The following is a 60,948-nucleotide window of genomic DNA, read 5'->3' as shown; positions in this document are numbered from 1 at the left end:
AAGACGGATTCCTAACAACGTGTGCCTCTTCTCCATCAGGCACCACGTTCTCCACTTCCTCCGCAACATGTGGAGCCGCTGGAGGTGCCGCCGCAGCAGGCAATCTTGCCAAGACTTGCGCCAAGATAGCCAAAACGGCTTCCAATCCAACCGGAGCAGCAGCAGCTCCATCAGCAGCACCAGCCGCTGCAACATTGTTCAAATTTGCTGCATTCTGAGCAGCATTCTGAACCTCTTCCGTACCAGTTTCATTCCTGGCCACGTTGCTCGCAGACCCCTCAGCGGTCTCATTCAAAGTCCTTCTTGTGTTACGGTTACTTTTTGCCATCTGCAACAAGATCACAGGCAAGTTAGTCAAAACTAACTTGGGATCAGGACTCGGAACACAAAATTTACCGCGAGACGTCAGGCTTGGAAGGATGGTTTGCCCCAATAACCCACTATACTTAGATTGTCCTAGAACTCGACTCCACTCTGATACCACTTGAAAAGGACCCGACCCATTTTTTCGTAACATCAGTACGAGTCTGGCTCGACTTCCTCGATCAGACTTGGGCCGTTTTCATATTTTTCCTTACTTAAAATTATTTCAGAGTTTTAGTTCTTTTTCAGACAGTCAAGTAAAGCATAATACGATTTGAATAGATAATCTGAGGTTCGAGTTAACAAGTCAATTCACTATAGTCTATTACATGTTAATCTCATCCTATATCTACCCAAACCCACCATCCTTCCTTCCTGCCCTTGTCCCGCGTTCAAGCTATGTCTTTACCCTTTCGGGTCTGGTCCTGATCTGCATCCAAACAAGGAGGCATAAGCAAACAGTATGCTTAGTGAGAGCGGTCATTCCGTCCCACTCAGCCAAGTAAAGCAATCGAGTCAATCAGTCAATAAACGGACATGCTTATCATCAGTCAGTTACTTAGCGGACCCAATCGTTCCAAGCCAACGCGCCATCAGATTCAGTCAAGCCCTAGCAGGCCAATACGGCTCTAGGCGCATGATCTGATCCAGATGCGTCGATGGAAGGAACCGACTGTTCGGACCAAGCCAGAACTTAGCAGATAATTCGAATTAGACAAGCAATCAGTACATAGAGCATTCCTATCAATCAGACTACGATTCAGTACAATAGGCTACGGTCACGCACTCACCTTTTTCTTAGAGTCGGTTTGTTCTGTTTGATTCGGTCTCTTCTGACACCTCTTGAGCGGTTTCCATCGGATCTTCGAACGTTCAGACAGTCGGATTCACCCCACAGACGATCGTTCTTGACTCGGACTTGATCAATCCAGCCAAATATCGAAAACTCTCCCTTAATCGGACTTTTCTCTCTCTGAGTTTCTCTCTGGTTCTTTCTTCCCCTTTCCGTACAGAAATGGCGAAATAAGACAAAGGAGACGATTAAAATGGGCAGTTGGGCAGTTTAGGCCCGAGAAACTGCCAAGTTAACCATTCCCGCTTATTTTACACGCGGCTCTTAATCCGTAACCGCCACCCCGCGCTCCAAAGCGTTCCAGCGCGAGTTTTTCCCCTTTTCGGACCTTAACTGTTCCCGCCAGTTTTACTTAGACGAAACTCGAGCTAGAGCTGACTGATCCAGTCGACAACTCTAACCGCCTTGTCCGAATCAGACTGATACTAATGAATTAGCTCATCTCAGCTTAGCCGACAGTCTTAACTGTCTTGTCTGATTTCAGACAATCGTTGTCTAGCCGACCAGTTCAACCGTATTGTCCGAATCCAACAACACTTGTCCGGATCCGACCATCGCTGTCCGAAAATTCCGCTTTGCATGGATTTTCATCGAGTTGTCTGAACATCCTGAGTTTCAACAAACCGAATGGCCTGTCCAATAACCCGAGCGTAAGACCGACTGATGGAGCTTTATTTGGCTCAAAACAGATCCGTTCCTAGCTTTAATCGGGTACATGGTTCCGCTCTAGTCGCTACTAATCAGGCGCCGATTCAAGTTCTCCCATCCACCCACGGAAAGTCCTTCGAACTCTGATCAGCTCTTTTTAGCATCATCCAATCCATTCAGTACGTTCTCACAGTTCGACCAGTCAGTCCTCAGATCATCCTAACATCGATCTTCGGAACACGGTCGCTACACTACGCCCCCTAGTTTAAAATAATTTTAAGATTTTTTTGTTCATTTATGTGTATTTTGCCAGTTGTGTTGCATTGATGTAAGCATCTCTTTAACCTCTGCTTCCACACTCGAAAAAGTCTCTCCTAAGCAATCGGAACCCCACAGTTTTGGAGCACAGTTGCTATCCCGTATAATCTAGCCACCCTTCACCAAATTGTACGAGGATCGAATGCAGCGTCTTAGTTAGATATCAGATAACCTTCTAACGGTCATTGCAATACAGAAATAAGAGATTCAAATGAAGCAGAAGAAATCTATTTTATTATTTATTTGGAGAAAAGTAAACAAACGGTGGAAGGACCAAATTCTACAAAATAAAACAAATTGACGATAAAAACATAAATCGAAGGATGCATAAAACGTAAAACAAAAAATGTAAATCAATTCTTTGGATGAATAAAATTTAATATTCACTGTAAATAGTGTGACCAACCATGCAAATAAGATGAGCTAGATCTTGAATGGCCAAGGAACCGGAGAGATCATTTCTGGTTGCTGGGTTGAAATCGAGAGCACGGCCCACTAAGAGAAGCTTATGGGCCAGCCCTTGTGGATAGATTAAAAATTTGTATTTTTATAAAATATAGTGTAAAGTAGACCATATGGTCATCAATAACGAGACACTAACACTGCCTACGAAACAATAACAAATCTGGGGTTGGGGCACTCAGAAAAGAGAAAAGTTCTTACTGGACAGACACATGAACAGGCTGCCACATGCAATGCTGACTATACTTACTAATTTTCTCACTAATTTTCTCACGTCCAGTCGTCCACATATAAAAGCTGATAATTAATGCATTTTAATTATTTTATATATTCATGTATATACAAAGCCACTGCTGCATAAATTGTTATGTGTGTGGCGGATGTAGGTGAAGACATACGGGGACACGTGCCCCCAACTCTTTTTTATTTTCCTTTCATAAACTATACGAATGCATGCAATGTTCCTCTAGTCCTAAAACTATATATGATGAAATAAAGTTATGAAAAACTTTAAAGTTTAGCGAAAGGCAAAACGCACCGTTTTCAAAAAAGGCGATTTTTTGGCGAAAGGTGATTTTGCGAAGAGCGTTCGATCGGAGGGTTACGGGATGGATCTGGCGAAGCCGCCGGATTCTGGAGAAGGCCGGGAGGGTGATCTGATTTGTCGTAGTGGGCTTGAGGATGCAGGGAAGGAAAAATTCACGGAAGGAGGAATCGATTTGAAATCGATGGGGAAGAGTTGGGTGAAGGTAGCGACAGATAAGAAAAGTTTGAAGAAGTATGAGGTGGAAGTCTCAAACAAGGATGGTGTTCACATGGTGGAGATTCCAGATGAGGTTTTGGAAAACTCTACTCCGCTTTGGGAAGACTTTATTGTGGGAAAGTTCCTAGATCTGGCTCCACATGTAGCTAAGGTCCATATGGTATTCAATAAAATCTGGAAGTATGGTGATCCAACAGCTAAGATTGAAGTCTATGAAGTTAACGGAAAGATGATGAGGTTTAAGGTCTCCAGCCTGAAAGCTAGAGAGAAGATTCTTCGGAGAGGTATGTGGAATGTAGCAGGGGCTCCAATGATAGTATCGAAATGGTCTCCTGACACAGAGGGTGAGGATCAAAAAGAAGATGCTATGCCTATGTGGATTCATCTGGAGAATGTTCCACTCCATATGTACTCGTGGGAAGGGCTTAGTTTCATCACTAGTGCAGTGGGATTTCCGGTGAAACCACATCCAGAAACCCTTGCTTGTGCTAATCTGAAGGAGGCAAAAATCTTTGTGAGAGTAGATGTTTCGAAGTCTTTACCTAAGGAGATTACCTTTTCAAAAGATGGTAAACAATTCACAGTTACTTTCTACTATCCATGGTTACCGGCCAGATGCAAGTTATGTGATAAGTGGGGTCATAGTGATGTTGTCTGTGGTATGAAGAGTAAGCGTAAAGGTAGTGAGGCTGGCACATCAAAGGCTAAATCACAAAATGTGAGTCCTGGTAAAGATAAACATGAGAAGGGTGAGTCTAATAAGGAGTTAAAGAAGGTTGACAGTGGGGGTAGGAAAAATGAGGAATCTGTTAGTGAATATACTGGGCAAAAGACAGGACATGAAGGTGGGGTTAGAGGATGGTCTTTAGTCTCACCAGCAAAAACGGGCAGATCGCTGGTCTTATCAGCTCAGAAAGTGGATGAAGTGGTGATATCTGCTTCAAAATTTTCTGTGTTGAGTACTGGAGCAACGGAGGATGGAGAAATCTTGGAGGATGATGTGGTACAAGTTGGGTTGGATATGAGTACTACTGATCCTGAGGTTTCGGAAATAGAGGAGAGTGAAGAATTGGAAGATATTGATCAGCAAGTGGTTGAGGAGCAAAAAGTGGGGAAGAGAAAAGGTCGAAAAGCTAAAGTTCCGGATGCAAATCCAGGAAAGAGCTCTCGGCCTCGACGTAAACACTAATACATGGGGAGTTTCTTCTGGAATGTTCGTGGGTTCAATAAAAGTTTAAAACATTCCGTGATAGAAGAGTGGGTACGAGGGAGTAATCTGAGTTTTGGGTGCATTTTGGAGACAAGAGTAAAAGAAAGTAAGGCAAGGGAGATTTTGAAGAAGGTTTTTCCGGGCTGGTCTTATATAACAAATTATGAGCATAATAGGGGAGGCAGAATTTGGTTGGTTTGGAGGGATGATGTAAGTATGACTCCAGTGTATAAATCAGATCAGTTTATAACCTGTTCTGTGGAGCTGCAGGGTCAAGAAGCTTTTCTTTACACTGGAGTTTATGCAAAAAATTTGGCTGAAGATAGGGTGGAACTTTGAGAGGATTTGTGTCATCATCAAGACTCTGCTATGTTTAGTGGTAAAGCTTGGATGATAGTAGGAGATTTTAATGAGATTTTGGATGGGGAAGAGAGTTCTGCTTATCTGGAGGCTGGTAGAATTTCAGGAGGTATGAGGGATTTTCAAAAAATGGCGTTGCACTGCAAACTTTCTGATATGGGTTATCAAGGAGCTAAATTTACGTGGTGCAATAAGAGAGAGGTGGGTGTTATTTGTAAGAAGCTGGATAGAGTTTTGCTTAATGATATTGCTATCCAGAGGTTCTCGTCTGCTTATTCAATCTTTGAGGCGGGAGGTTGCTCTGACCATCTACGATGTAAGATCAATCTCTTTCCTACTGGAGAAAAGCTGAGGAAGCCGTTTAAATATGTAAATGCTATTGGGAAATTGGAAGTTTTTCTTCCCTTGGTGAGGGAGTATTGGGATGGGACTCCGAGACTATTCCATTCAACTTCTGCTATGTTTCGTTTCTCAAAGAAGTTAAAGGGGTTGAAGCCACTCATTCGGGAGTTGGGAAAAGAGAAGTTGGGGAATCTCACCAAGAAAGTAAAGGAAGCGCACGGGTTGTTATGTGAGAAGCAAAATCAGACTCTTGCTATGCCAAGTGACTTGGCTATTCAGGAAGAAGCAGCTGCTTATGAACGTTGGCTTCATATTGCTAGTCTGGAGGAGGATTTTCTGAAGCAGCGTGCGAAGCTTCACTGGCTAGACTTGGGGGATCAAAATAATACGACATTTCATAATGCCATTCGTTCTCGTAAAGCGCAAAATTCCATTCGGGAGATAAAGTGTAAAAATGGGAGCACGGTTACTCAGCAGAAGGATATAAAAGAAGAAGCAGTTCAATTCTTTTCTGAATTTCTTAACCGTATACCTGATGGCTATACTGGTGCATCTATTGAAGAACTGAAGGAGCTGTTGGAATTTCGGTGTTCAGAAGAAGACTGTACTCTGTTGGAAGCAGAGGTTACTGCAGATGAGATTCGTAAAGTTGTGTTTGCTATGCCGTCTAACCAATCGCCTGGTCCGGATGGTTTTCCCAGTGAGTTCTTCAAAACCTCCTGGTCCATTGTTGCTCAGGACTTCACTATTGTTGTTCAATCAGTATTTAGATATGGATTTCTACCAAAAGGAGTAAATTCGAAAATCCTAGCTCTTGTGCAAAAGAAAACTGATTCACTGGAGATGAAAGATTTTCGGCCTATAGCTTGTTGCAATGTGCTCTACAAGGTGGTTTCAAAAATCTTAGCAAACAGGCTAAAGAGGTTGCTCCCGCGCATCATCTCTGAGTGTCAATCTGCTTTTGTTCAGGGTCGGTTGCTAATGGAAAATGTTTTATTAGCAACAGAGTTGGTGAAAGATTATCAAAAGGAGTCTGTCTCGCCGAGATGCGTGATGAAAATAGACATTTCAAAAGCGTTTGATTCAGTGCAGTGGTGTTTTGTGCTCAAAAGTCTGGAAGCTATAGGATTCCCGGAGAGATATATTCACTGGATCAAACTCTGCATTTCTACTCCTTCGTTCTCGGTTCAGGTGAATGGAGAGCTTGCAGGGTATTTTCAGAGCAAGAGGGGATTGAGGCAGGGGTGTTCGCTCTCCCCATACCTATTTGTTTTGTGCATGAATGTTCTCTCACACAAAATAGACAAGGCAGTGAAAGAGAGGAGGTTTCAGTTTCATCCTCGGTGTAAGAACCTTTCTCTTACTCATTTGTGTTTCGCGGATGATCTAATGGTATTTGTGGAAGGGACAAGAGAGTCTATAGAGGGGGCATTATCAGTGTTTGATGGGTTTGAGAAATGGTCGGGACTGTGTATAAGCCTTGAGAAGTCGATTATCTATATGGCTGGTATTAAAGAGGAGGAAAAGAGTAGTATATTGGTCAACTTTCCTTTTGCTGTGGGTACACTTCCTGTGCGCTACTTGGGGCTTCCTCTCCTAACCCAAGCAATGAGGAGATCTGACTATCTTCCGTTGGTGGAAAGGATTCGGGGGAAAATATGTTCGTGGACCTGTCGGTTTCTTTCATATGCGGGGAGGCTTCAGTTGATTCAATCAGTTCTTATGAGTATAATAAACTTCTGGGCATCTGTTTTCAGACTTCCTAGCAGGTGTATGAAGGAGGTAGAGCAGTTATGTGCCTCTTTTCTTTGGACAGGACCAGTTTTGAAGTCAACTGGTGCAAAGGTTAATTGGGGGGAAATCTGTAAACTTAAGATTGAAGGAGGTCTTGGGGTACGAGCTTTAAAAGAGGTGAATACTGTGTATGGTCTAAAGCTAATTTGGAGGATGCTTTCGGCTGACTCTCTATGGGGTAAATGGATAAAGAAGTATTTGTTGAAGAAGAGAAGTTTCTGGGCAGTAAAATCAAACTCTCAAATGGGATCATGGATGTGGAGAAAGATGTTGAAGCTTAGGGACATTGCAAAAGATTTCTACAAAATGGAGATTGGGAATGGAAGACATATATCATTCTGGTATGATTGCTGGTCGGATAGAGGTGTGATGTTTGATCTTTTGGGTGAGAGAGGCATCATAGATTTGGGTATAAGAAAGGAGGCTACTCTCGAGGAAGCGATCATGAATTTGCGTAGAAGAAGGCGCCACAGATCAGATATTCTTCAAGAAGTTGAAAGGATACTTGATTCGGTGAGAAGTAATATTCAGGGTGAGAGAGATGATGTCAGTAATTGGAAACGGAGGTCGGGATTCGGAGGGGCTTTCTCAACTAATGAAACCTGGATGATGATAAGGGAGACTAACGTGCAGTGTGACTGGTCTCGGGGTGTTTGGTTTGCAAAAGCAACTCCCAAATTTGCATTTACAACCTGGCTGGCTATAAAGGATAGACTATCCACAATGGATAGGATTATGAAATGGAGCCAAGGAGTTGATACTGCATGTGTGCTATGTAAGGCTGCTATAGAGACTCGCAATCATCTGTTTTTCGAATGCTCTTATGCTTCACAGCTATGGGAGTATCTCGCAAAGGGTATATTGCTGGGTATCTATTCCATCAACTGGTCTTCATTGGTGAGGATAGTTACAAGTGGAAGTTTGGATAAAAAGGGAATGTTCTGCATTAGATATGCTTTCCAGGCTGCTATCTATGCTATTTGGAGGGAGAGAAATCGTATCAGGCATGGGGAGAAACCTTTACCTATTGCCATGCTACAAAAGTTTACTGAGAAAGGGATTAGAAACAAGTTGAGTTTGATGAGTACAAGGAAGAGGAGAGGTTTAGAGACTGCTCTTCAATTTTGGTTTCAAACAAGACTTTAAATAGAATGTTAGAAATATTTTAAAGTTTGATCTTAGTTTTTAAAGAGGATTACACATGATGTAAAAAAGCTTTTTTGGTGAATAAAATTTAACATTCATTCAAAAAAAAAATATAATAAAGTTATGTGCCCCGTCTAAATAGACTTCTAGGTCCGCCACTGTATGTGCGTAAATCATTATCAACATGACAATGCAGTACGCCACAGGATATAGATAGACATGAATTTAGGACAATAATTTTCTACCAAATCCAGCAACGCCGCTAAGATTCTTAGGAATGATTTAGTCACAGCTCGTTGATGTTTTAAATAAGCCATATAAACACACAGCTCATCCTTGCTAGTATTTGTTCACATTTGATGTACTTTATTGTAACCACATGATGCACAATAATTTTTTTACTTAATTTATATTGTGCTGTATAACCCCGCACCACAATTAATTACACTGTGAGCAAATTCTATCTGTATGGGTCTGTCTGTCTCTCATGTATGTTCGTGAATTCTCATAAACCGTTTTCATTTTGGTAAAATAATTATAAAGAAAAAATTAATGTTTTTTCCCAAGATATATATATATATATATATATATATATAATATAGTTTATTGTTTGATTTGTGTCATCACTTAATTATTAAGAATAGGTTAGTGGGTTCCCGGCGACCTTGCGATGTGGTAACTGGTAAGAGCATTTGTCGGTCTACAGATTATATTGTAAATAAACCGAGGTTTATGATTACGTGACAACCTCTTATTGAAATATACAATTAATCTTCCGTTTTCAATTAATATTCTATATTAGTATTTAATTTGATGCATAGAAATTATAAATATAGGATATTTTGGAATGAATCAAAATTGATAGTAGATCGAATCACCTTGTATAGAACCCATAGGTTCGTGGATTCGCGGTCCTCACCCACCAATAGGTTGGACCTGGTTAAGAATCGTTGCACACAGAAATAAACTCAACCATTGCCGCCTTCCATTGTATTCCAAATTTGTTAATTACCGGCCAATAACACAATTATGTTATCTCCATTATTACAACCACCCGCCGCAATAATTATCTCAATCAGTTTACTTTAAAAAAAAAAAATTATATTCAGATATTAGAAAACGGAATATCGTTATTTAATTATTAGAGCTTTAAATAATCTATATACAGTCCATACAATTTTTGTTTATGGAAATAGACACTACAAACGCGAAAAAAGTTTCCGCTCTCTCTCTTATCTCTCTCGTATCTTTCAGAGAGAGAGCGTTGAAGCTTTGTTCATCGGATCTTTTCCGATTAATGTTCCCGATGGTCGGGCTTATGACTCTGGGAAGCGGTGGATCCTTTATCACCGTCTTCGCCGGCTTATGGTCTCCGGGAAGGGATGGCTCCCATAGCATCATCCTTCGCCGGCTTCTCACCGGTTTTTTCCGGTTGGTCTCGATCTGCGTTTCTGTTCTTCTTTAGTCCGATCGACTCTTGATCTGAAGCTCCGATGTTTCTTTCTTCCCCTTGTTTAGGGTCGTTGCCATCTTCAAGCTTATCTGAATCATTAAAGATGGAGTTAGCACATGCAGGAAAATTGGTTCTCGGATCGATTGAAGACGATTGATGGTTAAAAAAGCGTAGATCTGTTACTTTAGATTTCCGACTTGAACTTCCGTGAAGGCCGCTTTGATTGGTCGGCTTTTCACCGGTTTGGCTTCGTCGTTGACGGAGCGCCGTTGCGCCCTTTCGCTGGCACCGGAGGAAGAAGATGGTTTCGCGTCTCGACGCGTGTACTTTGAGCGCAAGACGGTTCATACACGTGGTGGCGTCGTGTCTCTTTTTCCCCAACGGGCCGTGAATTAATGGGCCTTGTGTCTCAGATCTTTCTGTTGTTTGTATTTTGGGCCTTTTGTTGGGTCTTTTACGTTTAAATGTGTCTTTGTTTAGGCTTTTTGTATCATATTGTGTTGGGCTTTGGCCCTTTAGCTTCTGTCCCATTAATAAATTTTTCAGTGAAAAAAAAAAAAAAGACACTACAAACGCGTATTTTCAGTTGTTTTTATTCCATTTCGAGAGAAGTACCAATCAGTTGACGGAAAAAAGAGAACTACCAATCTACCATATAATATAAAAACAAAAATAGTATTAAAAAAAAGGAGAGGGTAACGGAACGGGACGGGACGAAAGGGAATGAAAATGGTTACGTTTATAATAGCAATGATCTGTTGAACAGCTTATGACACCTCACTCTGCGCTTGCTTCCATTCCTCATCTCTCTCTCCAAAACTCTCTACGAAACCCTACCTTCATCCTCCTTCCTCCTTCCTCCTCTCCACGCGCCGCGCGTGTTCTCTAACCCATGGAGGCTCCCACGCCTCACCTCCTCGTACTCCTCCTCCTCTTCGCCGTCTCTCTCCTCACCGCAACCACGGCAGACGACGGAGCAGCAATGCTCGCTCTAGCGAAATCACTGAGTCCTCCGCCGTCAGATTGGTCAACCACCTCCTCCACCGGTTACTGCAAGTGGTCCGGCGTGAGGTGCAGCTCCGACCGCGTCAGCTCAATCAACCTCGAGGAAAAGTCTCTCTCCGGGGGTTTAGCTCCCGAGATCTCGAGTCTCTCGGAGCTCAAGACGATTACTCTGCAGCGCAACAAGCTCACCGGTAAGATCCCATCCTTCGCGAAGCTCGCCTCTCTTCAAGAGATCTACATCGGCTCGAATCTCTTCGACGGAGTTGAGCCCGGAGCATTCGCCGGACTCACCAGCCTCCAGATGTTGAGTATGAGCGATAACCCTAACCTCTCCCCTTGGAGCTTCCCTTCGGAGCTCGCGGAATCGACTTCTCTCACCACCATCTACCTCGACAACACCACCATCTCCGGCGCATTGCCTGACATCTTCGAGAACTTCGCTTCTCTCCAGAGCCTCCGCCTCTCTTATAACAACATCACAGGCCCGTTACCTTCTTCCCTGGCCAAATCCTCGATTCAGAATCTCTGGATCAATAACCAGCTCTCCGGTTTATCCGGTTCAATCGAAGTACTCTCCAGTATGACTTCGTTATCGCAAGCGTGGCTTCAGAAGAATCAGTTCACCGGTCCGATCCCAGATCTCTCGAAGAGCGAGAACCTTTTCGATCTCCAGCTCAGAGATAATCAGTTAACCGGAGTCGTATCGCCGCCGCTCTTACCACTCGGGAGCCTCAAGAACATTTCTCTAGACAACAACAAGTTCCAAGGTCCTCTTCCTTCGTTCCCGCCGGAGGTTGAGAAAGTAACTGCTGATCACAACTACTTCTGCACTACCAAACCCGGAGTGGCGTGTGATGCTCAGGTGACGACGCTTTTAGCGGTGGCCGGAGGTTTGGAGTACCCGTCGATGTTGGCTGAGTCGTGGCAAGGCAACGATGCTTGTAACAGTTGGGCTTATGTGACATGTTCAGCTGGGAAAGTTGTCACTCTGAATCTTGCGAAACATGGATTCCAAGGGTTTATATCTCCGGCGATTGCGAATCTCACTTCCCTCAAGAGCCTTTACCTTAACGACAACAATTTAACCGGTGATATACCGAAAGTGTTGACCTCTATGCCTAACTTGAATCTAATTGATGTCTCGAACAACAACCTCACTGGTGAGATTCTGAAGTTTCCGGATCCGGTTAAGTTTACTTACAAACCGGGTAATGTTTTGTTGGGAACTGATGCTGGAGATTCTTCTACTCCGGGGACTGGTGGTAAAGGCGGTGGTGGTAGTGGTGGGTCTTCTGGTGGTGGCAGTGGTGGTGGTGGTGGTAGTAAGGCTCCTGTCATCATTGGTGTGATCGTGGCGGTTCTTGTTTTTCTTGCTATTTTAGGATTTGTGGTTTACAAGTTTGTGATGAAGAAGAAATATGGGAAGTTCAGAAGGACGACGGATCCTGAGAATGCAGGGAAGGTTTTGGTTAGTGATGCTGCTTCTAATGGTAATGGGAATGGACATGGAGGAGCTAATAACTTCAATGCTTTGAACAGTCCTAGTAGTGGTGACAATAGCGAGCGTTTCCTTCTTGAAGGGGGAAGCGTTACCATTCCAATGGAGGTTCTTCGTCAAGTTACTAATAACTTCAGCGAGGCTAACATATTGGGAAGAGGCGGTTTTGGTGTTGTGTACGCTGGAGAGTTACACGATGGGACCAAGACTGCGGTCAAGAGGATGGAATGTTCAGCAATGGGTAATAAAGGAATGAACGAGTTTCAGGCCGAGATAGCTGTGCTCACTAAGGTCAGGCATAGACATTTGGTTGCGCTGTTGGGTTACTGTGTGAACGGGAACGAGAGATTGCTTGTCTATGAGTACATGCCGCAGGGTAATCTTGGACAGCATTTGTTTGAGTACGGTGAACTTGGTTACTCTCCTCTGACATGGAAACAAAGAGTGAGTATCGCTCTAGACGTGGCACGGGGTGTTGAATATCTCCATAGCTTGGCTCAGCAGAGCTTCATCCACAGAGATTTAAAGCCCTCTAACATCCTTCTTGGTGATGATATGAGGGCAAAGGTTGCTGATTTTGGATTGGTTAAGAACGCACCTGATGGGAAATACTCCGTTGAGACGAGATTAGCAGGCACATTTGGTTATCTAGCACCTGAATACGCCGGTAAGTTGATTCTGCCTAAGTCTAAATCATGTTAATTTCACAATGTGCCTAGTTTGTTATGGTACTATGCAAAGGGCTTATACATTCTGCCATTGGATTGTTGATTTTTTAATCTGTTTATCTGAGATGTGTGTTATAATATGGTTGCAGCTACTGGAAGAGTAACGACGAAAGTGGATGTGTATGCATTTGGAGTGGTTCTTATGGAAATGATAACAGGAAGAAAAGCATTAGATGATTCATTGCCGGACGAGAGATCTCACTTAGTCACATGGTTCAGAAGAATCCTAATCAACAAAGAAAACATCCCAAAGGCGATCGACCAAACATTAGAGGCAGACGAGGAAACATTGGAGAGCATTCGCAGGGTTGCTGAGCTAGCAGGACACTGCACAGCCCGTGAGCCTCAACAAAGACCAGACATGGGCCACGCGGTTAACGTGCTAGGTCCACTGGTAGAGAAGTGGAAACCGTCGTGCCAAGAAGAAGAAGAGAGTTTCGGGATCGATGTGAACAACATGAGTTTACCTCAAGCTCTACAGAGATGGCAGCAAAACGAAGGAACATCGACGTCAATGTTCCATGGAGACTTCTCTTACTCTCAGACACAGTCTAGTATTCCTCCAAAGCCTTCCGGTTTCCCTAACACGTTTGATTCTGCTGATGGTCGGTGACACCAAACTCTGTATGTGTATCAAATCGATGTTACTTAAGCTCTTCTTCCTTTTGGGATTTTTGTCTTTATATGAAATGATGATTATTTATATATTGTAAGCACATATATGTTGTATTTGCGTTTGACCACTTGAGCTTTTGCGTTTGTTCTTTCTTTTTAAGGGAAACTGTATTACGTAGCTTGGTTTTCTGGAAGAAAAGGGAAACTAGCATACTTACTTTGAAGTGTTATTACATAAGCCATGACTTAGAATTTTGGCATAGATGTTGACAAAATTCTTGTTGTTTTGAAAGAAAACAAGTTCTGCCGCGTTAAACGGATATGACGTAAAAAAGGTAAACGTCTCAATCATTTGTTAAGTTTAACAGGCTGTGTTTCATTGTAAAGCTATAGAAGCCAAAGACTTATTTGCCATTTGCCACCTAACATGGCTCAAATTATGGATAATAATAGGGAGGTTATTCTATTGATAAACTCCAATCATACATTTTTGTTTGGTTTTGTGAATTTTATCTATTTGTTTTTTCCTTTTGGTTTTGATATACTAGAACAATTAATATATGGGGGAAAATGTCTATGTCAAGTGAAAATTTAATTAGGAAACAGTTAAGAAATTCGCCAACAAAATGTAAATGGAATTTATGACATTAATTAAGGTTAATATTATAAGCACTTGCTATAAAGTTTATAATTTACTAAAGATGGTATAAAACGAGTCCGATCTTTTAGGGAATATTTATGGTTGGGAAAGTATTATAAAAAATAAAGATGGAGAAAGGAGAGCATAGATTGGGCTGGAAATTGATATGGAAACAACAGCTACAAGTCTACAACTTTAGCTGAAGCATATGATGGGTGATGCTAAAGAATGTTTAAAGTCAGATCCAACTTAATTTAAAAAAGAAAGAAAAGAGTAAAGAACTAAAGAAGCATGTTCCCATTATCTTTAGGATTTCTAAGAACATTTAAAAAAATGAAATCTATTTTGAAGTTTTCAAAACTCTATATTTGAAGTTTAAAATTGTTCTTCTCCGAAAGCAAAACTTCAAACTCAACTTCAAAACTATTTATATTTTATAATATGATCTTTATATTTGTCATAACTAATTTAAATTCATAAAACCTTTGTAAGTAACTAGTACATATATAAACATATTACAACAATATTAATTAATAAAATATTATATTAAAATATAAAATTTTAAACAAAATAACTTAATTAATATTAAGCTTCAAGCAAAATATCATATTATTCCATAAAGTGATTTTCGTAATGCAGATATGATATACTAGGGCATTTCGAAGTAAAAATAGCTCTCCTCATTTTTAATTTGTAGATTAGAGATAAAAATTGTTGAAATCGGGTGATATTAATACTTGTAAATACATTAGATCAGAATAAAAAAGTAAAAGAGAAACATAAAATATTGCTAAAAGATTAATTTTTATCGATGATATTAATACTCGTGAATATATTCAATATGAACAAGAAAGAATTGTACGAAAAGACATCATCATCAACAACAACAACAACAACAACAACAACCATCTCCAGTTACACAAAAAAAATTGGACAATATTTGTAAATTTTGAAGATTCCGGATCAAACTTACATAACTATTAGTATTGTTGTAATATTCAAATTTGTGTAATAGTTATGTCTTCATGTAATTTTTAAAAGCGTTTTTTTAAAAAAAAATTTAAGTTTCTTTTGTATATTTTTGTTATCTAAATCTAGTTTTAAATATTTTAAACTTTATTTTAAAGTTTTATTTAATTTTATGTGTAACTTAAATTTTGTAAACAAAACTTAAAATATTAATGAGATATTATTTTATAAGGATTAAAACAATAAACAAAAAAAATATTTATGAATCATAAATGTGATGTGTAATTGTAGGGACCAAAATGAAAATAAAAATATGAAACTTCAAGTTTTGAGTAGTGAAACTTCAAATATAGAGTTTCAATACTCAAAACTTCAAATTTGAAATTTTGAAGTTTCTTTTTGTAGAGCAAAAAATTATATATTTGAAATTAAAGAATGTCTTTTGGAGATGCTCTAAAAACCATAAAAGTGGATTTTTTATTGTATAAAATTCTAGGAAAAGCTAGAGTTCTATGTATTTATAAAAATCTAGGGTTCACGACGTGTAAAAAAGTTCATAATTGGCTTTACTTCTTTCATTCATATATAAACATTATTTTCCTGTACAAAATTAAACGAGCTGCCAAGCTTTGAAAAATTCTTGCGCCTTATTCGCACGTTGCATAAACATTTTTCGTTACAGCTTGTGGCAGTGAACGTTCTGTGTAACGTGCGTTGCAAAACATTTTATACTAGTAGTTTCCCATATGCTTATTTGGTAGAGAAGGCTGTGATTTAGGACAAAATGAATTGCAAGACAGCTAAAAGATTGAGATGTTTAAATGTCTAAATCAAAACTCGTGAGAAATAGACATCTGATTCTTTTCTTAATACGGGGACAAAAAGGTCCAAAAGCTACAAAACTTTTTTGTCTGTCTAAATATTTTTGGAAACCACTTAAGATGTGCCAATGTCATTTGGTCTCTTCATCTTAGCCGAGAGGAAATGTGTAGCACTGTAGCGTAAAAAGAACAAACTAGCCTTCATAATGTCCACATAATATGTTGTTCAAAAAAAGAAATGTCCACATAATATTCTCGTGCTTTATAAATACAGCTGAAGACTCCTACTGGCTAACATCATACCATCACATAATAAATTCTCTTTGTGTCTTTTTAAGAAAAAAAAAACAGTATAGAATTTAACCATTTATTATGTGATGGCTTGAAGTAGCCACAGATAATTAAATTCAAAATATTTTTTTTTTAATGTGGTCAGATCCACTTTTTTAACTTATTAATTGCTAAATTAATTTGTTATGACAACAGCTTTTATCAATATAAACTTTATAAATAGTAATTTATACAATGATAAATAGGACAATTAATTTTTTCTTATCTTACATTTTGCCAGTATAATAAAGCATAATTAGATAAGATAATAAAAGCAAAATTTATAAGTTTGTAAATAAATACCTGATTCCATTAAAATCATATATTAGTAATTATTATATATAAAAAATTTCTGTAAACTTAAATAAACAGTATATTATTTTTTCTCCAAAATGTAATATATCTCTGGGAAAATTCTGTTTTACCCACTTCTTGTATTACTATTCATATTTCTTTTATTAGATGAACATTTTCACAAATACCTAAAGTATGATGTTTCATTAAAGAGGCAAAAGATACTTCTAACATTTTTTTATAAATATATAAATATAAATAATTATTTAAAATAATAATAATTTATATAAAGGTTTTGAATTATACTTTTTTAATTCAAACTTCTTACAAACTTTTTGATTTTTAATGTTTTATTTCTCAAAATTTTGTTTAGAAATTCAAAAATTCTTTTTGAAACTATTTTGAAAAAAAAAAATATTTTAAGCATTTATTTATTTATTTCTTAAAATCATAAATCCACTCTCCAAAATCCTACCCCTCAAATCTAAACCTTAAGGTAAATGTGGTTAACGTAAACATAAAATATGATATTAAAAATATGATAATTTAAGCAATTTCTCTGTATCTCTAACTCTTAGGTTATCAAATCACATCCAAAAATACGTTTATATTTTATTGTACATATTATATATATATATGAAAAATATAGCAAATAATCTAATAATTATATAAATTTTTAATTTATATATACGTGAAATCAAATACTGCTTTTTTAAATATTAAAAAAATTCTTTAAAATATTATTTTAAACTAATAAATTTATAAGTTAAAATTATCATAATTTAATTATAATTAATTTATAGATTTTTACTGTAAGGGTGCAAATAAAATTTGTAACATAGCCACATAAAAGGTAAAATAGTGAAGCCTAATAAAGGTATGTGGGTTAAGAAGACATCTACTTTTTACAAAACAAAAATCTCAATTTACTAATACATTCTCATAAATAATTATAAAAATAATTAGATATTAATATGTATTATAAAGATCATTTAAAAAATTATAAATATTTGAATTCATTTTTATTTAATTTCTAAGTTTTACTTGGTTTTTAAACTAAATTTACTGACTATGGAATTAAGGGATTTCAATTTTACCACAAGTTTGATACTACTTTTCAAATTTACCCTTAAAAGATAACTATTTTTATAAATAGCTTAAATTTTTGATAAATTAACTTTCCTAAATGATTTATAAATGTTTTAAAATAGTTTATGAGACATTTATTGAAGCTTATAAACTCAAACCTAACCCCCCCTTTAAATACTAAACCCTAAACAATAATCACTAAACTTTAAATCCAAATGTTATAATATCTTTTATTAAGTGTATTTTTGAAAAGTGGTAACCAACTTAGGGGTATTTTAATCAATTTCTCTTGGTAAAAAGGTGAACAAACATATACAAATTCCTCGGAAAAATATGTATCTAAGAAATTTCGAGTTTACTAATTGAGAGAAGGGGACACCCAGACCCAAATTCCTACAGTTGTTGCCTCCATGTAATCTAAAATTGGATAAACTTTGAGATTTGTATCATAATGTATGCGTCTCCAGTGATAGACTGAGACCAGCTCCAGTGTATTCATCTATTTTTCTCTTTAAAATTTTGTATCGGTTGCGTATCAAGCAAGATGAACACCAAACGTGGTTTGCCCCAAACGTAAACCGTATTTCTAGCTGCAGATCGCCCATGAATGTTTGAGTTTTCTCGTGTCGGTATTTGAGTCCGAGAATGGAACTTGCACGTTTTTTTGTTTTCATCTTAGATTATACTATATTAGACTTTGGTGGTTTTGAACGTATCAACTCGTGTGAATGGTACAAGTAGAAGGGTCTTTTGAATGGTACAAGTAGAAGGGCCTTTTGTCAAAAGTTTCAACGAAATCAAGAAAGACAAAAGAACTCACATGTGGGAAGGCCTCATCGTTGCAGCTAAATGTGATAAGAAATGTCTAATGGTCTGGCAACTTCTCATTTAAAGTAGCTGCAACGATGAGGCCTTCCCACATGTGAAGACAACATAAATTCCTAAAGCATCAGCGTTTGATGGATGCCAAGGAAACACACACAACTACATATGCTAACAAATCTCACAAATCAATGGGTCAGGCAAAACTACCAAATCTCTGGAAAATGAGAACCTTGCATAACTTGAATTTTGACAACCAACTCCATGACCTATAGAATCTAATACCATCCACCAATTAATAGTCAAATAATTCCCATATCACAAATTCAAATGTGTACACAATTCAAATTAAATGAGCACAACAACCCAAAAATCTACAAAATCCATAGTACACCACCACACACACGACATGACACCAAATAGCTTAGTGTTGTTGCCCTCTTCCTCTTTCCCTCAATACTGGTTTCACAATGAAACAAAAGGATTTATGGGAAAAACTTAATAATCTTATGATTGTAATAAATATTTTATACAGAAAATGAGGCAAATAACTAATCTCCTACATATTAATAGAGAATTACTTAAAAATTTGTAACCTTAAGCTTGTATAAATTAAAAAATAGTCTTGTTTAGGTATCACTTAATTAGGGTGTCAATTAGGCTTACATAGCAACATAAGAATCAATTGAAAAATTAGTAAGTCCAAAATCTAATTGTTACGAAAAATTATATTAACCCAAACATAAATGTATATTATAGACTTAATACTCGGAGATCTCATTAACTTAATACTCAGACTAATATATATATATATATATATATATATATAATTTTTATGATTATGTCATTCGAATATGATCATATCATGCATTCTACAAATCATTCGAATATGGTTTCGTTAGGAAATTTGATCATATCATGCGTTCTACAAATCACATAATGAATTAGCAGTCCAATATGTTTTTTTGTGTATAGTAACATTATACATTGTCTACAATCAGTCTAAATTCATTATAAAGCCGAGGAGTAGGGTGTGATCTTCATATAATATTCAAGCAGTGGTTGTATCCGAGTATATAGAACGGAAAAATATATTTCAGACCAATATCAATGGAAAATATAATGGATATCCGGTTTATACTATTTCGATGTTGGTTAAGATTTATTTAAATTTCAATTTAACCGAACTGTACGTAGTCAATAAATAATATCATCGTATCAAATTTATGGATCATGTAACACACTCATAACTTAGGGGAATTTAGATAATTATATAGTATGTCTTTAGTCAACAAGGAAATAAATATATACACAAAGTCAGATCCACAAACTATTATATAATCAAAAATATATATTTGATCGTCACTTTACCTTGAGCAAAAAATGGTAATTTATATTCAATACTAATAAAACTTTGGCACCAAGTAATATCATTGCCCAAAAAAACTCGGAAGCTAAGGAAAAATTATATATTCGATGTATGAAATAGTTAATGCTCTTATACGTGAACTCAAACCTAACAAGCAATCCTATTTAAACTAGGGGTTGTTCTCAAACGAAACCATCATTCTTCGAGCTATATATTCAGCTTCAGATTTAAAGCAAAACAAATGTCGTCTCCAAATAATAATTTAAAAATCGGGTTTGTCAATTGTTTGTTTCTCTTAATATGGCCCATAATACCATCATGGTTGTCTTTTTGCTATAATACCAAATATTAATTCAACAATTTTTAGTGTATGTTAACTATTTTATAAATTATTTAAATATCTTAAATTTTTATTAAATTTTATAAATTATTTAAATATCTTAAATCACATTTGATAAATAATTTTATACTTTAAACAGTTATAATAAGTAACACTTATATACTAATATTCGTACGATACTTATATACTTAAATTCAATTATTACTTTTAATATATAATGTTAATTAAAAATAAAATATTATCATGCATAGTATGGACAATAACATTTATATATTCCCCATGACATACACATTTGAATTTCAAATAATTCTATAAATAAATAAATCTATAAAAATAAAAATAAATATACATATATAATTTTAGTCGATAAATGTTTGTAAATATATCAAAAAGCGTTGAATATATATATGTCTGTAAGCATATCAAAATCGAAAATATGTTTGTAACATTTTAGGCAAGCACATAGACTATAAATATTTTTAAAATATTTTTGTGACCAAATATACACGTTTTAGGAAGTTAGAATATTTCAAATATGTTTAAAATATTGTTTTAACTGAAATTTCCTAAATTTTTGCAAAAATCAGGCTTTCTTATCCGTAGAAGGCAATTCCTACACTGTGTAGAACGAAGACAAAAAATCCAATAAGCAAATTCTACCTCATGTAGCCGCCAGAGTAATGTCTAGATTTCACATTCCGGGAGTTGTAGAATACGTAATAAAAGTAGAAGCTGCATTCGATAGAAAAGTAGTTATTTTTACAATTAGTAGAATTTACATTCCCCATATTTAGAATTTTAAGTAAAAGTAGACTGTTCGTTCTAAAAAAAAGTAGACGAACTTGTTTAATCTAGAATTCACTTTCTACTAACCCATTTTCCGTAGAAAATGAATTCTACTTTTAGTTGAACGTAGTTTTAAAATTTAATTTATTAAGTTTTTCAATAACAAAAAATATCAGTTTGTGTATATGAGTTCGATTGTTTCTATTTTTTACAAAAAAATATGATTCATAAAATTATTTATTTCATTAAGTTTTAGAATTATAAATGGTAAAATAGAGAAAAAAAATAAACAAAAAAGTTTTGATACCAAAAGAACAAGCATGCTGAATTTTTGTTCCGTTTTGGTAATTTTTCCAATTGTTAATCAGTTCAGATTTGCCTAAGCAAACAAAACGGTTACCTTTTTGAAAGCTCATCGAGATATTTAGGGTTTTAGAATGTAATGATAATTTGATTCTATTAATTTGCTTATGGTTCAGATCAAATGACAACAATACTTTTAGTTTTTTAATCTCACATTGTTTACATTTTTTTATTTGATATTAGATATACCATAAAAATTTATGTTTTTAGAAACTATACATGATATGAGATTACTAGGTTATATAATATGAATTAAGTAAACTATAAGTAACTCGAAACTGGGAAAGTGCACACAAATGCATTGTAATAGAAAAAAATATTTCTTCCTTTACATGTAAACAACATTTTTATAAAAGTAACATTTTAATTTATGAGTAGTAACTAAGATTCAACAAAAAGGAACAATTAGCATTTGTTTTTGACTGAATAGTTTGGCAAAGAGGTTCTTGGTCTCCTTTGAACAACAGAACAAGCCAACCAACCAGTCTTCTAAGACACATATATTATAAACAAAGGAAGAAAAGAAACACCAAAGAACTGGGAAAGTTCAAGAAACAATTAATAGTTTGATCAGAAGCTTTTCTTGCATGATTATCTATATCTTAATCCTTAAAACACAATCCTTTAATCTCCTCTTAAATACCCCTTTCAACAAGTCTCTTCTCCTTCATCCCAAAATCAACTCATCACTCTCCAATCAACAACATTTTGTTTCCAATGGCTTCTTTTGCTCTGTTCATTTTCACTCTCGTTGCCCTTTCAAGTAAGTCTCCTTGCACTTAATACATTATGATTCGATGAGCAAAGACACTTTCACTAGTATTTACCATACTCTTGTCTTCTTCTTACAGGTTCATGTAGCTACGCAATTGGTCCACAGAACAACAAAACATTGTTATCACTTGCAAGCAGGCCGATTGGTATAAACTACGGAAGATTAGGTAACAATCTCCCATCTCCTTACCAATCAATCAACCTCGTCAAATCCATTAAAGCAGGCCACGTTAAGCTTTACAACGCCGATCAAGAAACCCTAATGCTCCTCTCTCAGACCAATCTCTACGTCACAATCATGGTCCCTAACAACCAAATCATTTCCATCGGTGCCGACCAAGCGGCCGCAGACAACTGGGTCAACACCAACGTTCTTCCTCACTACCCACAAACAAGAATCCGATTCGTCCTTGTCGGAAACGAAATTCTCAGCTACAACTCCGACCAAGACAAGCAAATATGGGCGAACCTTGTCCCGGCCATGCGTAAGATCGTGAACTCTCTTAGAGCAAGAGGCATTCACAACATCAAAGTCGGAACACCACTCGCCATGGATGTTCTCCGGTCGAGTTTTCCTCCGTCCAATGGAACATTCCGGGAAGAAGTCGCCGCTCCGGTGATGTTACCGTTGCTGAAGTTTCTCAACGGTACAAACTCTTTCTTCTTCCTTGATGTTTACCCTTACTTCCCTTGGTCCACTGATCCGGTTAACAACCATTTGGATTTCGCTCTGTTCGAATCGAATTCAACTTATACCGACCCTCAAACCGGTTTGGTTTACACCAATCTATTAGACCAGATGCTCGATTCGGTTATCTTCGCGATGACCAAGCTCGGTTACCCCAACGTCCGTCTTGCAATCTCTGAAACCGGGTGGCCTAACTCCGGTGATATCGACGAAACCGGAGCTAACATTTTCAATGCCGCAACTTATAACCGGAATTTGATCAAGAAGATGACTGCTAACCCGCCACTCGGCACACCTGCTAGACGCGGTTCACCAATACCGACGTTTTTGTTCTCATTATTCAATGAAAACCAGAAACCCGGTTCAGGAACAGAGAGGCATTGGGGAATTTTGAATCCTAACGGTACACAGATCTACGATATTGATTTGAGTGGGACAAGACCGGTTTCTAGTCTTGGTTCGTTGCCTAAACCAAATAACAATGTTCCGTTCAAGGGCAACGTGTGGTGTGTGGCGGTAGAAGGAGCTAACGAGACGGAGTTAGGGCAGGCGCTTGACTTTGCTTGTGGAAGAAGCAATGCCACATGTGCAGCTTTGGCACCGGGAAGAGAGTGTTACGCACCAGTTTCGGTTACTTGGCACGCAAGCTATGCATTTAGCTCGTACTGGGCTCAGTTCCGGAACCAAAGCTCCCAGTGCTACTTCAACGGCTTGGCGCGTGAGACCACGACCAACCCAGGTAAGCTTTTATTAACTTATAATTCTTGTCTAATAAGAAAATGAATAATCAATTCTTAATAATTTAAATACTCTGTGATTGTAATGACTATTTTCTACAGGAAATGAACAATGCAAGTTCCCTAGCGTTACCCTGTAAGACCTCCTCAAGAGTCAAAATTAAAGGGTATGGAGAAGGTTCAAAAGCTGGATCATTCGTATTAAATCAATCTTGTTCTTAGTAGTTTTTAATTTCCTTATTATTCCAAGTTTGTACTTCTTGTTTCCTATTGTTGAGGAATATCGAATAAACAATGAAAAATATTGATATTTTAAAATTAACCAAGCGGTGTTGGCCTAATGGTAAAAATGGTCCACAACTGTGAGTATCGCCATGAGTTCGATTTCCCTTGGTCATCCAGAGAACCTTAAGTGGTAAGAAAAGGCGGATCCTGCGAACCTCATAGTGATTAGTTTTTGGGTCTAGAAAGCTTTTGGGATCACACTACACTACGGTTATAAAAAAAAAAAAAAGTGAAGCTTGCATCATTTCTTATGTTTCTATATAGTAATATATTAATGCGTTTGAGGAAATGATATTACATTTTATGTCGAAAGAACCAATTGAACCAAATCACGCATACTTTATACAGTCACACCAATTCGGGAACTACACTAATTTTGGCTTAGCCTACATTTTATTAACATCATAATTAAAATTAAATATATTCCCTTTTTGGTTTGTAGATATCTAAAAAGAAATTTCATACGACAGTTATTTTTAGTTTATTAACATTCAAATAAGAAAATGACTAAAATTTTTTTTATTAAAGAGTAAAAATACATTTATACCATAGGGTTAATTAATCTAAACTCAGAGTTTAGAGTTAAGGGGTGGAGTTTTGAGGATAGAGTTTCAAATTTAAAAAAAATAAAAAAATAATATTAAAATTTTTAAAATAAAAAATGGCTATTTTGATCATTTTTTTTAGTGCTACTTTTGTGACAAAAACTTAAAAATAGCTATTTTAGATAATTATCCATTTATACATTTGGAGTAAAAATATATTTATACCCTAAGGTTAACTAATTTAAACTTAGAGTTTAGAGTTAAGGGGTAGAGTTTTGAGGATAGAGTTTCAAATTAAAAAAAAAAATAATAATATTAAAATTTTTAAAATAAAAAATGGTTATTTTGATCATTTTCTTTTTTGAGTGCTACTTTTGTGACAAAAACTTAAAAATAGCTATTTTAGATGATTATCCATATCTAAAGGCGTCAATTAGACAAATAGCAATATTGAAAATAAAATAAGAAAACTAATCATGTAATAATGTAAAGTTTAATTGGATGTGACAATTTGACATGAAAACAGACGGATACCTATTTGTCCACACGTGGTCTTTCGTCAAATACGATGTACGCAACTGTTATATTATATTATACTATACTATATTTATTAAACATATAATATAAAACAATAGACTCATTTTTTTTAATACAACAGTTGCAAATATTATAACATACTATTATATAACTCTCTCTCTCTCTTCTTTCTAGAGAGAATTCTCTCTTCCTGTCCCTCTTACCAGAATCTAATTTTTCAGAGGGAGGATGAGAGATTTGTTATGGTTTTGATGTAAGATAATTTCAATCGAAAGATTGAATCTTTTGCTTCGCTTTGGCGATTTCTTTTTTCCTGTTGAGGAATAAGCTTCGCTTTATGCGTTTTTTGTTGTGTATCTCCAAAATCGGGTTGGGTTGTTCTTCATGTTTCTTCAAGTTTTATCCTATCCTAAACTGCTTTTGAAATCAAATAAAGTTAATCTCTCCTCTTTCACAACAAATTTCAGATCCCGTATGTTATTGTGTTGGATTCTTTTTCTCCATAGATCTCACTTACTCCTTTCTAATTAGAGTCAATCTCTACTTTCTTATGTGAAGCCAATGATAGGCTTTTAGTAAAGTTTCTTTGAGGAAGGGATGATGTGGTGTTGGATTTGCTCTCGGTAGAATTATATAGAGATTTAGATAAGCCGGCATCTCTTTGATGGTTCGACAAAAATCTCCCATAGATCCTCCGAGCTCTCCCCGAGTTTATCATCTATTGGAGGCTGAGTTTTCAACCATAAACAACGGTTTAAGTGGAAGATGGAGTTCTATTGGTACCAGATCTTAGGTCTTGAAGAAACGACATGATAGAGGAACGATTCAGGAGCAGCACCGGTGGAGGAAGCTTGCAGCACCGGTGGAGGAAGCTTGCAGCGGCCGGGTTCACCGCTTCCAGTGCGAAGGTCATGCGTTTGGACGCGTGTCTTCTCGGAGCTCTTTTTGCGGACACGAAGCTCTCGCCATTTTCTCTATTAGGTTATAATAATGTCTTACACTAATTTTCTTTGGGCTTTTGTATCTGATGCCAAGTTGTAAGTGCCCATTGGGCTTACTTAATGAAATCAAGTTTTGACAAAAAAATAACATACTATTATACATTGACCATTAATTGAATAGTATAATATAGCGTACTATAAACATCTACATATTGATTGTTGGAAGAAAATATGAAAAAAAAATATGTATTTGTAATAGATCAAGATTTTTATCCAGTGTTAAAGAGAACGCTAAGCGGGCCGGAGTCCTCCGCCCAGTGCCTTGACTAGGCAATTTTAGGCGGACTAGGTGGATTAATAACAAACCATATATATATATATATATATATATAGTAATAACTAATAAACAAAGAATTTTGTCCAAAAAATAAATAAAACGTTAAGAAAACTCAAACAAACGTCAAACCAACGTAGTGTAGTGTTTTAACATAAAATATAAATAGGCAAATAAGTTTGTCCTATGAATTCTAACAGTGATTTTAATCATGTTGTTCATTGTATCTCCTCTAAAATTTATTCATCATCTGAGTCAAATTTCACGTCAATTTCTTCCTCATCATCAGACTCAGAACCAGACTCATCAAGCTTTCTCATCAAATCATCATCCTTAGATGAGGCTCCTAGTTCCACATCAGTTTCTTCAACAATCCAATCCTGAGCATGAATAGCAGAATCTGCAAGTAGTATGTCCACATTCTTCTCTTTTTGCTTTTAGCCATTAATCTCATGTTGAATTGGACATAGACAAGATTGTTCAACCGTTTTGCATCAAAAGTCTATTTCTTTTTTTGGTACGTACCTACATAAAACTGAATAAATAAGACACACAAACATTTCTAAGCTCGTGAAATAAATTGAAATACTTACCCCTTCGAAAGTACTCCATTTACGTTCACATCCCGAAGAGCTAGTCGTAAGAGACAAAATCTTTCTTGCATTGTTTGTAACTTAGGAACTTCAACCCCATAAAAATTCCACCATTGAACTACAAAGAATTATTTGATTAGCAAAATAATATATAAAAAAGATTCAAAATACACAAATTCTCAAAAAACAAATTTTGATCATCATTTTCATCATTTTTTGAGCATCTTTTAATGGCTATTGGATGCCCAAATGTTTGAGCATCAAGATCATTCTCAAAATTTCCCTCTCTTTTTGCATACATTGCAATTTCAGTGTTGATGACAAATGTTTGAGCATCAAGATCATTCGGATAAAAAGCAGCAACACACTTGAAAGTAGAAGTAATGACATCCCAGTCGAAATGAATAGTCGTATCCTTATAAAAATAATAAGAATTCAAGAGATATGCCATCCAATGAAAATGACTATCAAGACGACCATTTCCCTTCCCAACAACAATATTGAGGATTGGTTTGTAATTCTTCTCCAGATTGTTCAGTGCTTTGCATATTTCTTTCTTTGCTGCTTCTAACTCTCCATGCAAAAACCCATTGTAGGCTTCTGATCTCCATCAACAAATCTTAGTACTCTAACCAAGGGTTTAAACACTTTCAGACACATTTCTACACCATCCCAAAACTCTATATTCCAAGTTGTATGATAGGCTACGAATCCTTTAGGATGCTTTGCCCATTTACATTATACCCATTCATTGCTAGCAAACATCATCTTTAAGTTTTCTTTCTTATCCATTAAACTTTTCAATGTAAGGAAAGCAGGTGCAAATCTAGTTACTCTAGGCCTTACTATTTTTCTTTTCTTTGTAAACTTCCTCATCATGCGTAGAGTCTTGTGATGGGCATAAATAAAAATGGTAAATGCCTTAGCCTTGTTAATCGTTTGCTCAAACAAATGAAGTTTAACAATACTTTCCACCATCAGATTTATTGTATGAGTTGCACAAGATGTCCAAAATTGGTTGGCTTCACTTCCTTTTACACTGTATATCTCTATACGCCAGAACCCCGTTTTTCTCTATACACCGAGTTTTGTTTTTTTTTAATTAATCAATACTATTGGTAACTTGTACGATTCACATTTTTTGGCTCTGTTCCATTAATATTCCAGTAATAGGTCTTTCACAACGAGATCCATTTTATACAGTAACAATATTATATTTTAAAATTGATTTGGTTATTTACTCTATTAGTCAGTTTTTTTCTTTCAAGAGTGAGAATCTTTATAATAAAAATGAAATTTCCCCCGCTTAATGGATAACCATTTGTTATCATTGGGGGTTTTCTAAAAAATGGAGTTGATTGGATTTGCACCAATGTAAACCATATGTTTCAAACACAATAGAAATAGAAGATATAAATGATCTATCTTTTGAAATAATGAATCGAGTTCCTCTATTTTATTAACAGGTACTGATCCTTGATATTTCAAAAAAAATTCCTTTTTGTGTTTCAATCTATGGTCTAAACGAGTTGGACATACACCCGAGTACTTGTTCCTTGTCGCTGAGGGCATCCCCGAAGCGCTGGAGATTTCGTGACATTTCGGATTGACTGTCTTGTATTTGTAATAAGTTGTTTAATGGATGTCTTGTGTTTGTAATAAGTTGTCTGGTTTAGATGGGTTCTAACCGGCTAATTCTGAATTACGTCTTTTGGATATAATTGATGTCTCCTTAGCCTATACATGTAAATTAGGGCCGAAGCCCGTAGCCCGAGCCCGTAAAAAAAATTGGGCTTTCGGGCTAAGCCCATTTGGGCTTTGGATATTTTGGCCCTAAATCCGTTTGGGTTAGGGCCAGCCCTAAAACACGAAATTTAATATTTTATCTTAAATATTATCGTTCTTGCAATCAAAACCATTAGTAGTATTGATATATTATTTTAATATTTTTATCCAAACTCTAATAAAGCAAATATAAAAGTTGTTGCTGTCAAAAAAAAAAAAAAAAAAAAAAAAAAAAAAAAGTTGTTAATGCACTTTATTGTTTGATCATTACAAGTGTCACATTTTAAATTTTGCAAATATACTTCTTCTTTGATGTACAATATGTTTTTTTTTTTAATTTCAAAATACAAAGTATGAAACGTTTTACCGTGTTTATCATAAATTTTGTTCTCTTATATATTTAGTTTTAATTTATATTTGATTATTTAAATCTTATTAAACTTAGTTTGTTTATAATATTTTTAAACCATAAAAAAAACATTTTTGATAAAGAAGAAAAGTTTAAACTCACTTTACATTTTAAAACAAAAAAATGAAACTGATTTTTTTTAATGAAAATTCACATGTATTAAAATGGTCGAAGTGACAATAACAAATTATTTTTCGAAAAGTCTGAAAAGCCCTATAAGGGTCGGGCTAGACTTAGAATTCTAGACCCAAAATATTTTCCGGCCGGACTCAAATATTTACGGGCTTAGCGGGTTTGGGCCGGACCGGACCGGCCAGCCCGAATCGAGACTCCTAGTTGAGCGGAGCCTCTGTTTTTTTTTTCCACTTTCGAGTTATTTACTTGAGAGATTTTGGCTATATGGTACATTCTAATCGTAACAAACAAAACAGAGGCTCGTTGATGCATTCGGTTGAAAAAGAAGAAGATAACGACACGAAATTTAATTGAACCGGAATAATCACCTAACCGGTCTTCCTCTTTTTGTTCCGTCTCTCCTCAACAATTCTCCAGAGCGCGAATCCATCTTTGTGTGCCCTAAGAAGAAGAAGAGGATGATTCATTTGAAGCTCTAAGATGATTTTGAGGACACAAAGACGGAATCGTCTTACTGCTTTGAGATTGGTTCATCCCCGTTCAACTGAGACAGGTACTCTGAGAAATGCTTTCTTCTCTGCTCTCAGCAGCACTGTTAGAAAGATCTCATCTTACAGAGAGAAATTGAGAAGTGGGCTCGTCGTTGATATCAAGAAAGATGATGCTGTTAGCTCTTTTCCAGTCGATGATTGGGTCTCGTCCTCTTCCTACGGTTATTGATTTCAACAAATTGTTTGGTTTAGTTGCCAAAACAAAACAGTATGATCTCCTCGTCTTGGCTCTGTGCAAGAAAATGGAGTTGAATGGGATTGCACATGACCACTACACGCTGAGTATTGTCATCAATTGCTTCTGCCGTCGCCCGCCGGAAACTCCGTTTTGCTTTCTCTGCTATGGGTAAGATGTTGAAACTTGGGTATGAGCATAACACAGTCACATATAACTCCCTCCTCAATGGCTTATGCCTCGAGGGTAGAGTCTTCGAGGCTGTGGAGTTAGTTGATTGTATGGTCCTAAGCCAACATGTACCTGATCTCATCACCCTCAACACTCTTGTCAATGGACTTTGTCTCAAGGGTAATGTGTCTGAAGCAGTGGATTTAATAGATCGAACGATGGATAAAGGATGCCAAGCCGATCAGTTTACCTATGGTCCTATTTTGAACAGAATGTGTAAGTCAGGGAACACTGCCTTGGCCTTGAATCTGTTCAGAAAGATGGAACATAGAAAGGCCAAGCCTCACGTAGTCACATACAATACCATCATCGACAGTCTTTGCAAAGATGGGAGCCTCGAAGATGCACTCAGCCTTTTCACTGAAATGGAAATCAAAGGGATCAAAGCGGATGTCGTTACCTACAACTCTCTCATAAGAGGCTTCTGTAATGCTGGCAGATGGGATGACGGCGCACAGTTGCTGAGAGATATGATTAGAAGGGACATCACCCCGGACGTCATCACTTTCAATGCTTTGATTGATAGTCTTGTGAAAGAGGGGAAGTTTTCTGAGGCTCAAGAATTGTACAATGAGATGATCACAAGAGGCATAGATCCTGACACCACTACATATAATTCTTTGATATATGGGTTGTGCATGGAGAACCGCTTAGATGAAGCCAACCAGATGATGAAGAATCTGATGGTTAGCAAGGGATGCGATCCTGATATCGTGACGCTTAATATCCTTATAAACGGATACTGTAAGGCTAAACGGGTTGATGATGGTATGACTCTTTTCCGCAATATGAATCTGAGAGGAGTGGTTGCCAATACAGTCACTTATAACACACTCGTCCAAGGGTTTTGTCGATCAGGGAAACTTAATGTCGCCAAAGAACTCTTCCAAGAGATGGTTTCTGAAGGTGCTCATCCTGATATTGTGACATAAGGTATTTTACTGGATGGGTTGTGTGACAATGGAGAACTAGAAAAGGCTTTGGAAATACTTGATCAAATGCACAATAGTAAGATGGATCCTGGTATTTGTATATATTCTATAAGCATTCACGGGATGTGCAATGCAAGTAAGATCGATGATGCTTGGGAACTATTTTGCAGCCTCTCTCTCAAAGGAGTAAAGCGTGATATTCAGTCATACAACATAATGTTGTCAGGATTATGTAAGAAAGGTTCACTGTCTGAAGCGGATGCATTGTTTAGAAAAATGAAGGAAGATGGATATGAACCAAATTACTGTACATACAACACAATAATCAGAGCACATCTCCGAGATGGTGGTGACTTAGCCACATCAGTTGAACTCATCGAAGAAATGAACAGGTGTGGCTTCTCTGCAGATGCTTCCACTATAAAGATGGTTATGGATATGTTAGTGGATGGTAGATTGGACAAAAGATTTCTAGATATGCTGTCTGGTCCTTCTCAAGACAAATCATCATTGTTGGATTGAAATAAATCTTCTTTTCGAGACAAATCACCAAGATTCTGACTCTGGTTGCTCCTCTTTCCTCCGTGGCTAATTCGTCCCTCTTCACTTCCCGCCAATAATTTACATTGAGAATCTATGTTTCCTGAAAACTTGTGTGTTTCTGGTCAATATTGGTTGACTCATTGTGTCGGTATAAAGCTATCATTAAGAGTTTGAGCTCCGTGTCTTCTTTTTCGATTTTCTTCTGACCAATTGATTGATCTGTGACACATTTGGAGCTAACTGTCTGTGGGTTTAAAAGGATCACTCACTAGTCACTAACTAATGTTTTTTTGGTTCATTGAACCAACCAGTGTTTTTGTTTTCTGATATTTGGGAATCTTAGGATCAGAACCAGATTCCTTGAGTTGAATTTGGTCATCTTCTGTGAAACCCAGAGTTGACTTAGTATTGATCCTTAGTTTTAGTTCTTTGAGTGCTCTTTTGATCTTCTAAGGAAGGTTCTTGGCATCTATGATGACTGATGATTTTAGAGCTATTCATAATAGCCTCCCTTTTGGACACTGATGTTTCACGTCCCACTTTGCTCTCTTCAGAACTGCCTAACAGCTAGGAATAAATTGATATATAAGGTAGATTTTTTTCTTTTGAAATTCTAGTGTCAATATCATCTACAACCTTTGTTATATTCACTCAAGTGAAAACCTTATGTAGTAAAAGAGTAATGATTGGCTTAAAGTACTAAAAATCTTCTGTTACTACAGAGTTTTTTTTTTGTTTTTATTGAACTTGGGAATCTAAAGACAATTAGCTGCACAAAGATTTTAATTCCCAAGTTAAATTAAAAAAAAAAACTCTGTAATAACAGAGATCAACAAGCAAGTACCATGTAACTAAGAATTGCCAAAAAAAAAAAAAAAAAAAAAGTTTTGAGTTTCAAAACACAATCTTGCTCGTCTGAAAACTAAGTACAAGAGCTAAAGGAAAGACATGAAAAGCTTCAAACAAAACAGATTGTGCTCATGTTTACTACATTTTGTTGAGTTGATTCTTCTTGTTTCTAACGGTATAATTGTAAGTTCAACCCAATTTTTAAATGATAATTGTAAACCGAACCAAAACTCTGATTGGTTGTATTTCCTCAAAAAAAAAGAGAAGCAAATCGAACCTGGTTTAGATACATGATTATCGAACCGGGTTTCCTCCAAAGCACATGATCGACGCAGAAAAGGAAGAGATTCACCTGAATAAGAGAAGATGATACAAAGATTGATTCCTCTTCAACGTAAAGCTTTCGCATTGGTTCAGCCTCGTTTCTCCGAGACAGGTACTAAGAGAATCGCATTATTTCTCTTCTCTTCCGCCTTCTCTGTTCTCAGTGATGGTAGAGTTTCTTACAAAGAGAGATTATTAACCAGTGGGATTGTTGGTATCAAGAAGGATGATGCTGTTTCTCTCTTTCAGTCCATGATTCAGTCTCGTCCTCTTCCTACTATCATAGATTTCAACAGATTGCTTAGTGAAGTGTCCAGAACAAAACATGTGTGATCTCGTGTTACATCTCTGCAAGCAAATGGAACTGAAAGTGATTGTATATGATCTCTTCACTCTCAACATTATGATCAATTGCTTCTGCCGGCTCCAGAAACTCGGTTTTGCTTTTTCTGTTATGGGGAAGATGTTGAAACTTGGATATGATCCCGACACAATCACTTTCTCAACTTTGATTAACGTTTATGTCTCAAGGGGCCAGTGTGTGAAAAAGTCTCCCCTGTATTTCTGTATTTAGGAGCTAGTAATCGTCGCTATGCTCATATTGGTGACGTTATTGTTGCTGTAATCAAGGACGCAATACCAAATACTCCTCTAGAAAGATCAGAAGTGATCAGAGCTGTACAAATTGTACGTACTTGTAAAGAACTCAAACTTTACAATGAGACGATAATACGATATGACGACAATGTCGTAGTTGTCATTGATCACTACCTTGTGTTGGTCAAATGATTCATTTCATAGTCTGATAGATCCTTGATGGAACTTATTAATCGGACGAGAATAAAGATAGAGTCACATTGTACTTGTCAATACTGACAACAATGAAATTTATAGTAAGATGAAAATCCTTTGACTTTTAAAATCGTGAGGGTTCAAGTCCCTCTATCTCCAACCCTCAACAAAATTATAAGGAAGTAAACAACCTCAAACTCAACTTATTGATTCAGAGTACAAGCTTTACATATGAGACTTATCTATGCTTTTATTATTTATGGTTAAGACTCTTTTTATAACATTCACTAACAACGATTCCACAAAGGCAAGCCAATTCAAGTCAGATGGGAAGACTCTGTATTGCCTAGAGGTGGTGAAATATTTTAACTCAGACGAAGCTAACTCTATGAATCTGGTGAGACGTGAAAGCAATATATCATTAGATATAACTTCTAACTTCTATTTAATAACTATCAACTAGAAAACAAGTATTGTTGTGTTCTTTATTAAGCACTGTTATTAAGGTTTGGTTCAACAAAAGGATTCCAAAACATGCTTTTATCACTTGGTTGGTTTTGAGGGAAAGAATGTCTACAAAGGACAGGTTAAGATCTTGGGGAATGGCGATATCTCCGGATTGTCTATTGTGTGATATTGAATCTGAAACAGCCCACCATTTGTTTTTCGATTGTCATTTCTCAAATGAGATTTGGACTTTGTTGATGGCGAGAACAGGGTTATTGTTTCCTCGATCTTTTCAGAGCATTGTCACCTGGATTGGCTATCTTACGGTAGAAAAGAGGTTCAAAACCATTATCATACTGATTTTTCAAGCAGCCATATACCATGTATGGAAAGAAAGAAATAGCAGACTCCACTCCAACGTTCACAGGACGCCTCAGGAGTGGCGGACCCAAGAAAATTTTTATGTGGGGTCAAAAAGGTTCAACAGTGTAGTTTAGGAGAATTGAACTTGTGTTTTGTGGGTTCAACACTGCACTACCTAACCAACTACGCCACATATCATTAATGAAACAAGCCCACAAATTAAATTTTTATTATTTTTGTGGTGTCAGTTGACACCATTAGTCTTCAAGTGGGTCCGCCACTGCGCCTCAGGCAATCGTCAAAGATATTCACCTTCAGCTTCGTGCAAAATTGATTGGTCTCGATAGAGACGGTAAAGTATCATCACCGACAAGAGTTAGAAGGCAGAAGAAGACTTATCTCTCTATCTGGTTTGGAAAAGTGCAGGGCTAGCTGTTTTGCATCAAGACATCTTTTGGAATCAAGATTGCTTCAAATGAGTTTCAAAAATTATATTTAGGCTTCCTTTGTCTATAGCTTTTTTTAATCCTTTGTTAAGGATCTAAGGGCATGATTATTGGTAGGACTTATGCTTAAGTCCTTAGATTAATTTAGTATTTTTTTTTATGTTAAGGACCAAGGTTAAGGACAATCCCAAATATTAGAATTATTGGTAGGATTAATTTGATGGTTCTTAGTAAATTTATTATTAATTTAAATAAGTAACAACATATAAAAGGAAAATTATTAAAAAACATATAACATTAAAATTGAAAACATGAAAACATTTCAAAGTTGGAAAAAAAAATTATTTTATTGAATTCATAGAAACTTAAATATTGTAGTTTTTGTTTTTTCCGTCCAAGTTTCTCTAATCATTGTAGTTACTCGGGAGATGTCCAAATTTAGCCCATATATTTTCAATCAAATCTTCTTTTAATTGTTGATGGCCTTGTCTATCCCGAACTTCTGCTCGACGGCCAATTGTATTACCAAGATTTGTAGTCCTTTTGACTACAAATGTAGGATCCACATCTTCTCCTTGCTGAAATTCTGAAGCGTTATGCTGAGTGTATGAATCTCGTTCATCTTCGACAATCATATTATGGAGTATGATACATGCTCTCATAATATTTCCTATTTTGTATTTATACCATAGATTAGATGGATTTCTAACAACGGCAAATCTAGCTTGCAGGACTCCAAAGCACGCTCAACATCTTTTCGCACGGCTTCTTGGTGCTTAGCAAATAAACAATTCTTTGGACCTTGTGGCAGTCGGATAGATTGAATAAAAGTCACCCATTTCGGATAAATACCATCGGCGAGGTAGTAAGCCAAATGGTACTCCCTTCCGTTGACATAGAAATTGACTTCCGGAGCATTTACGTTAATTATTTCATCAAAAACAGGTGATCGATCAAGAATATTAAGATCGTTCATAGTACCTGGAGCTCCAAAAAACGCATGCCATATCCAGAGGTCTGATGAAGCTACCGCCTCCAATACAATTGTTGGTTTGCTGGTTCCTCGTGAATACATTCCTTTCCAAGCGGTGGGGCAGTTCTTCCACTCCCAATGCATACAATCGATGCTTCCAACCATCCCGGGAAATCCACGTTCTTCTCCAATTTGTAGTAGTCTTTCAAGATCCTCCGGTGTGGGACGTCTTAAGCATTCATCGCCAAACAAGTGGATTATTCCGGCGGTAAATTGGTGCAAACATTTTTGAGCCGTTGTTTTACCTAGTCGTACATATTCGTCAACTGTATCTGCTCCACCACCATATGCCAATTGACGAATTGCTGCAGTACATTTTTGGAGTGGTGATAGACTTGACCGTCCGGTTGCATCTTCTGATGGTTGAAAATACTCTACTTCTGTGGAGAGACGATGCACAATACGTAAGAACAATGGCTTGTTCATTCGAAAACGTCGGCGGAATAAATAGTCCGGGTAGGTGGGTGTTTCGCTAAAATAATCATTCCAAAGCTACTGGAAAAAATTTTGAAATCGGGATTCAAGTTCATCATCAGCATCATCATCTTTGTGGTAATGATAATGGGAAGAAGATGGCATTTCAAATGAAAAAAAAAGTTATTATAGAAATGAGTTGAGGATAGATGAAAGTGTAAGTGTAATGAAACAAGATTTCATACTTATAGGCAGAAGGTTGTGATTGTATGAATCTCCCGTGATAGTGCAAGTGTATGAATCACCCGTGATAGTAGCTTGTTAGTGTCATAGTAGGCTTTATAGGTTCTTTGATTGTGTAAGAGATTTATTTGTTTGTTTGTGTGATTCTATATCCCGTGAGCAAGTTTCTTACTTGATAATCCCGTGAAGTATACAAGTTTTTCAACGAGCATACAAAATACTAGTTCAACGAGTTCATACAAAAGAGCATACAAAATACAAGTTCAACGAGTTCATACAAGAGGACCATGGCTATCAAGTGCATACAAGTTCAAAGCCAAGAGTTCAAACCTACAACAACTACATATGAGCAACAAGGAAATGAGCTGCAGTTACTTGATCAAGAGGAGCATGGCTATTATCCCTAACACAACAACCATAAAACCTACAACGAGTTGAAAGCCATTCCTAAACCTAAAATTTTTTTTAGCTAAGTCACACACAATTCTCTCAAGGCTAACCAACTTCTGCTCTGTCTCGTAATGCAGTTCCTTTACCTGGTTAAGCTGCGTGTCGTAGTCACTCACACACGTTAGATAATCAACCTTATCCGAGAGGTGGCCGCAAGTCTCGATAGGGCTCTGATCTCCTCGGTAGCCGCCACATCCCACCATTTCCAAACATGGCAGTCTCCATCGTCGATGTTCTCACAGGTGTAGTATCTTCTCCCAGGGTCATTTCTTGTGTAAGATGTGGCTACAAGCGGTTCGCCACCACAGTAGCATTCCTTGGGGAAGCCAAACTCAACTTCAGGCTGCGGAGGGTACTGACGCCGCGCGGCTTCAATCTCAGTTTGGTCCAGCAGTATATCAGCCTCCATTTGGCTGTAGCCACTGTCGGCTGAGTTGTCACCATACTCCTCCGATAGCGACGGCTGCGTATAGCTGTAATCCAGTCCCATATCTTCCTTACCTGCAAAGAAAAGCTCAGTAAATTAGTTTTTATTTAATAACTTTGCGGTTGCTAGTTTTAGGAAACAACTCTATAAGCTTTAGCTAAAAACAAACATTTTTATTTAATAAACCACACCAAGAAATTTCATACATCAAAGTTCATAAAGAAAACAACAAGTTCAAACATCACATTAAACATCACATTAAACATCACATTCATATTTAGAAATACTGGGCAAGGAGTTTATTCTTCACAATTTCTTCACTCTCACTAAGTGGTTCCTTCTTAGCAAGGAGAGTGTCAAGAATGGCGAGCTTGGATAGTCTCTCCTTCATGGCCAAATCTCCCATCTTCATCTCCCACATGCTCTTATACTCCTCAAAAGCCTTCCCTGTACCATTTTTCATGCTTGCCTTTGCAGCTTTGATACCCTCGGGCCGCATCTCATGCTCTCCAACATCTATGCTTGAACTTTGCGAAACTGCCTCGGGCTCATCAGTTGTTTTTCTCTTACCATTAGCAGTATTTTTACGACTGTTGAGGCTTATCCACTTCTGTTCATACCTCAAGATACACCACACATGCTCTAAGGTAAACTTTGTGTTGTGGTCGGAGTAGAAGATGTCATGAGCCACCTTTAGAACGTCGTTCTCATTCTGTCCGCTGGTGATTTGTCTCTCTGCAGCTGCGTATGCTCCACAGAACTTATTCGTTAGGTCGTTGATCTTTGACCACCTTTGCTTACAATGGTTATGAGAGCTCGCATCACCACCCTGTATGGCATGAGGACTTGCTGCGTAGTATTGTCCTACTCTTTTCCAGAAGTTGCGTGACTTCTGTTCGTTTCCAACAACAGCGTCCTTAGAGGTGTTGAGCCACACGCTTATTAGAACCTCGTCATCAGCTGGAGACCATTTCTTTCTCTCCCGACGCTCCGCGGGTGTGTCTTCAGGTACAGCTGGAGCTTCAGATTGTTGAGAACTTAACGGAGGGATTTCAGGGGATCCAAGGTTTGCACTAGAGGGAAAACTTTCATAAGAAAAGTTTTGATGAACTACATGTTCTCTTTGGCTGTTAAGAAGCCCTACATAACTACGATACTGGCTATATGGATTCGTTGAATCCATATCAGGATTGTTTGAATCCATACCACCAAGAACAGAGATGAGAGTATAGAGAACAACGAGCCAATTTAAGGAAAGAGGAGAGAAAGAAGCGTATGGAGATAATTATGACATATTGGGGTTTAATAGTTGAAACCGTAACAAGTAATAAGTCACAACCACCCAACCATTATCTACCAAAGTCTAATCATCAGTTATTACATTTCTAACAAGTACAAAGCTATCAATTCTCGGTTACATTTTCATTAAATTTTAAAGAGATCTGGTTACACAATCAGACATGGAATGCATTTTAGTTACAACAATGCATTTTAGTTAAAAGATTCTACACAACTAGAAAGCTGTCATCGATATCATTGTAAACAAACTTTATTTGGTACCTTCAAGATTTTGTTACAAGATTTCATTTTAGCATTAACAACGACTGTGACAAGAAACAAACTTTATTTGGTACCTACTATATTCATTTTAGCATTAACAACGACTGTGACAAGAAACAACAAGTAACCAGTACCTTCAATGGTGAAATCAAATTCGAAATGAAGCTACACAGGTTCATCGGCTACAAAGAAGATGTCATGAACAAATTCGAAATGAAGCTAGACAGGTTCATCAATTTCGAAATGAAGCTAGACATGTTCATCAAATTCGAAATGAAGCTAGACATTTCATCGGCCAATAACGACAAGTAACAAATACATATAATTAGAAACAATCTATAATAAAACGGGAATCATTTCATCACAACAATTTAATTAGAAACAATCTATCAACGGGAATCATTTCATTACAATAACAGAACAGTCTAATGAAACAATCAACTCTATAACTCAACAAGCAGTCAAGACAAGACAAACAGCAACAAGATCAACACACGGGAATCATGCAATCAAGACAAGACAAACAGCAACAAGATCAACACACGGGAATCATGCAATCTACAAACGAGAATCATGCAATCAAGACAAACAGCAACAAGATCAACAAACGGGAATCATGCAATCATTCGGAGGAGGTAGATCGACAATTAAATCTCAAAGCGGTAGAAAAAAAAACATACCTTTTTCAAATCGGCGGAGAGGCTTGAAAGAGGATGTCGGTTACTTATCGCCTTTGACAGAGGCTCGTGAGAGACGAGAAAAGATCGCTCCCCACCGATCGAAACCAAAGGCTCGGGAGAGACAAGAGAGAGTTGTGAGAGAGAAGACATGGGAGAGACAAGAGAGAGTTGTGAGTGAGAGAGAAGACAAGAGAGAGTTGTGAGTGAGAGAGACACGGTAGAGACAAGAGAGAGTTGTGATCGAAACCAGAGAAGCTTGAATTTGGATGTCGTTCTCTATCGCCGTCGAGAGAGACACGGGAGAGACAAGAGAGAGAGTTGTGAGAGAGGAGAAGAGGTCTTTGCCCTACGCGGATACCTTCTCCAATCGAATGCTGCCACCTGTGACGAAGGACCAGCCCAAAAACATCTTAATGGGGGACGTTCGGCTTAATTTCTTATGATGTCGCGGCTTTTTTATATTTTTTTTGGGCCGAAATACCTAAGGACCAAGCCCAAGATACCCCGATAATCATGCCCTAAGTATTGTAAAATTTTAAACGAGGTTAATCAGAAATGGTATCCGTTGGAAAAAAAGAAGATGATAAATAAAAACAAACAAAAAAATAAAACAACGGTTCATGATTGCTGTTGAACCAAAGAAAACTATCTAAATTTCTAGTAACAAAGAGAAATACTAGACTGAACACATCAAGAATTAAGATGAAGAGTCGAGAATAATGAACCTAATCTCAAGCTAAAAAAACCCTAGTTTTTACTATATTTGTTTCAAAAAACAAAACTATGTTTTGATTTAGTTATTAATTTAAAGTCACTTAAAATTCTAGACAAAATTAAAATGCCTAGTCCGCCTACTACCGCCTAATAACCGCTTAGCCTGCCAAAATTTGTTGTCCGTCTAATACCAACGATTATATGAAAGTCTAAGCGGACTAGGTTCACCTAACGCCTAGACCGCTTTCTTAAACACTGGTGTTATCGTCTGAAAACCATGAAGTTTGATTTATTCTGTGTTACAAAGCCGAAAATTTTAGAATAAAACATACTACATAAACATAACTATTGATTTTTTCTCTGATTTTCTATCTTCTGAAAAATCAAGGTTTAACTTCTTACATCGATGTGGATGTTTTGTTTCTTCCTATCACACACTTTCATACTCCGTTGAGGTTCCCTTTCTGTTTATCCCATCAATTAATTCACACTTGTTATACCCTTCAATGTGTGTTCTTCATCGCATGTTGTTTCCTTTGATCTTTTTCCTGAAGAGTCATACAAATCCAATCGAGTGTGTCTAACCATCGGACTATAATTTTATCCACCTTTTCAACATATATGTAAAATATCGTAGACTTCTTAGTACATAATGCTAATGATTACTTGATTAGTTACTGCATTACTAATTTTTTGTTGGTCATATGCTCAAATTTCCATATTAAATTGATCTTTTGTTGGCATAGCTTGGTTTATAAGCTATCCTGATGAGTTTAGAAATATTGATAGTTATCCATAAGATATGTTTCCTAATGAGTTTAGGAGTTTATATGAGTTATATAAGGAGATGCCAATCTTGTGGCATAACTTGTGAGTTTAGAGAGAATGCTTTGAGTTGAGCTTAAGCTATAATAAAGTGAGTCTTTATATTTGGATCTTGAGAGTATACGATTTCAATAATTGGTATCAGAGCTTCTATTGAAATCGGTTCAAAAGCATCCAAATTCGTGAAACAGAGTTATTAGTGAGAAGATAAAACATGGGGGATATTATAGCAGCAACAACACCTACGGCAAAGGAGAGAATTTCATCGTCAATTCAATGCCCAATGCTTACAACTACAAACTATACGGTATGGAGCATGAGGATGAAGGCGGCACTTAAGTACATAAAGTCTGGGAAACGATAGAACCAGGAGTGAATGAGGTCGAAAAAAATGACATGGCTCGAGCACTTCTCTTTCAATCAATACCATAAACCCTAATACTAACCGTTGGCAACCTAGATACCTCAAAAGACGTATGGGAAGCGATAAAAGCTAGGCATGTGGGAGCAGATAGAGTTCGTGAGGCGAGACTACAAACCTTAATGGAAGACTTCGGAAGATTGAAGATGAAGGAATCAGAAACCATTGATGAGTTCTCTGGGAAACTTGCTGAGTTATCTTCCAAGTCATCAGGTCTAGGTGAAGATATCGAAGAATCCAAGCTTGTGAAGAAGTTTTTGAGCAGTCTCCCACGAAAGAAGTACATCCATATCATAGCTGCGCTGGAACAAGTCTTGAACCTGAATACAACGACGTTTGAAGACATCGTCGGTAGGTTAAAAGCCTATGAAGAACTGATTCAAGATAGTGATCAAGAGGAAGAGCAAGGAAAGCTTATGTATACAAACATGGATTCACAAAGTCAAAATCTGCAGGGCAGCTATGGTAGAGGCAGAGGACGTTAATACAACAATCGAGGAAGGGGGCGTGGTAGATATAATCAGCGTGACTGGAGACAGGGGAGAGATGTGTCTAAAGTCGTATGTTATCGGTGTGATAAAACAGGGCATTATGTTTACGATTGCCCTGATCGTTTACTTAAACTCCAAGAAACACAGGAGAATGAAAATGAAAGCACACGAGAAGCAGAGGAGTTAATGATGCACGAAGTAGTGTATCTCAACGAAGAGAAAGTTATGCCAAGCAGGTTCGAGTCTCATTCTGATAAAGACAACATATGGTATTTGGACAACGGGGCAAGTAATCACATGACTTGAAACCGTGATTATTTCACTAAGATTGATGAAAAGATCACAGGGAAAGTTAGGTTTGGTGATGACTCCAGGATAGATATAAAAGGAAAGGGATCAATTCTTTTTGCTAGTAAGGATGACAAGAAGAAAATACTATCTGATGCTACTTCATTCCGGATCTAAGAAGTAATATTATCAGTCTTGGTCAAGCAACGGAGGCTGGTTGTGATGTAAGAATGAAAGATGATTACTTGACTCTATACGATCGTGACGGCAACCTATTGATCAAATCAGTTCGATCTAAGAACCGACTCTACAAAGTGGCCATGGACGTGGAGAACAATAGGTGCTTGCAGGCCTCGATGGAAGATGACTCGGCTGTGTGGCATGCAAGACTCGGACAAGTAAACATCGACACCATGAAAACAATGATAAGCAGAGACATTGTCACAGGTATTCCGAGAATATCTATTGAGAAAGAAACATGTGCCTCCTGTCTTCTGGGAAAACAAACGCGTCGAGTATTTCCCAAAGCAACGACGTACCGTGCCACCAACGTTCTGGAGCTCATTCACGGAGACCTCTGTGGACCCATCTCACCTCCAATCGCAGCAAGTAATAGGTATGTATTTGTTCTGATTGATGATCATTCCAGATACATGTGGACAATCCTAATGAAAGAAAAGAGCGAGGCATTTGTCAAGTTCAAAGCGTTTAAGAATATTGTCGAGCAAGAAACTGGAGAAAGAATCAAAACCTTCCAAACAGATCGAGGTGGTGAATTCACGTCTTTCGAGTTCCAAGCCTATTGCGAGAGTCAAGGGATACAGCGACATCTAACAGCTCCGTACTCACCACAACAGAACGGAGTCGTAGAGAGACGTAATAGGACATTAATGGAGATGACAAGAAGCATTATGAAGCATATGAAAGTGCCAAATTGGTTGTGGGGTGAGGCAGTCAGACATTCAACATACTTGATCAATCGGGTAGCAACAAGAACCTTGAAAACACAGACTCCATACGAGAGTCTTAAGAAGAAGAAGCCAAACGTGGGTCACTTACGTGTTTTCGGTTGTGTCCGCTACGCAAAAACTGAAGCTCCACATCTAAAGAAACTAGACGATAGATCTCGAGTGTTGGTGCATCTTGGTGTTGAACCAGGAACAAAATCTTATCGCTTATTTGACCCAAAGGTGCGCAGAGCGGTCGTCAGTAGGGATGTTGTTTTCGATGAACTCAGGAGCTGGGAATGGGAAACAAAAGGAAAGGAAGCAACAGGAGATCAGAGTTTGATCACATACCCGAGTCTTGATGGTGAGAATAAAAGAATTGCAACTGAAGAAGCCGCTAACGATGATGAAGCAATCAAGGATTCAGCTAACGATGATGTTATTGTTAAAGAGGAAACTTATAGCGATGAAGATGACGAGCCAACAGAAGAACAACCTTCTCTGAGAAGATCAACTAGGGAAACAACACGTCCGAGTTACTTGGATGACTATGTTTTGTTCCTCGAAGAGCTTGAGACAGAACGTATTCTTTTGCTTGTCAATGAGGAGCCATGGGATTGGAACGAAGCAAAAGTCGAGAGAGTCTGGAGAGAGGCGTGCGAAGACGAACTCTCTTCGATAAGAAAAAAACAAAACATGGAATCTTGTCGATCTCCCTGATGGTTGCAAGGCGATAGGTTTAAAATGGGTTTTCAAAATCAAACGGAATGCAGATGGAAACATAAAGAAGTATAAGGCAAGGCTCGTAGCTAAAGGATACGTACAGCGTCACGGCATAGACTTTGAGGAAGTCTTTGCTCCTGTGGCAAGGATAGAAACGGTTCGAGTTATTATAGGGTTGGCAGCATCAAACGGGTGGGAGATACATCATCTAGATGTAAAAACCGCGTTTCTACATGGAGATCTATTAGAAGAAGTATATGTCTTGCAGCCTGAGGGATTCAAGATTAAAGGGAGTGAGAACAAGGTTTATAGGTTACACAAGGCTCTCTATGGACTCCGGCAAGCGCCAAGAGCCTGGGACATTAAGTTGAAGTCAATACTTAAGGAGCTTAGTTTCGTGAAGTGTTCTAAAGAACCGTCTCTCTTTAGAAAGCAAACGAAGGATTGTCTTTTGTTGGTTGCAGTATATGTGGACGACCTGCTCGTTACAGGTACTAATCTAGACGTTATTCAAGAGTTCAAGAGGGAGATGGCGATGAAATTTGAAATGAGTGACTTGGGGAAGCTTACGTACTATCTTGGGATCGAAGTGATCCAAACTACAGAAGGTATTTTCTTAAATCAAGAGAGATATGCGACAAGAATCTTGGAGGAAGCAGGAATGTGGGGATGCAATGATGTTCATGTTCCTATGGATCAAGGGCTCAAGTTGTCAAAAGCCGATGAAGAAGAAGGAGTCAACGAAAAGGAGTTCAGAAGAAACATCGGCTGCCTTCGTTATCTGATACATACTAGGCCTGATCTTGCGCAGTCTGTGGGAGTCCTAAGCCGGTATATGCACGACCCCAAGACTTCACACGGAGCCGCGTTAAAATAAGTTCTACGTTATCTCCGCGACACTTGTTCACTCGGGCTGCACTTCAAGCGTGGAAACAAGAAAGGAATCATTGGCTACAGCGATAGTAGTTACAATGCAGACCCTGATGATGGTAGAAGCACGACTGGACACGTTTTTTATTTGGATGAGTGCCCTGTTACCTGGTGTTCTCAAAAGCAAGAGGTTGTTGCATTATCCTCTTGTGAAGCAGAGTTCATGGCGGCGACGGAGACAACTAAACATGCCTTGTGGCTACAAGAACTACTTGAAGAGATCATGAACAGAGGAGCTCAGAAAGCAGTCATTCGTATTGACAATAAATCTGCGATCGCGCTCTCTAAGAATCCGGTGTTTCACGGGAGGAGCAAGCATATTCACACAAGGTTTCATTTCATAAGAGAGTGTGTAGAAGATGGATTGGTGGACTTGGAATTTGTGGCTGGTAGAGTCCAGAAAGCTGATATTCTAACTAAAGCACTTGGTAGGATCAAGTTCAGAGAGATGAGGGATCTCATTGGAGTTCAAGATGTGAATGATGGTGAGTTCAAGCTTAAGGGGGAAAATGTTGGCTTAGCTTGAACATAGCTTGGTTTATAAACTATCCTAATGAGTTTAGGAATATTGATAGTTATCCATAAGATATGTTTCCTAACGAGTTTAGGAGAGTTTAGGAGTTTATATGAGTTATATAAGGAGATGTCAATATTGTGGCATAACTTGTGAGTTTAGAGAGAAAGCTTTGAATTGAGCTTAAGCTATAATAAAATGAGTCTTTATATTTGGATCTTGAGAGTATACGATTTCAATATCTTTTATTTTAGAAGTTAAGCAACCTGAGTAAATAACTAAATACTATCTGCTGAGGTTTATTTAACTTTGGGGCTGGTCAAGTTCAGCTGAGCACTAAATCAGATTTAATTTACAGCAATTGCTCACTGTTGTTAATTTCATCGTTTAGCAGCAGCGGGTAAGTCTCTTCCCATATTATTTCATCATTTAATAATCATATAAATTAGTTAAATGAATAAACTTTAAATAAAAATAAATTCTAATCACTTGCTAGATGATAAGTGGAGAAAGTCTCTCATCATTTCCCTGAAATTTGTAAAAGACATTTGGGCTGGAAGTTTTAAAAATAATTGGATCGAAATAATTTTAAAAAAAATAAGGAAGAAGAGGGTAGTTGCATAGGTTCAAACCCATGAACAGCAACTTAGAAATTGCCGGAACTATTTTGCCGGTTGAACTAATGAAAATTTTATAAAAACAAAGGCATATATTTATTTATCTTAAAGAAGTTCGGAAGCTGGTGCTTCTCATGCTTCCTTCCTGGGCAGGTACTATGTGAGGGATCCCTACTACGGATGCTCTTAGGATGTTGAGTTGATTTTATGATAGGGAAAATGCTTTTATAGGTTTATTTTCAAAATTTGTTACCTGTTGTTGACATGTTCAATAAACTGATATCAATAGATAATCCATTGCCTAGTTCAAGCTATGAAGCTGCATGTGTAGAGCTGATATATTCCCTTGAGGCCTTGACTCCCCTAAAGTCCTATGAGATATTTTGTACCATCTTAAAGTTATAAAACCTAACTCGCACCACTTGTAGTACTATCAATAGGAGAAAACTGCGACGGGCAATTGGTTTGCTATGTTAAAATTTTATGGCTTTCTGATTTAAAATAAATGGACACATTATTTATATGTTATCTATGTCCAATTTTTATTTTGATGTGATCCTTAACATGTTAATATGTCCGCTTGAGCGAATGGCTTAATGGCCCATCATAAACCAAATCCACAACCTGTCCATAACTTGTTCTACACGATATTGTAATTGGATCTACACAAGTGTACTACAAAATCAAATCCTAAAATGTGTTTAAACATTATGTTCATAATAAAATAGTGAACCTTCATATATATATATATATATATATATATATATAAATTATCAGTTTTCAGCATACAAAAAGCCCAAAGCTTTGACACTATAGTATTTATTTACTTTTGCTAGCAAGAGGAAAAACAAACATTTCTTCCGTCTCTCATTCCTTCTTATCCGAGCAAATGATTCTGTGATTTACTTTATTTTCCTATTAAGATACCAAAGATTCATTCACAAAGAAAAATATGCCAATGAAAAAGCCCTGCTGAAAATGGTAACTTTCAAAGTTGATGATATTGCATTATTATGATTTTTTATCTTTTGTTTTAAACAATGAAGTGAATCAACTGATGCTTTGGTGTGAAGCGAAACATAAAGCTGAGCATGTGGGTCAATGAAAACAGCTCATCAAGATATAGTTGGGTTGTTGAACTTGTTAGGTGGCAATAACACCAACGCCTTAATTATCTCTTTACTCAAAGCCCCACATATTAATCATAATAAGTAACCCTCTAGATTATTAGTATATTTTTGTTCCATACGAATTTAAAAAAAAAAACTGAACTATTGGGTTATTTTAATAATCTCACTGCATAAACATCTTGTTTTAATAAATGTTCTCTTCTATAACGATCTAAAAAGAAAGTTTAGGATATTAAACAAATATTTATATTATAGTTGAAAAGGAAAACAACAAATTAATCATGAATTCAACACAGGGAACGAAGTGTTTGTTAGTGGACCACAATAACTAAGAAAATTGGAGAGAATTCCACTGAAATAATATAATATATATATGTGTGTATATTTGATTAATTAAATACTTGACGTTACAGTTCAGAGTTCAGACTTAGATGCTACCTATATCTCAACCGACCGGTTTAACCACAAGAGCTAGCTACTTGGGAGTTGTAACGCAGCGATCACCACATCTACCAAAACTTTCCCACACCGACATGTCGAGATCCTTAGCTCTCGTTTACTTATCCGTACTTTTCCTTCAGACCCATCTCTCGATCGCCGTCGAGGCTACAGTTTCGTCGGTCACTAAAGAAGTCGACGCAATGCTCGACCGGAACGGCGTAATCGGGGAAGAAGGAGAGGAGATGATGCCATCGGAGATAAGCCGGAGAGTAATGATGATGCGGAAACAGTACATAAGCTACGGAACGCTAAAGAGAGACATGGTTCCTTGTCAGAAACCTGGTGCTTCCTACTACGCTTGTCGCTCAGGACAAGCCAATTCTTACAGCCGAGGATGCAACGTCATTACAAGGTGTGCTAGAGACACTAGCGACACCAAGACCTGAAAACATTTTTTTCCGCTTACCTTTAAAATGCGGTTCTTGATTATGAGTTTGATATGGTCTCTCTAAGGATGAGCAAGGCAAGTTCAACAGTATCTCTTTTGTAATGTTGTTGTTTACAACAGAAGGATTATATAGTTTTTATGTAATCAATGGTGAAATAACTGACTAGAATTGTTAAGTGGATTGATAGATGGAAGATCGATAAAGTTGAAGTTCTTAAAGCTTGTTTTAGGGATTCATGGACCAAAGTCAGAAATTTCTGTTTGTGAATAATTAAAATGGTTCTTATGGGAGAATTAGATTTCTAGATTGAATTGAGACCTTTGTTGACTGGAGACGACTAGCAATTGAGATGAATACATATGCTGCAAAATAACTTGTTTCTATCTTTGAATTAGAAAGCTTGGTTTGGTCGTTCTTGCAAGTTCAAGAATTAGGTTCTCTCCATCAAACTAATAGAGTTTCAGCTGAGTCTTGAGTTTATAATTATGGATGTCTTTTTGGATGATGTTTAAAAGTTTTCAATAGTTTTATGAGATTTTGATAACTCTTGAATCATTTTAAAAAAACTATAAACAATCAAAAATAAGCCTAACCATAGTGTAAAACATAATTTAATTATCTTGAGATTATATAAAATTAAAAAGGAAAAACAAAACAAAACATAAAACAGCCTCTCAAAACCAAAGAACAACAACCCCTTATTGATGCCAATATTTGATCAACTTCATAAGAAGACCAATATCTCATATTTCCCCAACCACCAGACCCGAACCAACTCAAACAATTGTCATTTGGATTATAACCAAATGGTAAAATCATAAAACCATACGAAGAACCATAGCTTGATCCTTTTTTTTCTTCTCAGTACCTGTAGCTAACAGGCTTGTAGGGACCTTCAACGGGTATGCTAACGTAGTCAGATTGGTCCTTGGTGAGCTTGGTGAGTCTAGCACCTAGCTTGCCCAAGTGAAGTGCAGCAACCTTCTCATCCAAGTGTTTAGGCAAAACATATACCTTCTTCTCATACTTCCCACTTGACTTCTCGTTCCAGAGCTCAAGCTGTGCAATCACCTGGTTGGTGAACGAGCAAGACATCACGAAACTCGGGTGTCCAGTGGCACATCCCAAGTTCATCAGACGACCCTCGGCTAACACAATGATTCCTGATTTGGTGTCAGGGAACACCCACCTATCAGTCTGTGGCTTGATGGTGATGCGTTTCACACCAGGGTAAGTCTCAAGCCCTTGCATGTCGATTTCATTGTCAAAGTGACCAATGTTGCAGACGATGGCGTTGTTCTTCATCTTCCTCATGTGGTCGACCATGATGATGTCTTTGTTTCCAGTGGTGGTGCAAAAGATGTCAGCTTCAGAGACGACGTCCTCAAGGGTTAGAACTTGAAGGCCTTCCATGAGAGCCTGAAGGGCACAGATTGGATCGATCTCAGTCACGATCACACGTGCACCAGCGGTTTTCATGGCAGCAGCACAACCCTTTCCGACATCACCGTAACCGCAGATAACAGCGACCTTTCCGGCGATCATGACATCGGTGGCTCTCATGAGACCGTCAGGGAGTGAGTGACGACATCCATACAAGTTGTCAAACTGCAAGCGAGTCAAAGTCAATCATCAGTAATAACACATAGAGAGATACAACTAATAAGCATAGATCTTTCTGCAACCCAAATGTACCAAAACATATGAAACACAAAACTGGCAAAATCAACCCCAGTTTGGTAATAAAAACATGGCATTGTATGTTACAAACGTCAGATCTTGTCTTCTAGAGCTATAATGGGACAATATAAACAAAATCATACACAAATTTATCAAACCAAACTGAAAGATGCAAATCACAAATGTTTTGTTAAGTTTAATTTTATAATCCATAAAATGAAAAGATTAGAAAAACTAAAAATAAATCAAATTATAAACTAAATTTTCAACTCTTAAGGAATATATTTTTTTAAATTATTAATTAACAATACCTTGCTCTTGGTGACGGAGTCATTAACGTTAATGGCAGGGAACAAGAGAGCTCCAGTCTCCTGCATCTGGTAAAGCCTCTTAACACCAGTGGTGGTCTCCTCAGAGACACCAACCAACCTCTCCTTCATCTTGTGGTACTTCTTGGGATCAACCTGAAGACCATCTTTGATGATCGACAACACGATCTGAAACTCAGGATTGTCGGTGGAAGTCGGGTCGGGGAGCTGACCGGTCTTGGCGAAGATCTCCTCAGCCTTAACACCTTCGTGGATAAGGAGAGTAGCGTCACCACCGTCGTCGACGATCAGGTCGGGACCACCTCCAGGACCCCAGTCGAGAGCCCTCTCCGTGCACCACCAGTACTCCTGGAGAGTCTCCCCTTTCCACGCGAACACGGCTGCGGAGTCACGGGCAATGGCGGCGGCGGCGTGGTCCTGGGTGGAGAAGATGTTGCAGGAGCACCATCTGACCTCTGCGCCGAGAGCGGTTAAGGTCTCGATGAGGACAGCGGTTTGGATGGTCATGTGGAGAGAACCGGTGATTCTCGCTCCTTTGAGCGGCTGAGATGGTCCGAACTCGGTGACGCAAGAGACGAGACCAGGCATTTCGACTTCGGCGAGCTCGATCTCGAGACGGCCGAAGTCGGCCTGAGACATGTCCTTGACCTTGTACTCACGGCCACTCGACGTCTTCTCTACAAGCAACGCCATTGTTTTGAATGGTTTTTCTCGATGTGGAGATGGGAACAGAGTGTGCGAGGAGAAAGGAAAGGTAGCGAGTGTTGTTAAATAGATAAAAGCGGGAGATTAGATGGACGGTTTAAGATTAGTTGTGGAGAGAGTTTGGTGGATCTGGTAAAAAAATAATTTTGACTTTTCCATCTTTTTTAGATTTTCCGTAAAGAGTGGCAATTCTGTTTTCGATTTCACTTATGAAAAGCACACTTATTCAATTAATTAATGGAAAACATATATAGGTCCGTACGAATAGTAGTAAGTTGATGTATTCAAGCTGGGTTTTGGTTTAAGACTTTAAGTTGATGTATTCAAGCTGGTTTGTTCAAGCTGGGTTTTGGTTTAAGTTGATGTATTCAAAGCTGGTTTGTTCGAGTTCAACCCGGTTTATTTCTAGAATTTAAACCCAAAGAACCTTTGGACCTAAAGACACTTCTAAATTATAATGGTTATGTTTAATATGGAATCGGATTAACTGAGACATAGAGATATGTTTAGCATGGTTCTATGTTTTTATATATAGTTGAATTCATCACTAAACCATCATGAAATAGTTAACTTGATTAAATTTAAATAAAATCAGACATAAATTTTATCAAATCAAACTGAAAGAAGCAAATCACAAATGTTTTGTTAAGTTTAGCTGTATAATCCATAAAATCAAAAGATTGGAATACTAAAAATAAATCAAATTATAAACTATATTTCAACTCTAACTAAGATATTTTTAGACATAATTTCTGTAGTATATATGGTAAAACTTGAGAACAGTGAATGATGCAAAAAAAGTTCAGCCAGCATGGCAGTAGTATTAAAATCGGGTCTCGAAATATATTTGCTATTATCATAGGTCGTACTGCTCGACTCACCACTGGATTCATCACTGTAGTAAAAGTAAAAATTTGGGCAAATTAAGATCCTGAATACATTCCATCATATTGCTTATGTCTCCTGTATTGGGATACATAATTGGATTCAATTGATCTACAGTTAAAAGGTTATCTTATTGTGTGAGACTTATATATAAAGGTAAGCTTGAGAAATAAGTGAGAAGATAACCTTGCTTTAGCAAGCCTCTTTCAAGAGAAATACCTAGCGGTAGATCTTAAAACATTAAATAAATAGCACGTTTTAACTGATGAAGGAGAAAGAGTAATAAGGACAAAATGTCTTATTCATACAAATTACAAAATGGGTTACTTCTAAAAAGAACCTAAACATTCAAATTTATAATCTTTAGTGAGATATTCTTCAAACATGGGGAGTTATAGACTTATAGACTTATAGTTTACCTTTTGTGTGTGTGTGTAAATGATTATTAGCAATCTAGCATAGCCAAGATATTTTTAGCGTCGGTGCCGAAATATCTTGAGCGTTTATATGTATCTGCACCGGTTCGTGGAAGAGCGTCGGTGGATCTGGCTTTAAAATCCCTCAAAAATAAGGTGAACTCATTAAATATTCGAGTTTTTGCTTGTATTTCCTATTTTAAGCAACCAACTAGATTTGGATCCGCACAACCGTGCGGATATTAATTTTCATGTTTATATATATTTTACATAATTAAAATATATTTTTAAAGTTACTTACATATTTAAATGTTTATATATAATTATTTTAAATATAACAGTTTGATAGTTTTCATGCTGTAAGTTAATTGATTATTTCAAATCATCACATATATTTGGTATTTTTTAATATATATATATATTTTAAAATTATTTTTTATTCAATTATTATGATCCTGACCCGTAATTCAAAGCGCTATATTTTCTTTATCAATATTTTCTTATATTTATTCATTTAAGATAATAACTATATATATATATATAAAGTTTAGATAAGTTTATTTTATACATGAATTATCTAATTTACTAATGTTAACCCATTCTACCAACATATTATATTTCTAGCATAAATTTTTAATGGTTGTGAATTTTATAAAAGATAACTTAGTATATATATATATATATATATATATATATATATATAATGTATAATAACATTAATTTCATTATTAATTACAAAATTAGTGAAAATATTTATATACAATTTTTGATAATTAAGATATTGTTATAATCTTTTTCAACACATTTGTTAAAAAAATTAAATATATATATATATATATATATATATATATATATATATATATATATTTATATTTTAAATTAAAAGATATCAAATTATATTATGATTTAAGTAGTTAAAAGATTATATATTAGCATTAAGGAAATACATTTAATAAAAAATTTAAATGATGATCCAAATAAAAATATCACACATGAATCAAGGTGAGTTTGTTAACCAATCCGGGTTTTTAGGAGTCGATGTTATATTAGGAATGATATATTATTAATCCATATTATTAGTAATAAATGAATGATAACTGATTTCTAGTGAGAGTCCATTTTAAAAAAAAAATCACACATGAATCAAGGTTGTGACTTATGTTTTAATATATAAGATGTGTCTATCAATTTTTAAAACATAATAAGTTTACGGTATATTTTTTCATTGAATAGATTGTATCAAACTTTCACATGTATTTGTATCTTCTTCTATATATATATTTTCGAATTATTAAAATCGTAACTATATATATAAAGATTAGTAAAATATTATTTTATTGTCATATTCAAAAAAATTGCAACATTTTACAAATTTAAAAAGTTTTTTAAGAATTAAACTTTTCGCTTCATAGATTTATATTATCGAGATAATAATTAAATATTTAGTTTTTGTTTAATTTTTAAAATAAACTATATAGTTTAAAATTTGTTTTCATTGGTTTAAGTTAGTAAAGATTGATCATTGTTAGATAATATAATTTTTGTTATTTAAAAAAAAAATCTTTATAATTTTAAAAGTTAACATTGACAAATATTTAAATAATTAACATATGGATGTATAATATTACGACATTAAATTATATTTATTTAATTTATAATATCTACAAATCCAATGAATCATTTATTGGTTAAATCTAATTATTGATAGCCCAATAAAAATTTCTTGTAGGCCCAAAATTTAAATGATAAGATTAGAGATTAAATGTAACATGACTTTTTAGGAATACGTCTATTAGGTCCATTTTTAAAAAAATCACACATGAATCAAAGTTGTGACTTCTGTTTTTATATATAAGATAAGAATACCAAGGGACACATTACTACTACTTTTTTTGTGTGGTTCGTATCTAATGTCGTAGAAGTACCAAGGCCACGCATTATGAGTCTCCCTCCATAACTGGCATTCCAAAATAACTTTGGCATATTCGTGGTTCCGTGAGAATAACATCAAATCTCAACTACCACATTCACAAAAGTTTCTTTTAAACATGATTATACTCCACATTTACTACCCATACTATGTTTAAATGTTTTTTTTTGTAGTTAAATCTTTTTTTTTTTTTTTTTTTTGTTTAACCAGGTGGTGGGTTCGGGCCTTCGGCCCTACTCCCTTCCCCTAGGCCCGGAGCCAGCCTGCGTCTGTACCGGTTAAGGTCCTGGACACTCCTCCTACGGTGGATCGAACCCAGGAGCGCAACAACACCAACGCCTGCGCTTAAACCAACTGGGCTGCCACATCCGTGGTAGTTGAAATGTCAAATTTTTGTTGGTTAGTGCAGTATGTTTTAAAAGTTTGAAACTAAGAAAACAGATATTTCTTAAAATACTGGATTTATAAGGTGGCAAAGAATAATTAATATACAACATCTGCCCCAAAAAAGAAAACTATACAACAATGAATGTGGGCTCTTTCAACACCAACAATATGCACACTCGAATACAGAAGAAATCTACATAATAGCAGTTACTCATTTGCTACATTAAACTGTCTTTTTTCTATGTCTAAGAGTTTAACTGGTGACCAAAAAATGAAACGAAATAATGCATTCTTTACTATTTTTATTTTTTTTTTATCATTTATAAGAAATATTTTTTTCTTTTCACTCTTTTTCATTCCTTTTATTCTAAGAGAATATAGAACAAATTTGTCTCTCATTAAAATTGATAAGGAATAATTTTTTTTATCATTCATATAATTTTATTTCTCTGCATTTTTTTCATATTCATTCCTAATGTTTCTAAAATGGTCACCAGTTAGACACTAATTAAATGAGAAGTAAATTGATAACACGATTAACTTAAAAAATAACTGAAACTTCTAATTACACAAGTTTTGTTTCTTCGAATGTTAGATTTATAGATAAACCAAAAATGGAGTTACATACAGAAAAATAAAAGCTATTACAAACCCAAAATCTCCAAAGGAGAGTAAAAACTAAAAGTGTTCCGAAAAAAAAAAGAGTAAAAACTAAAAAGAAAGAAACATGAAGAAAAGTACGACCAAAACCTTAACGAAAATAGAGCATGTTCACATGGCGACCCGATCAGTTGTAGGCTTGTAGCAGCCTTCAATGATATTGCTGAGGTGATGTACTTTTTACTGAAAGAAGTTGTATAATTACATAGTTAAAAAACCCCAAACTATTTGAACTAATTCTGACGTAAGTTGATCCTTTTTGCTTGTTATAAATTGTACCACTCAAACATTGATATATTTGACCAAAATCATTGTTAAATAACAACATTCTCCTGGTAGATAAATGGATTATTTCTTGTTAATTAGCACTAGCAAAGCGATGGAATTCTAAATTGATCTTCCACATTGTAATTTGTAAATGGCTATCTTTTCTTTAAAGTGGATCAACTGTCTCATACTTCGTATCACCAGAAGAATCATGAACAACAGCAAAAAAAACACTTTGGAGGGTCAATCATGTTACAGAAGTTTCCTCAGGTTTCATGAATCGGAAACACTTGCACAGCTTCAGAGTCTGATAAATAGACTTCAAAGCTTACCTGCTCAGTATTCTTATTGATTTGTTTCTGGTTCATCTCAAGCTGATCAAGAACTACACTTACTGTGCTCTAGGATGCTTGGTCACTTTCCTTGTAAACGCAAACTCTCCAAACTTATGCCCAACTTTCCCTTCAGTGATCTTACAACGCACATGAGTTTTGCCATTGTAGATTCTCACCGACGAATCAACATACTCTGGTAGAATTGTCGATCTCCTTGACCATATCTTCCTGTTCAGAGCTGCGTTTTTCTTCTTCATCAAGAACGCATCAACGAATGGATCTTTCCATACAGATCGGCTCACCATCTTATTGCCTCTCTTCTTATCTTCTATAGCTCCCTGATCCAAAGACAATGGCAAACTCGGCCATTCTTTTGCAACATTCACATGGATGTTAAACCCATTCAACTCCTAATTAATCACCCCAAGAACCAATAAACAATTTAATATGATGGATATATAGTTAGATTTGATGATTCTTTTGTAATTTAACCTGTCCATCCATAGCTGAAATAGCAGACTTGGCAGAATCCTCACTGATGAAGTTAACAAACCCATAACCTCTAGACCTCCCAGTGACTTTGTTAGTCATGACTTTTGCTGCAAACGCAAATACACACGACAAGTTTTTTTTGTTAAAAATACACAATACTTCAAATAAATTAAATCATACTCCTTCTGTTCCCGAAAAAAAAATTTTCCACAGTATTCACGCATATTAAGAATATAATAAATGTTTACAATTAAATTTATTATTTATGTTATTATACATTTTCCAATAAATATCAACCAATAGTATTTAACAAATTCAAATATTTTCAATTAATGTTTCTTAAAAGTATATAACTTTTAAACATTAAATACTAAAAGTACCTTAAATTTTTAGAAAATCTATCATTTTGGAACAAAAAATAAATTTAGAAAATCCTACTTTCGGGAACGGAGGTAACTAATACTCAGCAAACAACCACACATACTTGAGTGGTTTAAACATAAACTAGCGCAAACAAAAACACACTCTATTGTCCTAGCAAGATCCAGGTGTTTACCCTCTGTCACTCCGTTGAAGGTAGAGAAAGCATCCTTCAAGGAGTGATCGTCAGTGTAACAGCCCGATCCCCCGGCGTCCGACCGGGGTTATCGAAGGGGCGTTATGGACACGTGTCTACTCATTTAGACAACCCTACGTGTCCCGTTACTGGTCCCGAGAGACGAGCGCATAACCTTCTTTGAAATACCGTCACACCCACATCCATATACTTCTACTTACAGTCCTGCGCACAGGGAAAAATGGAAATGGAGGGGTGAGTAACAAGTTACTCAGTGAAGTGGTTTTAGTCCAGCCTGCCCGCATGACACTCTATACTACTCTATGCGGGAACTAGGACTGACTAGCCACTACAATCAGTTAATGCATTTTATCATTTCCTAACGTCATCTATGATTTTCCACATTCACTTCCATTCATTTCTAACAACCTAGTGATCAATCAATACAATGATCTCACTCATTGCCACACACGTCAAACCCTAGACTTAACCGACTCATCATACCAGTCCGACTCGATCCTATGACACCTTTAACTCCCTGTTACCCGACCATGAGCTAAAAACCCTACAATGCACATCCTTTTCAACAGTGGGTAGCCCCAACTAGGCTTCTACCCCATATTCTTGTGGATTGACCACATCTCCTATGGGTGCTTCCATATTCTTGTGGATTGGCCACATCTCCTATGGATACCCAGCGTGGACTACTACCCCACATACTTTCCTTAGACCCTCTATATGCTTTCCCACCCATGCTTAACCTTAACATCATTCTCTCATACTTTTACTTATCCTTTCACTTCCTTATCATTTTCACTTATCCCTTTCCATTCTCATTTACCTTCCTTTTTCATTCATACTTGTACTTGGGACTCAATTCACTAGACGCCACCCGCTCTCGGTGTCACACACAATACACATCGTATTCAAGTTCTACTTCAATAACTTTTATAATCATTACTCATCTATCGTCCTAGCATTTATTTCTCTCTAGCATCCTAACTTCAATCACAACAACACATGAGACAACACATCCAAACATACAAGAATCAACTACCAATCAATCATCACCACAACAATTCAATTCAGTTCATCGAGTCCCGTTTATCAGTATGAGGGTTCTTATGCATCATGATCCATTCATCTATCATCCTAGCAATACCATGTCCTATCAACCTAACTCCCAATCAGGGTCTAATCAAACCTAACTCCAACATATAGGAGTATACAGAATCATGAAAGAAGGTTGGGTTTGAGACACTCCACCTTAGTCTAGATCTGGATCTGGATCTGTAAACAAGGATTTAAGAAGGTTGAGATCTGGTCACCACCACCACTTCACGGCGCCGGTGAGAGGGAGAGAGAGAGAGAGAGCGTGCGACGGCGAGGAGAGAGAGAGGGTGTCGGCGAGGAGAGAGAGAGAGCGACGCGCGGGAGAGAGAGAGAAGAGAGAGAGGCGGCGCAGGATAGAAGGGGAGAGAGCTCGACGGCTAGGGTTTTCGGCCTCTGGTAATTCTCTGCAGAGCTTCGCTTCAGATTTGTGATGAGGCAAAAAGGGAGGCTGCATCTCTTTTTATAGGAAAGGGGAAGGGAAACCCTAGGTTTTTGCCAAATGGGCCGTAGAGAAGCCCATATTCTTTGGGAAATTTTACGGGCCAGGAACCGGGCCGTTACAGTCAGTTCCGGGTGATAGGCCTAGTAACAATTTTCAAAACATTAAAACAGTTAAACGAAGACAATAACAAAGATTCACAACTATGTGAACAGAACGTTAGACTTACCACCAATGAAAAGCTTTGTGGACATGTACCGGAGTGAAGCAAGCATTGGAACATTTCTGTTTTGTAAAACCCCAAGTTTGGTGCAGAAAGACATTTGTTGGTAGATGTCTGGAAACGATTAAACCCCCCATTAGAACATGTCCACTAAATGCTTTTGAGCTCAAAGCAGTTTTCCAATATACCCACAAAACTTCTTCAACAATTTTGTCATGACCCAACCCGAGGCCCAAAATCATTTTATAAAGTCCAAGGTAATTTACTTTAAATACCCACCTTCTCCACCTTATTTTCTCAGAAACTTCAGAAAATAAAGAAGAGTTAGAGAGAGAGTGAACTAAGGAGAAGAAGTGTGATCATTTTGCAGTGAGTGGGTCGCCGGAGCTCGTCGCCGGAGCAACCGTATGCCGTGATCACGTTCAGCTCGTCACCCCCGATCAACACCCTAGGTAACCGCCGGAAACCGCATGCCTTAAGTTTAGTTTCGTTTCCGTTTAGTAAATCGCCCATAACTTCCTAACCATTGATCATCTCGTGCATGAAAGACCACCATCGTGTTCCCCTCGTCGACACGAAGCCGTAGACACCAACCACGCCGCAATCGGAGCCCGGACGAAGCCGCTAGAGCCTCCCGAAGTTTCGCCTCTGCGCGGGCGTGAAACGCACGCGCCGTCGCCGTCCGCCGGAGCCACCGCGCATTCCGGCCACTCGCCGCCGTCTCCGACCAACGTTCGCCGGAGCCGCCGTGACCGGCCACCGTCTGTTCGCCGCCGAGAAGCTGCCGCCGCGTCGCCGCCTCGTCACCGTTGATTTTCCGGTAAGCCGCCGCCACCCTCCGCCGTCGCCGCCGGGACTAGTGCCGGTTACTCGCCGGCGACTCGCCAACTCGGCCGAGTCGATCCGGTGAGTCAACTCGGTGACTCGGTCAACCGGTGGTTTGACTGGTTTAAATTGATTTAGGGTTGGTTAGGTTAAACCGCCGGTTAAAATCAATTGGATTTCGGTTAGGATAAACCGGTTAGATAGATTAATTAATTAATTAATCAATTGATGGTTAAGGTAAACCAGATGGTCCAATTGGAATCGATTTCGGTTGAGTTAAACCGGTTGGTTTAAATCAATTCCAATCTGGTCAAGGGTTGACCGGCTTGGGTCAAAGTTGACCGGGTTGACCTTTGACTAATGTGTTGACTTTTCCGTAAACCTTGACTATACCCGTTCTAAACCGTTCGAAAGCCGTTCTGACTTAGAATTTCGCCCTGATTTCAGATTTAGAGTCTATTTGAGCAGCTGGAGTTCATAGATACCACATTTCCCTATTGCTAAGGTGAGAGTCTATTCCCGAACTCCTCTTACACGACTTAGGACTTCGAATAAGTATAACTTATTTCTAATATGTTCCGTCTGCTTGAAATCGAGTCTGTCATTGCTTGTTTAGTTATTGGGTTCTTTGCTTAAACCGGAACTAGGTTGTTAGAGGATTCAACATTGATTGCTTCACTTAATGTAAATGCTTAGCTAGGATTGTTTTTGTGTGGAGACGGATACGGAGACGGACTTCTGTGTGCCGGATTGTATGAGGTTATGGCCAACTATAGTCGACCGGTTGAGCTGTAGCCTGGAAGTGTCGATAAATCGTCCACGGGCGGTGTTCGAGCACTATCTCGAGTTGTGTTATGTTTTTGGCCTGTTAGTGGGCTGCGAGAGCGCGCCTCGCTAGGATCATTGTTTGTTGCTTGGGTACTTTAGGTGCCGTGTTTGGCATGTATTAGAATTAAATTATATTTATTCGGGGTGTTATGTCCGGGTCCATGGACTTCGGGGTAGCATCCCATACCTCATTGGGCGATTCCCCTATCGCTCACCCCTCACTCTTCCTCCTTTCAGGTGAGATCGACGAGCAGGAGTGATTATCGGACCGGTGCTATTGGGCTTTTGGGCTTCTATCGCTTTTACCGCTTTTATCTTTATCGGGCCTTTAGGCCTTTGGACTTTTATCGTTTATGTTATTCCTATTTCAGACTTTCGGTTTATGTCGTATTTTATATTTCGGATGTTATCGATGTTGGGCTTTTAGGCATTTTGGTATCGTATTGACTTTTATATTATGATATGAAGATTATTATTATTTCGGTATTTATTATTTTGTTATTTTTTTGCAATTATATTATTTTGAGAAAACCTGGTGTGACAATTTTTGGTATCAGAGCGGGGTTCCGTCCCGGCTCCGACCCGGGATGGCGATTTTTGGAGACCTGGTTTTATTCGGTTTTGACGGTTTTAGACGATTTCAAAATATTTTTGGGGATTTGGGAATTTTGAAAATAAAAATAAATAGCACCTTTCCGTTTGATATCACTTCTCCTTAAATGTTGGTATCAAAAGTTCAGCGTAAGTTAACTTTTCGCTTTCCTTTCAGATACCGCCAAGGAGA

At 37.2% G+C, this 60,948-nt stretch overlaps 5 protein-coding genes and 2 pseudogenes across 5 annotated transcripts; 4 read left to right on the top strand and 3 right to left on the bottom strand.

Moving 5' to 3' along the window:
• The first annotated feature begins 10,367 nt into the window (after positions 1–10,367).
• LOC125580705 (receptor-like kinase TMK4) lies at positions 10,368–13,736 on the top strand. The gene is made up of 2 exons (XM_048745691.1): positions 10,368–12,882; positions 13,033–13,736. The coding sequence occupies exons 1-2, from the start codon at positions 10,605–10,607 to the stop codon at positions 13,554–13,556; spliced, it is 2,802 nt and encodes a 933-aa protein (XP_048601648.1). The 5' UTR covers positions 10,368–10,604; the 3' UTR covers positions 13,557–13,736.
• An 8,248-nt stretch (positions 13,737–21,984) lies between these two features.
• LOC106436492 (probable glucan endo-1,3-beta-glucosidase A6) lies at positions 21,985–23,902 on the top strand. The gene is made up of 3 exons (XM_048745690.1): positions 21,985–22,144; positions 22,233–23,582; positions 23,683–23,902. The coding sequence occupies exons 1-3, from the start codon at positions 22,099–22,101 to the stop codon at positions 23,718–23,720; spliced, it is 1,434 nt and encodes a 477-aa protein (XP_048601647.1). The 5' UTR covers positions 21,985–22,098; the 3' UTR covers positions 23,721–23,902.
• Positions 23,903–29,115: 5,213 nt separating this feature from the next.
• On the top strand, positions 29,116–31,892 carry LOC106436490 (annotated as a pseudogene).
• A 4,813-nt stretch (positions 31,893–36,705) lies between these two features.
• On the bottom strand, positions 36,706–39,921 carry LOC106422434 (annotated as a pseudogene).
• Positions 39,922–47,596: 7,675 nt separating this feature from the next.
• LOC106436494 (protein RALF-like 24) lies at positions 47,597–48,306 on the top strand. Its single transcript, XM_013877458.3, has one exon. It carries the CDS (start codon positions 47,636–47,638, stop codon positions 48,089–48,091), a length of 456 nt encoding a protein of 151 aa, XP_013732912.2. The 5' UTR covers positions 47,597–47,635; the 3' UTR covers positions 48,092–48,306.
• Positions 48,307–48,689: 383 nt separating this feature from the next.
• On the bottom strand, positions 48,690–50,881 carry LOC125580704 (adenosylhomocysteinase 2). The gene is made up of 2 exons (XM_048745689.1): positions 50,086–50,881; positions 48,690–49,702 (listed from the first exon to the last, which is right to left on the bottom strand). Exons 1-2 carry the CDS (start codon positions 50,794–50,796, stop codon positions 48,956–48,958), a joined length of 1,458 nt encoding a protein of 485 aa, XP_048601646.1. The 5' UTR covers positions 50,797–50,881; the 3' UTR covers positions 48,690–48,955.
• Positions 50,882–55,523: 4,642 nt separating this feature from the next.
• LOC106419664 (40S ribosomal protein S19, mitochondrial) lies at positions 55,524–60,652 on the bottom strand. The gene is made up of 5 exons (XM_048745688.1): positions 58,518–60,652; positions 58,419–58,431; positions 56,737–56,792; positions 56,181–56,287; positions 55,524–56,098 (listed from the first exon to the last, which is right to left on the bottom strand). Exons 1-5 carry the CDS (start codon positions 58,609–58,611, stop codon positions 55,745–55,747), a joined length of 624 nt encoding a protein of 207 aa, XP_048601645.1. The 5' UTR covers positions 58,612–60,652; the 3' UTR covers positions 55,524–55,744.
• Positions 60,653–60,948: the final 296 nt, after the last annotated feature.

The sequence above is a fragment of the Brassica napus genome, chromosome C1 (assembly GCF_020379485.1).
Source record: "Brassica napus cultivar Da-Ae chromosome C1, Da-Ae, whole genome shotgun sequence".
NCBI lineage: Eukaryota > Viridiplantae > Streptophyta > Magnoliopsida > Brassicales > Brassicaceae > Brassica > Brassica napus.
This window is presented reverse-complemented; position numbering and strand designations above follow the sequence as displayed.

Excerpts from the sequence above, each read along its gene's own strand:
- LOC125580705 (XM_048745691.1), top strand. The coding sequence starts at position 10,605 with ATGGAGGCTCCCACGCCTCACCTCCTCGTACTCCTCCTCCTCTTCGCC. Across the intron at positions 12,883-13,032 it reads TCTAGCACCTGAATACGCCG|CTACTGGAAGAGTAACGACG; the intron begins GTAAGTTGATTC and ends ATATGGTTGCAG.
- LOC106436492 (XM_048745690.1), top strand. The coding sequence starts at position 22,099 with ATGGCTTCTTTTGCTCTGTTCATTTTCACTCTCGTTGCCCTTTCAA. Across the intron at positions 22,145-22,232 it reads CACTCTCGTTGCCCTTTCAA|GTTCATGTAGCTACGCAATT; the intron begins GTAAGTCTCCTT and ends TTCTTCTTACAG. Across the intron at positions 23,583-23,682 it reads TGAGACCACGACCAACCCAG|GAAATGAACAATGCAAGTTC; the intron begins GTAAGCTTTTAT and ends TATTTTCTACAG.
- LOC106436494 (XM_013877458.3), top strand. The coding sequence starts at position 47,636 with ATGCTACCTATATCTCAACCGACCGGTTTAACCACAAGAGCTAGCTAC.
- LOC125580704 (XM_048745689.1), bottom strand. The coding sequence starts at position 50,796 with ATGGCGTTGCTTGTAGAGAAGACGTCGAGTGGCCGTGAGTACAAGGTC. Across the intron at positions 49,703-50,085 it reads ACTCCGTCACCAAGAGCAAG|TTTGACAACTTGTATGGATG; the intron begins GTATTGTTAATT and ends ACTCGCTTGCAG.
- LOC106419664 (XM_048745688.1), bottom strand. The coding sequence starts at position 58,611 with ATGTCTTTCTGCACCAAACTTGGGGTTTTACAAAACAGAAATGTTCCA. Across the intron at positions 56,288-56,736 it reads CTTCAACGGAGTGACAGAGG|CAAAAGTCATGACTAACAAA; the intron begins GTAAACACCTGG and ends TTGCGTTTGCAG. Across the intron at positions 56,099-56,180 it reads TTTCAGCTATGGATGGACAG|GAGTTGAATGGGTTTAACAT; the intron begins GTTAAATTACAA and ends GTGATTAATTAG.